Consider the following 72089-nt stretch of genomic DNA (forward strand, 5'->3'; position numbering starts at 1 on the left):
CTCATTCTAAGTGTGCCTGACGCAGCTTCGCATCCCGTTCTATCTGCAACAGTTTCATGTGGCTGAGAAGCACTGCTGTGGAGTTACACCTAAAATGAGAAAAAGTGTTACACTCGCTGTGATAATGTATTTCAAGCAACCTATAGGCTTTGTGGTAAAAATTTTCTCCATATATGGCACATGTGTGACACGTCCAAAAAAGCACTCCACTCGCTCAGAGATGAGTGTTTTGGCACTTATGGAACACATTTAGTGTGATGTGCATTATTGCTTGGCACACACAGCCATTGTTCGAAAATGCACTTTATTCGCTCTCAAACACATTTTGAGCAAAGGATGATACGGCAGGTCAGAGTGAGCCAGCGGAAGGTGCCAGGAGGCTCATTCCAAGTGTGCCTGACGCAGCTTTGCATCCCGTTCTATCTGCAACAGTTTCATGTGGCTGAGAAGCACTGCTGTGGAGTTACACCTAAAATGAGAAAAAAAAGTTTCACTCGCTGTGATAATGCATTTCAAGCAACCTAGAGGCTTTGTGGTAAAAATTTTCTACATATATGGCACATGTGTGACACGTCCAAAAAAGCACTCCACTCGCTCAGAGAAGAACGTTTTGGCACTTATGGAACACATTTAGTGTGATGTGCATTATTGCTTGGCACACACAACCATTGTTCGAAAATGCACTTTATTCGCTCTCAAACACATTTTGAGCAAAGGATGATACGGCAGGTCAGAGTGAGCCCGCGGAAGGTGCCAGGAGGCTCATTCCAAGTGTGCCTGACGCAGCTTCGCATCCCGTTCTATCTGCAACAGTTTCATGTGGCTGAGAAGCACTGCTGTGGAGTTACACCTAAAATGAGAAAAAGTGTTTCACTCGCTGTGATAATGTATTTCAAGCAACCTAGAGGCTTTGTGGTAAACATTTTCTCCATATATGGCACATGTGTGACACGTCCAAAAAAGCACTCCACTCGCTCAGAGAAGAGCGTTTTGGCACTTATGGAACACATTTAGTGTGATGTGCATTATTGCTTGGCACACACAACCATTGTTCGAAAATGCACTTTATTCGCTCTCAAACACATTTTCAGCAAAGGATGATACGGCAGGTCAGAGTGAGCCAGCGGAAGGTGCCAGGAGGCTCATTCCAAGTGTGCCTGACGCAGCTTTGCATCCCGTTCTATCTGCAACAGTTTCATGTGGCTGAGAAGCACTGCTGTGGAGTTACACCTAAAATGAGAAAAAGTGTTTCACTCGCTGTGATAATGTATTTCAAGCAACCTAGAGGCTTTGTGGTAAAAATTTTCTACATATATGGCACATGTGTGACACGTCCAAAAAAGCACTCCACTCGCTCAGAGAAAAGCGTTTTGGCACTTATGGAACACGTTTAGTGTGATGTGCATTATTGCTTGGCACACACAACCATTGTTCGAAAATGCACTTTATTCGCTCTCAAACACTTTTTGAGCAAAGGATGATACGGCAGGTCAGAGTGAGCCCGCGGAAGGTGCCAGGAGGCTCATTCTAAGTGTGCCTGACGCAGCTTCGCATCCCGTTCTATCTGCAACAGTTTCATGTGGCTGAGAAGCACTGCTGTGGAGTTACACCTAAAATGAGAAAAAAAGTTTCACTCGCTGTGATAATGTATTTCAAGCAACCTAGAGGCTTTGTGGTAAAAATTTTCTCCATATATGGCACATGTGTGACACGTCCAAAAAAGCACTCCACTCGCTCAGAGAAGAGCGTTTTGGCACTTATGGAACACATTTAGTGTGATGTGCATTATTGCTTGGCACACACAACCATTGTTCGAAAATTCACTTTATTCGCTCTCAAACACATTTTGAGCAAAGGATGATACGGCAGGTCAGAGTGAGCCAGCGGAAGGTGCCAGGAGGCTCATTCTAAGTGTGCCTGACGCAGCTTCGCATCCCGTTCTATCTGCAACAGTTTCATGTGGCTGAGAAGCACTGCTGTGGAGTTACACCTAAAATGAGAAAAAGTGTTTCACTCGCTGTGATAATGTATTTCAAGCAACCTAGAGGCTTTGTGGTAAAAATTTTCTCCATATATGGCACATGTGTGACACGTCCAAAAAAGCACTCCACTCGCTCAGAGAAGAGCGTTTTGGCACTTATGGAACACATTTAGTGTGATGTGCATTATTGCTTGGCACACACAGCCATTTTTCGAAAATGCACTTTATTCGCTCTCAAACGCATTTTGAGCAAAGGATGATACGGCAGGTCAGAGTGAGCCAGCGGAAGGTGCCAGGAGGCTCATTCTAAGTGTGCCTGACGCAGCTTCGCATCCCGTTCTATCTGCAACAGTTTCATGTGGCTGAGAAGCACTGCTGTGGAGTTACACCTAAAATGAGAAAAAGTGTTTCACTCGCTGTGATAATGTATTTCAAGCAACCTAGAGGCTTTGTGGTAAAAATTTTCTCCATATATGGCACATGTGTGACACGTCCAAAAAAGCACTCCACTCGCTCAGAGAAGAGCGTTTTGGCACTTATGGAACACATTTAGTGTGATGTGCATTATTGCTTGGCACACACAACCATTGTTCGAAAATGCACTTTATTCGCTCTCAAACACATTTTCAGCAAAGGATGATACGGCAGGTCAGAGTGAGCCAGCGGAAGGTGCCAGGAGGCTCATTCCAAGTGTGCCTGACGCAGCTTTGCATCCCGTTCTATCTGCAACAGTTTCATGTGGCTGAGAAGCACTGCTGTGGAGTTACACCTAAAATGAGAAAAAGTGTTACACTCGCTGTGATAATGTATTTCAAGCAACCTATAGGCTTTGTGGTAAAAATTTTCTCCATATATGGCACATGTGTGACACGTCCAAAAAAGCACTCCACTCGCTCAGAGATGAGTGTTTTGGCACTTATGGAACACATTTAGTGTGATGTGCATTATTGCTTGGCACACACAGCCATTGTTCGAAAATGCACTTTATTCGCTCTCAAACACATTTTGAGCAAAGGATGATACGGCAGGTCAGAGTGAGCCAGCGGAAGGTGCCAGGAGGCTCATTCTAAGTGTGCCTGACGCAGCTTCGCATCCCGTTCTATCTGCAACAGTTTCATGTGGCTGAGAAGCACTGCTGTGGAGTTACACCTAAAATGAGAAAAAGTGTTTCACTCGCTGTGATAATGTATTTCAAGCAACCTAGAGGCTTTGTGGTAAAAATTTTCTACATATATGGCACATGTGTGACACGTCCAAAAAAGCCCTCCACTCGCTCAGAGAAGAGCGTTTTGGCACTTATGGAACACTTTTAGTGTGATGTGCATTATTGCTTGGCACACACAACCATTGTTCGAAAAAGCACTTTATTCGCTCTCAAACACATTTTGAGCAAAGGATGATACGGCAGGTCAGAGTGAGCCCGCGGAAGGTGCCAGGAGGCTCATTCCAAGTGTGCCTGACGCAGCTTCGCATCCCGTTCTATCTGCAACAGTTTCATGTGGCTGAGAAGCACTGCTGTGGAGTTACACCTAAAATGAGAAAAAGTGTTTCACTCGCTGTGATAATGTATTTCAAGCAACCTAGAGGCTTTGTGGTAAAAATTTTCTCCATATATGGCACATGTGTGACACGTCCAAAAAAGCACTCCACTCGCTCAGAGAAGAGCGTTTTGGCACTTATGGAACACATTTAGTGTGATGTGCATTATTGCTTGGCACACACAGCCATTGTTCGAAAATGCACTTTATTCGCTCTCAAACACATTTTGAGCAAAGGATGATACGGCAGGTCAGAGTGAGCCCGCGGAAGGTGCCAGGAGGCTCATTCCAAGTGTGCCTGACGCAGCTTCGCATCCCGTTCTATCTGCAACAGTTTCATGTGGCTGAGAAGCACTGCTGTGGAGTTACACCTAAAATGAGAAAAAGTGTTTCACTCGCTGTGATAATGTATTTCAAGCAACCTAGAGGCTTTGTGGTAAAAATTTTCTCCATATATGGCACATGTGTGACACGTCCAAAAAAGCACTCCACTCGCTCAGAGAAGAGCGTTTTGGCACTTATGGAACACATTTAGTGTGATGTGCATTATTGCTTGGCACACACAACCATTGTTCGAAAATGCACTTTATTCGCTCTCAAACACATTTTCAGCAAAGGATGATACGGCAGGTCAGAGTGAGCCCGCGGAAGGTGCCAGGAGGCTCATTCTAAGTGTGCCTGACGCAGCTTCGCATCCCGTTCTATCTGCAACAGTTTCATGTGGCTGAGAAGCACTGCTGTGGAGTTACACCTAAAATGAGAAAAAGTGTTTCACTCGCTGTGATAATGTATTTCAAGCAACCTAGAGGCTTTGTGGTAAAAATTTTCTACATATATGGCACATGTGTGACACGTCCAAAAAAGCACTCGACTCGCTCAGAGAAGAGCGTTTTGGCACTTATGTAACACTTTTAGTGTGATGTGCATTATTGCTTGGCACACACAACCATTGTTCGAAAATGCACTTTATTCGCTCTCAAACACATTTTCAGCAAAGGATGATACGGCAGGTCAGAGTGAGCCAGCGGAAGGTGCCAGGAGGCTCATTCTAAGTGTGCCTGACGCAGCTTCGCATCCCGTTCTATCTGCAACAGTTTCATGTGGCTGAGAAGCACTGCTGTGGAGTTACACCTAAAATGAGAAAAAGTGTTTCACTCGCTGTGATAATGTATTTCAAGCAACCTAGAGGCTTTGTGGTAAAAATTTTCTACATATATGGCACATGTGTGACACGTCCAAAAAAGCACTCCACTCGCTCAGAGAAGAGCGTTTTGGCACTTATGGAACACATTTAGTGTGATGTGCATTATTGCTTGGCACACACAACCATTGTTCGAAAATGCACTTTATTCGCTCTCAAACACATTTTGAGCAAAGGATGATACGGCAGGTCAGAGTGAGCCAGCGGAAGGTGCCAGGAGGCTCATTCCAAGTGTGCCTGACGCAGCTTCGCATCCCGTTCTATCTGCAACAGTTTCATGTGGCTGAGAAGTACTGCTGTGGAGTTACACCTAAAATGAAAAAAAGTGTTTCACTCGCTGTGATAATGTATTTCAAGCAACCTAGAGGCTTTGTGGTAAAAATTTTCTACATATATGGCACATGTGTGACACGTCCAAAAAAGCACTCCACTCGCTCAGAGAAAAGCGTTTTGGCACTTATGGAACACGTTTAGTGTGATGTGCATTATTGCTTGGCACACACAACCATTGTTCGAAAATGCACTTTATTCGCTCTCAAACACATTTTCAGCAAAGGATGATACGGCAGGTCAGAGTGAGCCAGCGGAAGGTGCCAGGAGGCTCATTCCAAGTGTGCCTGACGCAGCTTCGCATCCCGTTCTATCTGCAACAGTTTCATGTGGCTCAGAAGCACTGCTGTGGAGTTACACCTAAAATGAGAAAAAAAGTTTCACTCGCTGTGATAATGCATTTCAAGCAACCTAGAGGCTTTGTGGTAAAAATTTTCTACATATATGGCACATGTGTGACACGTCCAAAAAAGCACTCCACTCGCTCAGAGAAGAACGTTTTGGCACTTATGGAACACATTTAGTGTGATGTGCATTATTGCTTGGCACACACAACCATTGTTCGAAAATGCACTTTATTCGCTCTCAAACACATTTTGAGCAAAGGATGATACGGCAGGTCAGAGTGAGCCCGCGGAAGGTGCCAGGAGGCTCATTCTAAGTGTGCCTGACGCAGCTTCGCATCCCGTTCTATCTGCAACAGTTTCATGTGGCTGAGAAGCACTGCTGTGGAGTTACACCTAAAATGAGAAAAAGTGTTTCACTCGCTGTGATAATGTATTTCAAGCAACCTAGAGGCTTTGTGGTAAAAATTTTCTACATATATGGCACATGTGTGACACGTCCAAAAAATCACTCCACTCGCTCAGAGAAGAGCGTTTTGGCACTTATGGAACACATTTAGTGTGATGTGCATTATTGCTTGGCACACACAACCATTGTTCGAAAATGCACTTTATTCGCTCTCAAACACATTTTCAGCAAAGGATGATACGGCAGGTCAGAGTGAGCCAGCGGAAGGTGCCAGGAGGCTCATTCCAAGTGTGCCTGACGCAGCTTCGCATCCCGTTCTATCTGCAACAGTTTCATGTGGCTGAGAAACACTGCTGTGGAGTTACACCTAAAATGAGAAAAAAAGTTTCACTCGCTGTGATAATGCATTTCAAGCAACCTAGAGACTTTGTGGTAAAAATTTTCTACATATATGGCACATGTGTGACACGTCCAAAAAAGCACTCCACTCGCTCAGAGAAGAACGTTTTGGCACTTATGGAACACATTTAGTGTGATGTGCATTATTGCTTGGCACACACAACCATTGTTCGAAAATGCACTTTATTCGCCCTCAAACACATTTTGAGCAAAGGATGATACGGCAGGTCAGAGTGAGCCAGCGGAAGGTGCCAGGAGGCTCATTCTAAGTGTGCCTGACGCAGCTTCGCATCCCGTTCTATCTGCAACAGTTTCATGTGGCTGAGAAGCACTGCTGTGGAGTTACACCTAAAATGAGAAAAAGTGTTACACTCGCTGTGATAATGTATTTCAAGCAACCTATAGGCTTTGTGGTAAAAATTTTCTCCATATATGGCACATGTGTGACACGTCCAAAAAAGCACTCCACTCGCTCAGAGATGAGTGTTTTGGCACTTATGGAACACATTTAGTGTGATGTGCATTATTGCTTGGCACACACAGCCATTGTTCGAAAATGCACTTTATTCGCTCTCAAACACATTTTGAGCAAAGGATGATACGGCAGGTCAGAGTGAGCCAGCGGAAGGTGCCAGGAGGCTCATTCCAAGTGTGCCTGACGCAGCTTTGCATCCCGTTCTATCTGCAACAGTTTCATGTGGCTGAGAAGCACTGCTGTGGAGTTACACCTAAAATGAGAAAAAAAAGTTTCACTCGCTGTGATAATGCATTTCAAGCAACCTAGAGGCTTTGTGGTAAAAATTTTCTACATATATGGCACATGTGTGACACGTCCAAAAAAGCACTCCACTCGCTCAGAGAAGAACGTTTTGGCACTTATGGAACACATTTAGTGTGATGTGCATTATTGCTTGGCACACACAACCATTGTTCGAAAATGCACTTTATTCGCTCTCAAACACATTTTGAGCAAAGGATGATACGGCAGGTCAGAGTGAGCCCGCGGAAGGTGCCAGGAGGCTCATTCCAAGTGTGCCTGACGCAGCTTCGCATCCCGTTCTATCTGCAACAGTTTCATGTGGCTGAGAAGCACTGCTGTGGAGTTACACCTAAAATGAGAAAAAGTGTTTTACTCGCTGTGATAATGTATTTCAAGCAACCTAGAGGCTTTGTGGTAAAAATTTTCTACATATATGGCACATGTGTGACACGTCCAAAAAAGCACTCCACTCGCTCAGAGAAGAGCGTTTTGGCACTTATGGAACACATTTAGTGTGATGTGCATTATTGCTTGGCACACACAACCATTGTTCGAAAATGCACTTTATTCGCTCTCAAACACATTTTCAGCAAAGGATGATACGGCAGGTCAGAGTGAGCCAGCGGAAGGTGCCAGGAGGCTCATTCCAAGTGTGCCTGACGCAGCTTCGCATCCCGTTCTATCTGCAACAGTTTCATGTGGCTGAGAAGCACTGCTGTGGAGTTACACCTAAAATGAGAAAAAAAGTTTCACTCGCTGTGATAATGCATTTCAAGCAACCTAGAGGCTTTGTGGTAAAAATTTTCTACATATATGGCACATGTGTGACACGTCCAAAAAAGCACTCCACTCGCTCAGAGAAGAACGTTTTGGCACTTATGGAACACATTTAGTGTGATGTGCATTATTGCTTGGCACACACAACCATTGTTCGAAAATGCACTTTATTCGCTCTCAAACACATTTTCAGCAAAGGATGATACGGCAGGTCAGAGTGAGCCCGCGGAAGGTGCCAGGAGGCTCATTCTAAGTGTGCCTGACGCAGCTTCGCATCCCGTTCTATCTGCAACAGTTTCATGTGGCTGAGAAGCACTGCTGTGGAGTTACACCTAAAATGAAAAAAGTGTTTCACTCGCTGTGATAATGTATTTCAAGCAACCTAGAGGCTTTGTGGTAAAAATTTTCTACATATATGGCACATGTGTGACACGTCCAAAAAATCACTCCACTCGCTCAGAGAAGAGCGTTTTGGCACTTATGGAACACATTTAGTGTGATGTGCATTATTGCTTGGCACACACAACCATTGTTCGAAAATGCACTTTATTCGCTCTCAAACACATTTTGAGCAAAGGATGATACGGCAGGTCAGAGTGAGCCAGCGGAAGGTGCCAGGAGGCTCATTCCAAGTGTGCCTGACGCAGCTTTGCATCCCGTTCTATCTGCAACAGTTTCATGTGGCTGAGAAGCACTGCTGTGGAGTTACACCTAAAATGAGAAAAAAAGTTTCACTCGCTGTGATAATGCATTTCAAGCAACCTAGAGGCTTTGTGGTAAAAATTTTCTACATATATGGCACATGTGTGACACGTCCAAAAAAGCACTCCACTCGCTCAGAGAAGAACGCTTTGGCACTTATGGAACACATTTAGTGTGATGTGCATTATTGCTTGGCACACACAACCATTGTTCGAAAATGCACTTTATTCGCTCTCAAACACATTTTGAGCAAAGGATGATACGGCAGGTCAGAGTGAGCCCGCGGAAGGTGCCAGGAGGCTCATTCCAAGTGTGCCTGACGCAGCTTCGCATCCCGTTCTATCTGCAACAGTTTCATGTGGCTGAGAAGCACTGCTGTGGAGTTACACCTAAAATGAGAAAAAGTGTTTCACTCGCTGTGATAATGTATTTCAAGCAACCTAGAGGCTTTGTGGTAAAAATTTTCTCCATATATGGCACATGTGTGACACGTCCAAAAAAGCACTCCACTCGCTCAGAGAAGAGCGTTTTGGCACTTATGGAACACATTTAGTGTGATGTGCATTATTGCTTGGCACACACAGCCATTGTTCGAAAATGCACTTTATTCGCTCTCAAACACATTTTGAGCAAAGGATGATACGGCAGGTCAGAGTGAGCCCGCGGAAGGTGCCAGGAGGCTCATTCCAAGTGTGCCTGACGCAGCTTCGCATCCCGTTCTATCTGCAACAGTTTCATGTGGCTGAGAAGCACTGCTGTGGAGTTACACCTAAAATGAGAAAAAGTGTTTCACTCGCTGTGATAATGTATTTCAAGCAACCTAGAGGCTTTGTGGTAAAAATTTTCTCCATATATGGCACATGTGTGACACGTCCAAAAAAGCACTCCACTCGCTCAGAGAAGAGCGTTTTGGCACTTATGGAACACATTTAGTGTGATGTGCATTATTGCTTGGCACACACAACCATTGTTCGAAAATGCACTTTATTCGCTCTCAAACACATTTTCAGCAAAGGATGATACGGCAGGTCAGAGTGAGCCCGCGGAAGGTGCCAGGAGGCTCATTCCAAGTGTGCCTGACGCAGCTTCGCATCCCGTTCTATCTGCAACAGTTTCATGTGGCTGAGAAGCACTGCTGTGGAGTTACACCTAAAATGAGAAAAAGTGTTTCACTCGCTGTGATAATGTATTTCAAGCAACCTAGAGGCTTTGTGGTAAAAATTTTCTCCATATATGGCACATGTGTGACACGTCCAAAAAAGCACTCCACTCGCTCAGAGAAGAGCGTTTTGGCACTTATGGAACACATTTAGTGTGATGTGCATTATTGCTTGGCACACACAACCATTGTTCGAAAATGCACTTTATTCGCTCTCAAACACATTTTCAGCAAAGGATGATACGGCAGGTCGGAGTGAGCCAGCGGAAGGTGCCAGGAGGCTCATTCCAAGTGTGCCTGACGCTGCTTTGCATCCCGTTCTATCTGCAACAGTTTCATGTGGCTGAGAAGCACTGCTGTGGAGTTACACCTAAAATGAGAAAAAAAGTTTCACTCGCTGTGATAATGTATTTCAAGCAACCTAGAGGCTTTGTGGTAAAAATTTTCTACATATATGGCACATGTGTGACACGTCCAAAAAAGCACTCCACTCGCTCAGAGAAGAACGTTTTGGCACTTATGGAACACATTTAGTGTGATGTGCATTATTGCTTGGCACACACAACCATTGTTCGAAAATGCACTTTATTCGCTCTCAAACACATTTTGAGCAAAGGATGATACGGCAGGTCAGAGTGAGCCCGCGGAAGGTGCCAGGAGGCTCATTCCAAGTGTGCCTGACGCAGCTTCGCATCCCGTTCTATCTGCAACAGTTTCATGTGGCTGAGAAGCACTGCTGTGGAGTTACACCTAAAATGAGAAAAAGTGTTTCACTCGCTGTGATAATGTATTTCAAGCAACCTAGAGGCTTTGTGGTAAAAATGTTCTACATATATGGCACATGTGTGAAACGTCCAAAAAAGCACTCCACTCGCTCAGAGAAGAGCGTTTTGGCACTTATGTAACACTTTTAGTGTGATGTGCATTATTGCTTGGCACACACAACCATTGTTCGAAAATGCACTTTATTCGCTCTCAAACACATTTTCAGCAAAGGATGATACGGCAGGTCAGAGTGAGCCCGCGGAAGGTGCCAGGAGGCTCATTCCAAGTGTGCCTGATGCAGCTTCGCATCCCGTTCTATCTGCAACAGTTTCATGTGGCTGAGAAACACTGCTGTGGAGTTACACCTAAAATGAGAAAAAGTGTTTCACTCGCTGTGATAATGTATTTCAAGCAACCTAGAGGCTTTGTGGTAAAAATTTTCTCCATATATGGCACATGTGTGACACGTCCAAACAAGCACTCCACTCGCTCAGAGAAGAGCGTTTTGGCACTTATGGAACACATTTAGTGTGATGTGCATTATTGCTTGGCACACACAACCATTGTTCGAAAATTCACTTTATTCGCTCTCAAACACATTTTGAGCAAAGGATGATACGGCAGGTCAGAGTGAGCCAGCGGAAGGTGCCAGGAGGCTCATTCTAAGTGTGCCTGACGCAGCTTCGCATCCCGTTCTATCTGCAACAGTTTCATGTGGCTGAGAAGCACTGCTGTGGAGTTACACCTAAAATGAGAAAAAGTGTTTCACTCGCTGTGATAATGTATTTCAAGCAACCTAGAGGCTTTGTGGTAAAAATTTTCTACATATATGGCACATGTGTGACACGTCCAAAAAAGCACTCCACTCGCTCAGAGAAAAGCGTTTTGGCACTTATGGAACACGTTTAGTGTGATGTGCATTATTGCTTGGCACACACAACCATTGTTCGAAAATGCACTTTATTCGCTCTCAAACACATTTTCAGCAAAGGATGATACGGCAGGTCAGAGTGAGCCAGCGGAAGGTGCCAGGAGGCTCATTCCAAGTGTGCCTGACGCAGCTTCGCATCCCGTTCTATCTGCAACAGTTTCATGTGGCTCAGAAGCACTGCTGTGGAGTTACACCTAAAATGAGAAAAAAAGTTTCACTCGCTGTGATAATGCATTTCAAGCAACCTAGAGGCTTTGTGGTAAAAATTTTCTACATATATGGCACATGTGTGACACGTCCAAAAAAGCACTCCACTCGCTCAGAGAAGAACGTTTTGGCACTTATGGAACACATTTAGTGTGATGTGCATTATTGCTTGGCACACACAACCATTGTTCGAAAATGCACTTTATTCGCTCTCAAACACATTTTGAGCAAAGGATGATACGGCAGGTCAGAGTGAGCCCGCGGAAGGTGCCAGGAGGCTCATTCTAAGTGTGCCTGACGCAGCTTCGCATCCCGTTCTATCTGCAACAGTTTCATGTGGCTGAGAAGCACTGCTGTGGAGTTACACCTAAAATGAGAAAAAGTGTTTCACTCGCTGTGATAATGTATTTCAAGCAACCTAGAGGCTTTGTGGTAAAAATTTTCTACATATATGGCACATGTGTGACACGTCCAAAAAATCACTCCACTCGCTCAGAGAAGAGCGTTTTGGCACTTATGGAACACATTTAGTGTGATGTGCATTATTGCTTGGCACACACAACCATTGTTCGAAAATGCACTTTATTCGCTCTCAAACACATTTTCAGCAAAGGATGATACGGCAGGTCAGAGTGAGCCAGCGGAAGGTGCCAGGAGGCTCATTCCAAGTGTGCCTGACGCAGCTTCGCATCCCGTTCTATCTGCAACAGTTTCATGTGGCTGAGAAACACTGCTGTGGAGTTACACCTAAAATGAGAAAAAAAGTTTCACTCGCTGTGATAATGCATTTCAAGCAACCTAGAGACTTTGTGGTAAAAATTTTCTACATATATGGCACATGTGTGACACGTCCAAAAAAGCACTCCACTCGCTCAGAGAAGAACGTTTTGGCACTTATGGAACACATTTAGTGTGATGTGCATTATTGCTTGGCACACACAACCATTGTTCGAAAATGCACTTTATTCGCCCTCAAACACATTTTGAGCAAAGGATGATACGGCAGGTCAGAGTGAGCCAGCGGAAGGTGCCAGGAGGCTCATTCTAAGTGTGCCTGACGCAGCTTCGCATCCCGTTCTATCTGCAACAGTTTCATGTGGCTGAGAAGCACTGCTGTGGAGTTACACCTAAAATGAGAAAAAGTGTTACACTCGCTGTGATAATGTATTTCAAGCAACCTATAGGCTTTGTGGTAAAAATTTTCTCCATATATGGCACATGTGTGACACGTCCAAAAAAGCACTCCACTCGCTCAGAGATGAGTGTTTTGGCACTTATGGAACACATTTAGTGTGATGTGCATTATTGCTTGGCACACACAGCCATTGTTCGAAAATGCACTTTATTCGCTCTCAAACACATTTTGAGCAAAGGATGATACGGCAGGTCAGAGTGAGCCAGCGGAAGGTGCCAGGAGGCTCATTCCAAGTGTGCCTGACGCAGCTTTGCATCCCGTTCTATCTGCAACAGTTTCATGTGGCTGAGAAGCACTGCTGTGGAGTTACACCTAAAATGAGAAAAAAAAGTTTCACTCGCTGTGATAATGCATTTCAAGCAACCTAGAGGCTTTGTGGTAAAAATTTTCTACATATATGGCACATGTGTGACACGTCCAAAAAAGCACTCCACTCGCTCAGAGAAGAACGTTTTGGCACTTATGGAACACATTTAGTGTGATGTGCATTATTGCTTGGCACACACAACCATTGTTCGAAAATGCACTTTATTCGCTCTCAAACACATTTTGAGCAAAGGATGATACGGCAGGTCAGAGTGAGCCCGCGGAAGGTGCCAGGAGGCTCATTCCAAGTGTGCCTGACGCAGCTTCGCATCCCGTTCTATCTGCAACAGTTTCATGTGGCTGAGAAGCACTGCTGTGGAGTTACACCTAAAATGAGAAAAAGTGTTTCACTCGCTGTGATAATGTATTTCAAGCAACCTAGAGGCTTTGTGGTAAACATTTTCTCCATATATGACACATGTGTGACACGTCCAAAAAAGCACTCCACTCGCTCAGAGAAGAGCGTTTTGGCACTTATGGAACACATTTAGTGTGATGTGCATTATTGCTTGGCACACACAACCATTGTTCGAAAATGCACTTTATTCGCTCTCAAACACATTTTCAGCAAAGGATGATACGGCAGGTCAGAGTGAGCCAGCGGAAGGTGCCAGGAGGCTCATTCCAAGTGTGCCTGACGCAGCTTTGCATCCCGTTCTATCTGCAACAGTTTCATGTGGCTGAGAAGCACTGCTGTGGAGTTACACCTAAAATGAGAAAAAGTGTTTCACTCGCTGTGATAATGTATTTCAAGCAACCTAGAGGCTTTGTGGTAAAAATTTTCTACATATATGGCACATGTGTGACACGTCCAAAAAAGCACTCCACTCGCTCAGAGAAAAGCGTTTTGGCACTTATGGAACACGTTTAGTGTGATGTGCATTATTGCTTGGCACACACAACCATTGTTCGAAAATGCACTTTATTCGCTCTCAAACACTTTTTGAGCAAAGGATGATACGGCAGGTCAGAGTGAGCCCGCGGAAGGTGCCAGGAGGCTCATTCTAAGTGTGCCTGACGCAGCTTCGCATCCCGTTCTATCTGCAACAGTTTCATGTGGCTGAGAAGCACTGCTGTGGAGTTACACCTAAAATGAGAAAAAGTGTTTTACTCGCTGTGATAATGTATTTCAAGCAACCTAGAGGCTTTGTGGTAAAAATTTTCTACATATATGGCACATGTGTGACACGTCCAAAAAAGCACTCCACTCGCTCAGAGAAGAGCGTTTTGGCACTTATGGAACACATTTAGTGTGATGTGCATTATTGCTTGGCACACACAACCATTGTTCGAAAATGCACTTTATTCGCTCTCAAACACATTTTCAGCAAAGGATGATACGGCAGGTCAGAGTGAGCCAGCGGAAGGTGCCAGGAGGCTCATTCCAAGTGTGCCTGACGCAGCTTTGCATCCCGTTCTATCTGCAACAGTTTCATGTGGCTGAGAAGCACTGCTGTGGAGTTACACCTAAAATGAGAAAAAGTGTTTCACTCGCTGTGATAATGTATTTCAAGCAACCTAGAGGCTTTGTGGTAAAAATTTTCTACATATATGGCACATGTGTGACACGTCCAAAAAAGCACTCCACTCGCTCAGAGAAGAACGTTTTGGCACTTATGGAACACATTTAGTGTGATGTGCATTATTGCTTGGCACACACAACCATTGTTCGAAAATGCACTTTATTCGCTCTCAAACACATTTTGAGCAAAGGATGATACGGCAGGTCAGAGTGAGCCCGCGGAAGGTGCCAGGAGGCTCATTCTAAGTGTGCCTGACGCAGCTTCGCATCCCGTTCTATCTGCAACAGTTTCATGTGGCTGAGAAGCACTGCTGTGGAGTTACACCTAAAATGAAAAAAGTGTTTCACTCGCTGTGATAATGTATTTCAAGCAACCTAGAGGCTTTGTGGTAAAAATTTTCTACATATATGGCACATGTGTGACACGTCCAAAAAATCACTCCACTCGCTCAGAGAAGAGCGTTTTGGCACTTATGGAACACATTTAGTGTGATGTGCATTATTGCTTGGCACACACAACCATTGTTCGAAAATGCACTTTATTCGCTCTCAAACACATTTTGAGCAAAGGATGATACGGCAGGTCAGAGTGAGCCAGCGGAAGGTGCCAGGAGGCTCATTCCAAGTGTGCCTGACGCAGCTTTGCATCCCGTTCTATCTGCAACAGTTTCATGTGGCTGAGAAGCACTGCTGTGGAGTTACACCTAAAATGAGAAAAAAAGTTTCACTCGCTGTGATAATGCATTTCAAGCAACCTAGAGGCTTTGTGGTAAAAATTTTCTACATATATGGCACATGTGTGACACGTCCAAAAAAGCACTCCACTCGCTCAGAGAAGAACGCTTTGGCACTTATGGAACACATTTAGTGTGATGTGCATTATTGCTTGGCACACACAACCATTGTTCGAAAATGCACTTTATTCGCTCTCAAACACATTTTGAGCAAAGGATGATACGGCAGGTCAGAGTGAGCCCGCGGAAGGTGCCAGGAGGCTCATTCCAAGTGTGCCTGACGCAGCTTCGCATCCCGTTCTATCTGCAACAGTTTCATGTGGCTGAGAAGCACTGCTGTGGAGTTACACCTAAAATGAGAAAAAGTGTTTCACTCGCTGTGATAATGTATTTCAAGCAACCTAGAGGCTTTGTGGTAAAAATTTTCTCCATATATGGCACATGTGTGACACGTCCAAAAAAGCACTCCACTCGCTCAGAGAAGAGCGTTTTGGCACTTATGGAACACATTTAGTGTGATGTGCATTATTGCTTGGCACACACAACCATTGTTCGAAAATGCACTTTATTCGCTCTCAAACACATTTTCAGCAAAGGATGATACGGCAGGTCAGAGTGAGCCAGCGGAAGGTGCCAGGAGGCTCATTCCAAGTGTGCCTGACGCAGCTTTGCATCCCGTTCTATCTGCAACAGTTTCATGTGGCTGAGAAGCACTGCTGTGGAGTTACACCTAAAATGAGAAAAAGTGTTTCACTCGCTGTGATAATGTATTTCAAGCAACCTAGAGGCTTTGTGGTAAAAATTTTCTACATATATGGCACATGTGTGACACGTCCAAAAAAGCACTCTACTCGCTCAGAGAAAAGCGTTTTGGCACTTATGGAACACGTTTAGTGTGATGTGCATTATTGCTTGGCACACACAACCATTGTTCGAAAATGCACTTTATTCGCTCTCAAACACATTTTGAGCAAAGGATGATACGGCAGGTCAGAGTGAGCCAGCGGAAGGTGCCAGGAGGCTCATTCTAAGTGTGCCTGACGCAGCTTCGCATCCCGTTCTATCTGCAACAGTTTCATGTGGCTGAGAAGCACTGCTGTGGAGTTACACCTAAAATGAGAAAAAGTGTTACACTCGCTGTGATAATGTATTTCAAGCAACCTATAGGCTTTGTGGTAAAAATTTTCTCCATATATGGCACATGTGTGACACGTCCAAAAAAGCACTCCACTCGCTCAGAGATGAGTGTTTTGGCACTTATGGAACACATTTAGTGTGATGTGCATTATTGCTTGGCACACACAGCCATTGTTCGAAAATGCACTTTATTCGCTCTCAAACACATTTTGAGCAAAGGATGATACGGCAGGTCAGAGTGAGCCAGCGGAAGGTGCCAGGAGGCTCATTCCAAGTGTGCCTGACGCAGCTTTGCATCCCGTTCTATCTGCAACAGTTTCATGTGGCTGAGAAGCACTGCTGTGGAGTTACACCTAAAATGAGAAAAAAAAGTTTCACTCGCTGTGATAATGCATTTCAAGCAACCTAGAGGCTTTGTGGTAAAAATTTTCTACATATATGGCACATGTGTGACACGTCCAAAAAAGCACTCCACTCGCTCAGAGAAGAACGTTTTGGCACTTATGGAACACATTTAGTGTGATGTGCATTATTGCTTGGCACACACAACCATTGTTCGAAAATGCACTTTATTCGCTCTCAAACACATTTTGAGCAAAGGATGATACGGCAGGTCAGAGTGAGCCCGCGGAAGGTGCCAGGAGGCTCATTCCAAGTGTGCCTGACGCAGCTTCGCATCCCGTTCTATCTGCAACAGTTTCATGTGGCTGAGAAGCACTGCTGTGGAGTTACACCTAAAATGAGAAAAAGTGTTTTACTCGCTGTGATAATGTATTTCAAGCAACCTAGAGGCTTTGTGGTAAAAATTTTCTACATATATGGCACATGTGTGACACGTCCAAAAAAGCACTCCACTCGCTCAGAGAAGAGCGTTTTGGCACTTATGGAACACATTTAGTGTGATGTGCATTATTGCTTGGCACACACAACCATTGTTCGAAAATGCACTTTATTCGCTCTCAAACACATTTTCAGCAAAGGATGATACGGCAGGTCAGAGTGAGCCAGCGGAAGGTGCCAGGAGGCTCATTCCAAGTGTGCCTGACGCAGCTTCGCATCCCGTTCTATCTGCAACAGTTTCATGTGGCTGAGAAGCACTGCTGTGGAGTTACACCTAAAATGAGAAAAAAAGTTTCACTCGCTGTGATAATGCATTTCAAGCAACCTAGAGGCTTTGTGGTAAAAATTTTCTACATATATGGCACATGTGTGACACGTCCAAAAAAGCACTCCACTCGCTCAGAGAAGAACGTTTTGGCACTTATGGAACACATTTAGTGTGATGTGCATTATTGCTTGGCACACACAACCATTGTTCGAAAATGCACTTTATTCGCTCTCAAACACATTTTGAGCAAAGGATGATACGGCAGGTCAGAGTGAGCCCGCGGAAGGTGCCAGGAGGCTCATTCTAAGTGTGCCTGACGCAGCTTCGCATCCCGTTCTATCTGCAACAGTTTCATGTGGCTGAGAAGCACTGCTGTGGAGTTACACCTAAAATGAAAAAAGTGTTTCACTCGCTGTGATAATGTATTTCAAGCAACCTAGAGGCTTTGTGGTAAAAATTTTCTACATATATGGCACATGTGTGACACGTCCAAAAAATCACTCCACTCGCTCAGAGAAGAGCGTTTTGGCACTTATGGAACACATTTAGTGTGATGTGCATTATTGCTTGGCACACACAACCATTGTTCGAAAATGCACTTTATTCGCTCTCAAACACATTTTGAGCAAAGGATGATACGGCAGGTCAGAGTGAGCCAGCGGAAGGTGCCAGGAGGCTCATTCCAAGTGTGCCTGACGCAGCTTTGCATCCCGTTCTATCTGCAACAGTTTCATGTGGCTGAGAAGCACTGCTGTGGAGTTACACCTAAAATGAGAAAAAAAGTTTCACTCGCTGTGATAATGTATTTCAAGCAACCTAGAGGCTTTGTGGTAAAAATTTTCTACATATATGGCACATGTGTGACACGTCCAAAAAAGCACTCCACTCGCTCAGAGAAGAACGTTTTGGCACTTATGGAACACATTTAGTGTGATGTGCATTATTGCTTGGCACACACAACCATTGTTCGAAAATGCACTTTATTCGCTCTCAAACACATTTTGAGCAAAGGATGATACGGCAGGTCAGAGTGAGCCCGCGGAAGGTGCCAGGAGGCTCATTCCAAGTGTGCCTGACGCAGCTTCGCATCCCGTTCTATCTGCAACAGTTTCATGTGGCTGAGAAGCACTGCTGTGGAGTTACACCTAAAATGAGAAAAAGTGTTTCACTCGCTGTGATAATGTATTTCAAGCAACCTAGAGGCTTTGTGGTAAAAATGTTCTACATATATGGCACATGTGTGAAACGTCCAAAAAAGCACTCCACTCGCTCAGAGAAGAGCGTTTTGGCACTTATGTAACACTTTTAGTGTGATGTGCATTATTGCTTGGCACACACAACCATTGTTCGAAAATGCACTTTATTCGCTCTCAAACACATTTTCAGCAAAGGATGATACGGCAGGTCAGAGTGAGCCCGCGGAAGGTGCCAGGAGGCTCATTCCAAGTGTGCCTGATGCAGCTTCGCATCCCGTTCTATCTGCAACAGTTTCATGTGGCTGAGAAACACTGCTGTGGAGTTACACCTAAAATGAGAAAAAGTGTTTCACTCGCTGTGATAATGTATTTCAAGCAACCTAGAGGCTTTGTGGTAAAAATTTTCTCCATATATGGCACATGTGTGACACGTCCAAAAAAGCACTCCACTCGCTCAGAGAAGAGCGTTTTGGCACTTATGGAACACATTTAGTGTGATGTGCATTATTGCTTGGCACACACAACCATTGTTCGAAAATTCACTTTATTCGCTCTCAAACACATTTTGAGCAAAGGATGATACGGCAGGTCAGAGTGAGCCAGCGGAAGGTGCCAGGAGGCTCATTCTAAGTGTGCCTGACGCAGCTTCGCATCCCGTTCTATCTGCAACAGTTTCATGTGGCTGAGAAGCACTGCTGTGGAGTTACACCTAAAATGAGAAAAAGTGTTTCACTCGCTGTGATAATGTATTTCAAGCAACCTAGAGGCTTTGTGGTAAAAATTTTCTACATATATGGCACATGTGTGACACGTCCAAAAAAGCACTCGACTCGCTCAGAGAAGAGCGTTTTGGCACTTATGTAACACTTTTAGTGTGATGTGCATTATTGCTTGGCACACACAACCATTGTTCGAAAATGCACTTTATTCGCTCTCAAACACATTTTCAGCAAAGGATGATACGGCAGGTCAGAGTGAGCCAGCGGAAGGTGCCAGGAGGCTCATTCTAAGTGTGCCTGACGCAGCTTCGCATCCCGTTCTATCTGCAACAGTTTCATGTGGCTGAGAAGCACTGCTGTGGAGTTACACCTAAAATGAGAAAAAGTGTTTCACTCGCTGTGATAATGTATTTCAAGCAACCTAGAGGCTTTGTGGTAAAAATTTTCTACATATATGGCACATGTGTGACACGTCCAAAAAAGCACTCCACTCGCTCAGAGAAGAGCGTTTTGGCACTTATGGAACACATTTAGTGTGATGTGCATTATTGCTTGGCACACACAACCATTGTTCGAAAATGCACTTTATTCGCTCTCAAACACATTTTGAGCAAAGGATGATACGGCAGGTCAGAGTGAGCCAGCGGAAGGTGCCAGGAGGCTCATTCCAAGTGTGCCTGACGCAGCTTCGCATCCCGTTCTATCTGCAACAGTTTCATGTGGCTGAGAAGTACTGCTGTGGAGTTACACCTAAAATGAAAAAAAGTGTTTCACTCGCTGTGATAATGTATTTCAAGCAACCTAGAGGCTTTGTGGTAAAAATTTTCTACATATATGGCACATGTGTGACACGTCCAAAAAAGCACTCCACTCGCTCAGAGAAAAGCGTTTTGGCACTTATGGAACACGTTTAGTGTGATGTGCATTATTGCTTGGCACACACAACCATTGTTCGAAAATGCACTTTATTCGCTCTCAAACACATTTTCAGCAAAGGATGATACGGCAGGTCAGAGTGAGCCAGCGGAAGGTGCCAGGAGGCTCATTCCAAGTGTGCCTGACGCAGCTTCGCATCCCGTTCTATCTGCAACAGTTTCATGTGGCTCAGAAGCACTGCTGTGGAGTTACACCTAAAATGAGAAAAAAAGTTTCACTCGCTGTGATAATGCATTTCAAGCAACCTAGAGGCTTTGTGGTAAAAATTTTCTACATATATGGCACATGTGTGACACGTCCAAAAAAGCACTCCACTCGCTCAGAGAAGAACGCTTTGGCACTTATGGAACACATTTAGTGTGATGTGCATTATTGCTTGGCACACACAACCATTGTTCGAAAATGCACTTTATTCGCTCTCAAACACATTTTGAGCAAAGGATGATACGGCAGGTCAGAGTGAGCCCGCGGAAGGTGCCAGGAGGCTCATTCCAAGTGTGCCTGACGCAGCTTCGCATCCCGTTCTATCTGCAACAGTTTCATGTGGCTGAGAAGCACTGCTGTGGAGTTACACCTAAAATGAGAAAAAGTGTTTCACTCGCTGTGATAATGTATTTCAAGCAACCTAGAGGCTTTGTGGTAAAAATTTTCTCCATATATGGCACATGTGTGACACGTCCAAAAAAGCACTCCACTCGCTCAGAGAAGAGCGTTTTGGCACTTATGGAACACATTTAGTGTGATGTGCATTATTGCTTGGCACACACAGCCATTGTTCGAAAATGCACTTTATTCGCTCTCAAACACATTTTGAGCAAAGGATGATACGGCAGGTCAGAGTGAGCCCGCGGAAGGTGCCAGGAGGCTCATTCCAAGTGTGCCTGACGCAGCTTCGCATCCCGTTCTATCTGCAACAGTTTCATGTGGCTGAGAAGCACTGCTGTGGAGTTACACCTAAAATGAGAAAAAGTGTTTCACTCGCTGTGATAATGTATTTCAAGCAACCTAGAGGCTTTGTGGTAAAAATTTTCTCCATATATGGCACATGTGTGACACGTCCAAAAAAGCACTCCACTCGCTCAGAGAAGAGCGTTTTGGCACTTATGGAACACATTTAGTGTGATGTGCATTATTGCTTGGCACACACAACCATTGTTCGAAAATGCACTTTATTCGCTCTCAAACACATTTTCAGCAAAGGATGATACGGCAGGTCAGAGTGAGCCCGCGGAAGGTGCCAGGAGGCTCATTCCAAGTGTGCCTGACGCAGCTTCGCATCCCGTTCTATCTGCAACAGTTTCATGTGGCTGAGAAGCACTGCTGTGGAGTTACACCTAAAATGAGAAAAAGTGTTTCACTCGCTGTGATAATGTATTTCAAGCAACCTAGAGGCTTTGTGGTAAAAATTTTCTCCATATATGGCACATGTGTGACACGTCCAAAAAAGCACTCCACTCGCTCAGAGAAGAGCGTTTTGGCACTTATGGAACACATTTAGTGTGATGTGCATTATTGCTTGGCACACACAACCATTGTTCGAAAATGCACTTTATTCGCTCTCAAACACATTTTCAGCAAAGGATGATACGGCAGGTCGGAGTGAGCCAGCGGAAGGTGCCAGGAGGCTCATTCCAAGTGTGCCTGACGCTGCTTTGCATCCCGTTCTATCTGCAACAGTTTCATGTGGCTGAGAAGCACTGCTGTGGAGTTACACCTAAAATGAGAAAAAAAGTTTCACTCGCTGTGATAATGTATTTCAAGCAACCTAGAGGCTTTGTGGTAAAAATTTTCTACATATATGGCACATGTGTGACACGTCCAAAAAAGCACTCCACTCGCTCAGAGAAGAACGTTTTGGCACTTATGGAACACATTTAGTGTGATGTGCATTATTGCTTGGCACACACAACCATTGTTCGAAAATGCACTTTATTCGCTCTCAAACACATTTTGAGCAAAGGATGATACGGCAGGTCAGAGTGAGCCCGCGGAAGGTGCCAGGAGGCTCATTCCAAGTGTGCCTGACGCAGCTTCGCATCCCGTTCTATCTGCAACAGTTTCATGTGGCTGAGAAGCACTGCTGTGGAGTTACACCTAAAATGAGAAAAAGTGTTTCACTCGCTGTGATAATGTATTTCAAGCAACCTAGAGGCTTTGTGGTAAAAATGTTCTACATATATGGCACATGTGTGAAACGTCCAAAAAAGCACTCCACTCGCTCAGAGAAGAGCGTTTTGGCACTTATGTAACACTTTTAGTGTGATGTGCATTATTGCTTGGCACACACAACCATTGTTCGAAAATGCACTTTATTCGCTCTCAAACACATTTTCAGCAAAGGATGATACGGCAGGTCAGAGTGAGCCCGCGGAAGGTGCCAGGAGGCTCATTCCAAGTGTGCCTGATGCAGCTTCGCATCCCGTTCTATCTGCAACAGTTTCATGTGGCTGAGAAACACTGCTGTGGAGTTACACCTAAAATGAGAAAAAGTGTTTCACTCGCTGTGATAATGTATTTCAAGCAACCTAGAGGCTTTGTGGTAAAAATTTTCTCCATATATGGCACATGTGTGACACGTCCAAAAAAGCACTCCACTCGCTCAGAGAAGAGCGTTTTGGCACTTATGGAACACATTTAGTGTGATGTGCATTATTGCTTGGCACACACAACCATTGTTCGAAAATTCACTTTATTCGCTCTCAAACACATTTTGAGCAAAGGATGATACGGCAGGTCAGAGTGAGCCAGCGGAAGGTGCCAGGAGGCTCATTCTAAGTGTGCCTGACGCAGCTTCGCATCCCGTTCTATCTGCAACAGTTTCATGTGGCTGAGAAGCACTGCTGTGGAGTTACACCTAAAATGAGAAAAAGTGTTTCACTCGCTGTGATAATGTATTTCAAGCAACCTAGAGGCTTTGTGGTAAAAATTTTCTACATATATGGCACATGTGTGACACGTCCAAAAAAGCACTCGACTCGCTCAGAGAAGAGCGTTTTGGCACTTATGTAACACTTTTAGTGTGATGTGCATTATTGCTTGGCACACACAACCATTGTTCGAAAATGCACTTTATTCGCTCTCAAACACATTTTCAGCAAAGGATGATACGGCAGGTCAGAGTGAGCCAGCGGAAGGTGCCAGGAGGCTCATTCTAAGTGTGCCTGACGCAGCTTCGCATCCCGTTCTATCTGCAACAGTTTCATGTGGCTGAGAAGCACTGCTGTGGAGTTACACCTAAAATGAGAAAAAGTGTTTCACTCGCTGTGATAATGTATTTCAAGCAACCTAGAGGCTTTGTGGTAAAAATTTTCTACATATATGGCACATGTGTGACACGTCCAAAAAAGCACTCCACTCGCTCAGAGAAGAGCGTTTTGGCACTTATGGAACACATTTAGTGTGATGTGCATTATTGCTTGGCACACACAACCATTGTTCGAAAATGCACTTTATTCGCTCTCAAACACATTTTGAGCAAAGGATGATACGGCAGGTCAGAGTGAGCCAGCGGAAGGTGCCAGGAGGCTCATTCCAAGTGTGCCTGACGCAGCTTCGCATCCCGTTCTATCTGCAACAGTTTCATGTGGCTGAGAAGTACTGCTGTGGAGTTACACCTAAAATGAAAAAAAGTGTTTCACTCGCTGTGATAATGTATTTCAAGCAACCTAGAGGCTTTGTGGTAAAAATTTTCTACATATATGGCACATGTGTGACACGTCCAAAAAAGCACTCCACTCGCTCAGAGAAAAGCGTTTTGGCACTTATGGAACACGTTTAGTGTGATGTGCATTATTGCTTGGCACACACAACCATTGTTCGAAAATGCACTTTATTCGCTCTCAAACACATTTTCAGCAAAGGATGATACGGCAGGTCAGAGTGAGCCAGCGGAAGGTGCCAGGAGGCTCATTCCAAGTGTGCCTGACGCAGCTTCGCATCCCGTTCTATCTGCAACAGTTTCATGTGGCTCAGAAGCACTGCTGTGGAGTTACACCTAAAATGAGAAAAAAAGTTTCACTCGCTGTGATAATGCATTTCAAGCAACCTAGAGGCTTTGTGGTAAAAATTTTCTACATATATGGCACATGTGTGACACGTCCAAAAAAGCACTCCACTCGCTCAGAGAAGAACGTTTTGGCACTTATGGAACACATTTAGTGTGATGTGCATTATTGCTTGGCACACACAACCATTGTTCGAAAATGCACTTTATTCGCTCTCAAACACATTTTGAGCAAAGGATGATACGGCAGGTCAGAGTGAGCCCGCGGAAGGTGCCAGGAGGCTCATTCTAAGTGTGCCTGACGCAGCTTCGCATCCCGTTCTATCTGCAACAGTTTCATGTGGCTGAGAAGCACTGCTGTGGAGTTACACCTAAAATGAGAAAAAGTGTTTCACTCGCTGTGATAATGTATTTCAAGCAACCTAGAGGCTTTGTGGTAAAAATTTTCTACATATATGGCACATGTGTGACACGTCCAAAAAATCACTCCACTCGCTCAGAGAAGAGCGTTTTGGCACTTATGGAACACATTTAGTGTGATGTGCATTATTGCTTGGCACACACAACCATTGTTCGAAAATGCACTTTATTCGCTCTCAAACACATTTTCAGCAAAGGATGATACGGCAGGTCAGAGTGAGCCAGCGGATGGTGCCAGGAGGCTCATTCCAAGTGTGCCTGACGCAGCTTCGCATCCCGTTCTATCTGCAACAGTTTCATGTGGCTGAGAAACACTGCTGTGGAGTTACACCTAAAATGAGAAAAAAAGTTTCACTCGCTGTGATAATGCATTTCAAGCAACCTAGAGACTTTGTGGTAAAAATTTTCTACATATATGGCACATGTGTGACACGTCCAAAAAAGCACTCCACTCGCTCAGAGAAGAACGTTTTGGCACTTATGGAACACATTTAGTGTGATGTGCATTATTGCTTGGCACACACAACCATTGTTCGAAAATGCACTTTATTCGCCCTCAAACACATTTTGAGCAAAGGATGATACGGCAGGTCAGAGTGAGCCAGCGGAAGGTGCCAGGAGGCTCATTCTAAGTGTGCCTGACGCAGCTTCGCATCCCGTTCTATCTGCAACAGTTTCATGTGGCTGAGAAGCACTGCTGTGGAGTTACACCTAAAATGAGAAAAAGTGTTACACTCGCTGTGATAATGTATTTCAAGCAACCTATAGGCTTTGTGGTAAAAATTTTCTCCATATATGGCACATGTGTGACACGTCCAAAAAAGCACTCCACTCGCTCAGAGATGAGTGTTTTGGCACTTATGGAACACATTTAGTGTGATGTGCATTATTGCTTGGCACACACAGCCATTGTTCGAAAATGCACTTTATTCGCTCTCAAACACATTTTGAGCAAAGGATGATACGGCAGGTCAGAGTGAGCCAGCGGAAGGTGCCAGGAGGCTCATTCCAAGTGTGCCTGACGCAGCTTTGCATCCCGTTCTATCTGCAACAGTTTCATGTGGCTGAGAAGCACTGCTGTGGAGTTACACCTAAAATGAGAAAAAAAAGTTTCACTCGCTGTGATAATGCATTTCAAGCAACCTAGAGGCTTTGTGGTAAAAATTTTCTACATATATGGCACATGTGTGACACGTCCAAAAAAGCACTCCACTCGCTCAGAGAAGAACGTTTTGGCACTTATGGAACACATTTAGTGTGATGTGCATTATTGCTTGGCACACACAACCATTGTTCGAAAATGCACTTTATTCGCTCTCAAACACATTTTGAGCAAAGGATGATACGGCAGGTCAGAGTGAGCCCGCGGAAGGTGCCAGGAGGCTCATTCCAAGTGTGCCTGACGCAGCTTCGCATCCCGTTCTATCTGCAACAGTTTCATGTGGCTGAGAAGCACTGCTGTGGAGTTACACCTAAAATGAGAAAAAGTGTTTCACTCGCTGTGATAATGTATTTCAAGCAACCTAGAGGCTTTGTGGTAAACATTTTCTCCATATATGACACATGTGTGACACGTCCAAAAAAGCACTCCACTCGCTCAGAGAAGAGCGTTTTGGCACTTATGGAACACATTTAGTGTGATGTGCATTATTGCTTGGCACACACAACCATTGTTCGAAAATGCACTTTATTCGCTCTCAAACACATTTTCAGCAAAGGATGATACGGCAGGTCAGAGTGAGCCAGCGGAAGGTGCCAGGAGGCTCATTCCAAGTGTGCCTGACGCAGCTTTGCATCCCGTTCTATCTGCAACAGTTTCATGTGGCTGAGAAGCACTGCTGTGGAGTTACACCTAAAATGAGAAAAAGTGTTTCACTCGCTGTGATAATGTATTTCAAGCAACCTAGAGGCTTTGTGGTAAAAATTTTCTACATATATGGCACATGTGTGACACGTCCAAAAAAGCACTCCACTCGCTCAGAGAAAAGCGTTTTGGCACTTATGGAACACGTTTAGTGTGATGTGCATTATTGCTTGGCACACACAACCATTGTTCGAAAATGCACTTTATTCGCTCTCAAACACTTTTTGAGCAAAGGATGATACGGCAGGTCAGAGTGAGCCCGCGGAAGGTGCCAGGAGGCTCATTCTAAGTGTGCCTGACGCAGCTTCGCATCCCGTTCTATCTGCAACAGTTTCATGTGGCTGAGAAGCACTGCTGTGGAGTTACACCTAAAATGAGAAAAAGTGTTTTACTCGCTGTGATAATGTATTTCAAGCAACCTAGAGGCTTTGTGGTAAAAATTTTCTACATATATGGCACATGTGTGACACGTCCAAAAAAGCACTCCACTCGCTCAGAGAAGAGCGTTTTGGCACTTATGGAACACATTTAGTGTGATGTGCATTATTGCTTGGCACACACAACCATTGTTCGAAAATGCACTTTATTCGCTCTCAAACACATTTTCAGCAAAGGATGATACGGCAGGTCAGAGTGAGCCAGCGGAAGGTGCCAGGAGGCTCATTCCAAGTGTGCCTGACGCAGCTTCGCATCCCGTTCTATCTGCAACAGTTTCATGTGGCTGAGAAGCACTGCTGTGGAGTTACACCTAAAATGAGAAAAAAAGTTTCACTCGCTGTGATAATGCATTTCAAGCAACCTAGAGGCTTTGTGGTAAAAATTTTCTACATATATGGCACATGTGTGACACGTCCAAAAAAGCACTCCACTCGCTCAGAGAAGAACGTTTTGGCACTTATGGAACACATTTAGTGTGATGTGCATTATTGCTTGGCACACACAACCATTGTTCGAAAATGCACTTTATTCGCTCTCAAACACATTTTGAGCAAAGGATGATACGGCAGGTCAGAGTGAGCCCGCGGAAGGTGCCAGGAGGCTCATTCTAAGTGTGCCTGACGCAGCTTCGCATCCCGTTCTATCTGCAACAGTTTCATGTGGCTGAGAAGCACTGCTGTGGAGTTACACCTAAAATGAAAAAAGTGTTTCACTCGCTGTGATAATGTATTTCAAGCAACCTAGAGGCTTTGTGGTAAAAATTTTCTCCATATATGGCACATGTGTGACACGTCCAAAAAATCACTCCACTCGCTCAGAGAAGAGCGTTTTGGCACTTATGGAACACATTTAGTGTGATGTGCATTATTGCTTGGCACACACAACCATTGTTCGAAAATGCACTTTATTCGCTCTCAAACACATTTTGAGCAAAGGATGATACGGCAGGTCAGAGTGAGCCAGCGGAAGGTGCCAGGAGGCTCATTCCAAGTGTGCCTGACGCAGCTTTGCATCCCGTTCTATCTGCAACAGTTTCATGTGGCTGAGAAGCACTGCTGTGGAGTTACACCTAAAATGAGAAAAAAAGTTTCACTCGCTGTGATAATGCATTTCAAGCAACCTAGAGGCTTTGTGGTAAAAATTTTCTACATATATGGCACATGTGTGACACGTCCAAAAAAGCACTCCACTCGCTCAGAGAAGAACGCTTTGGCACTTATGGAACACATTTAGTGTGATGTGCATTATTGCTTGGCACACACAACCATTGTTCGAAAATGCACTTTATTCGCTCTCAAACACATTTTGAGCAAAGGATGATACGGCAGGTCAGAGTGAGCCCGCGGAAGGTGCCAGGAGGCTCATTCCAAGTGTGCCTGACGCAGCTTCGCATCCCGTTCTATCTGCAACAGTTTCATGTGGCTGAGAAGCACTGCTGTGGAGTTACACCTAAAATGAGAAAAAGTGTTTCACTCGCTGTGATAATGTATTTCAAGCAACCTAGAGGCTTTGTGGTAAAAATTTTCTCCATATATGGCACATGTGTGACACGTCCAAAAAAGCACTCCACTCGCTCAGAGAAGAGCGTTTTGGCACTTATGGAACACATTTAGTGTGATGTGCATTATTGCTTGGCACACACAACCATTGTTCGAAAATGCACTTTATTCGCTCTCAAACACATTTTCAGCAAAGGATGATACGGCAGGTCAGAGTGAGCCAGCGGAAGGTGCCAGGAGGCTCATTCCAAGTGTGCCTGACGCAGCTTTGCATCCCGTTCTATCTGCAACAGTTTCATGTGGCTGAGAAGCACTGCTGTGGAGTTACACCTAAAATGAGAAAAAGTGTTTCACTCGCTGTGATAATGTATTTCAAGCAACCTAGAGGCTTTGTGGTAAAAATTTTCTACATATATGGCACATGTGTGACACGTCCAAAAAAGCACTCTACTCGCTCAGAGAAAAGCGTTTTGGCACTTATGGAACACGTTTAGTGTGATGTGCATTATTGCTTGGCACACACAACCATTGTTCGAAAATGCACTTTATTCGCTCTCAAACACATTTTGAGCAAAGGATGATACGGCAGGTCAGAGTGAGCCAGCGGAAGGTGCCAGGAGGCTCATTCCAAGTGTGCCTGACGCAGCTTTGCATCCCGTTCTATCTGCAACAGTTTCATGTGGCTGAGAAGCACTGCTGTGGAGTTACACCTAAAATGAGAAAAAAAGTTTCACTCGCTGTGATAATGCATTTCAAGCAACCTAGAGGCTTTGTGGTAAAAATTTTCTACATATATGGCACATGTGTGACACGTCCAAAAAAGCACTCCACTCGCTCAGAGAAGAACGCTTTGGCACTTATGGAACACATTTAGTGTGATGTGCATTATTGCTTGGCACACACAACCATTGTTCGAAAATGCACTTTATTCGCTCTCAAACACATTTTGAGCAAAGGATGATACGGCAGGTCAGAGTGAGCCCGCGGAAGGTGCCAGGAGGCTCATTCCAAGTGTGCCTGACGCAGCTTCGCATCCCGTTCTATCTGCAACAGTTTCATGTGGCTGAGAAGCACTGCTGTGGAGTTACACCTAAAATGAGAAAAAGTGTTTCACTCGCTGTGATAATGTATTTCAAGCAACCTAGAGGCTTTGTGGTAAAAATTTTCTCCATATATGGCACATGTGTGACACGTCCAAAAAAGCACTCCACTCGCTCAGAGAAGAGCGTTTTGGCACTTATGGAACACATTTAGTGTGATGTGCATTATTGCTTGGCACACACAACCATTGTTCGAAAATGCACTTTATTCGCTCTCAAACACATTTTGAGCAAAGGATGATACGGCAGGTCAGAGTGAGCCCGCGGAAGGTGCCAGGAGGCTCATTCTAAGTGTGCCTGACGCAGCTTCGCATCCCGTTCTATCTGCAACAGTTTCATGTGGCTGAGAAGCACTGCTGTGGAGTTACACCTAAAATGAGAAAAAGTGTTTCACTCGCTGTGATAATGTATTTCAAGCAACCTAGAGGCTTTGTGGTAAAAATTTTCTCCATATATGGCACATGTGTGACACGTCCAAAAAAGCACTCCACTCGCTCAGAGAAGAGCGTTTTGGCACTTATGGAACACATTTAGTGTGATGTGCATTATTGCTTGGCACACACAACCATTGTTCGAAAATTCACTTTATTCGCTCTCAAACACATTTTGAGCAAAGGATGATACGGCAGGTCAGAGTGAGCCAGCGGAAGGTGCCAGGAGGCTCATTCTAAGTGTGCCTGACGCAGCTTCGCATCCCGTTCTATCTGCAACAGTTTCATGTGGCTGAGAAGCACTGCTGTGGAGTTACACCTAAAATGAGAAAAAGTGTTTCACTCGCTGTGATAATGTATTTCAAGCAACCTAGAGGCTTTGTGGTAAAAATTTTCTACATATATGGCACATGTGTGACACGTCCAAAAAAGCACTCGACTCGCTCAGAGAAGAGCGTTTTGGCACTTATGTAACACTTTTAGTGTGATGTGCATTATTGCTTGGCACACACAACCATTGTTCGAAAATGCACTTTATTCGCTCTCAAACACATTTTCAGCAAAGGATGATACGGCAGGTCAGAGTGAGCCAGCGGAAGGTGCCAGGAGGCTCATTCTAAGTGTGCCTGACGCAGCTTCGCATCCCGTTCTATCTGCAACAGTTTCATGTGGCTGAGAAGCACTGCTGTGGAGTTACACCTAAAATGAGAAAAAGTGTTTCACTCGCTGTGATAATGTATTTCAAGCAACCTAGAGGCTTTGTGGTAAAAATTTTCTACATATATGGCACATGTGTGACACGTCCAAAAAAGCACTCCACTCGCTCAGAGAAGAGCGTTTTGGCACTTATGGAACACATTTAGTGTGATGTGCATTATTGCTTGGCACACACAACCATTGTTCGAAAATGCACTTTATTCGCTCTCAAACACATTTTGAGCAAAGGATGATACGGCAGGTCAGAGTGAGCCAGCGGAAGGTGCCAGGAGGCTCATTCCAAGTGTGCCTGACGCAGCTTCGCATCCCGTTCTATCTGCAACAGTTTCATGTGGCTGAGAAGTACTGCTGTGGAGTTACACCTAAAATGAAAAAAAGTGTTTCACTCGCTGTGATAATGTATTTCAAGCAACCTAGAGGCTTTGTGGTAAAAATTTTCTACATATATGGCACATGTGTGACACGTCCAAAAAAGCACTCCACTCGCTCAGAGAAAAGCGTTTTGGCACTTATGGAACACGTTTAGTGTGATGTGCATTATTGCTTGGCACACACAACCATTGTTCGAAAATGCACTTTATTCGCTCTCAAACACATTTTCAGCAAAGGATGATACGGCAGGTCAGAGTGAGCCAGCGGAAGGTGCCAGGAGGCTCATTCCAAGTGTGCCTGACGCAGCTTCGCATCCCGTTCTATCTGCAACAGTTTCATGTGGCTCAGAAGCACTGCTGTGGAGTTACACCTAAAATGAGAAAAAAAGTTTCACTCGCTGTGATAATGCATTTCAAGCAACCTAGAGGCTTTGTGGTAAAAATTTTCTACATATATGGCACATGTGTGACACGTCCAAAAAAGCACTCCACTCGCTCAGAGAAGAACGTTTTGGCACTTATGGAACACATTTAGTGTGATGTGCATTATTGCTTGGCACACACAACCATTGTTCGAAAATGCACTTTATTCGCTCTCAAACACATTTTGAGCAAAGGATGATACGGCAGGTCAGAGTGAGCCCGCGGAAGGTGCCAGGAGGCTCATTCTAAGTGTGCCTGACGCAGCTTCGCATCCCGTTCTATCTGCAACAGTTTCATGTGGCTGAGAAGCACTGCTGTGGAGTTACACCTAAAATGAGAAAAAGTGTTTCACTCGCTGTGATAATGTATTTCAAGCAACCTAGAGGCTTTGTGGTAAAAATTTTCTACATATATGGCACATGTGTGACACGTCCAAAAAATCACTCCACTCGCTCAGAGAAGAGCGTTTTGGCACTTATGGAACACATTTAGTGTGATGTGCATTATTGCTTGGCACACACAACCATTGTTCGAAAATGCACTTTATTCGCTCTCAAACACATTTTCAGCAAAGGATGATACGGCAGGTCAGAGTGAGCCAGCGGATGGTGCCAGGAGGCTCATTCCAAGTGTGCCTGACGCAGCTTCGCATCCCGTTCTATCTGCAACAGTTTCATGTGGCTGAGAAACACTGCTGTGGAGTTACACCTAAAATGAGAAAAAAAGTTTCACTCGCTGTGATAATGCATTTCAAGCAACCTAGAGACTTTGTGGTAAAAATTTTCTACATATATGGCACATGTGTGACACGTCCAAAAAAGCACTCCACTCGCTCAGAGAAGAACGTTTTGGCACTTATGGAACACATTTAGTGTGATGTGCATTATTGCTTGGCACACACAACCATTGTTCGAAAATGCACTTTATTCGCCCTCAAACACATTTTGAGCAAAGGATGATACGGCAGGTCAGAGTGAGCCAGCGGAAGGTGCCAGGAGGCTCATTCTAAGTGTGCCTGACGCAGCTTCGCATCCCGTTCTATCTGCAACAGTTTCATGTGGCTGAGAAGCACTGCTGTGGAGTTACACCTAAAATGAGAAAAAGTGTTACACTCGCTGTGATAATGTATTTCAAGCAACCTATAGGCTTTGTGGTAAAAATTTTCTCCATATATGGCACATGTGTGACACGTCCAAAAAAGCACTCCACTCGCTCAGAGATGAGTGTTTTGGCACTTATGGAACACATTTAGTGTGATGTGCATTATTGCTTGGCACACACAGCCATTGTTCGAAAATGCACTTTATTCGCTCTCAAACACATTTTGAGCAAAGGATGATACGGCAGGTCAGAGTGAGCCAGCGGAAGGTGCCAGGAGGCTCATTCCAAGTGTGCCTGACGCAGCTTTGCATCCCGTTCTATCTGCAACAGTTTCATGTGGCTGAGAAGCACTGCTGTGGAGTTACACCTAAAATGAGAAAAAAAAGTTTCACTCGCTGTGATAATGCATTTCAAGCAACCTAGAGGCTTTGTGGTAAAAATTTTCTACATATATGGCACATGTGTGACACGTCCAAAAAAGCACTCCACTCGCTCAGAGAAGAACGTTTTGGCACTTATGGAACACATTTAGTGTGATGTGCATTATTGCTTGGCACACACAACCATTGTTCGAAAATGCACTTTATTCGCTCTCAAACACATTTTGAGCAAAGGATGATACGGCAGGTCAGAGTGAGCCCGCGGAAGGTGCCAGGAGGCTCATTCCAAGTGTGCCTGACGCAGCTTCGCATCCCGTTCTATCTGCAACAGTTTCATGTGGCTGAGAAGCACTGCTGTGGAGTTACACCTAAAATGAGAAAAAGTGTTTCACTCGCTGTGATAATGTATTTCAAGCAACCTAGAGGCTTTGTGGTAAACATTTTCTCCATATATGACACATGTGTGACACGTCCAAAAAAGCACTCCACTCGCTCAGAGAAGAGCGTTTTGGCACTTATGGAACACATTTAGTGTGATGTGCATTATTGCTTGGCACACACAACCATTGTTCGAAAATGCACTTTATTCGCTCTCAAACACATTTTCAGCAAAGGATGATACGGCAGGTCAGAGTGAGCCAGCGGAAGGTGCCAGGAGGCTCATTCCAAGTGTGCCTGACGCAGCTTTGCATCCCGTTCTATCTGCAACAGTTTCATGTGGCTGAGAAGCACTGCTGTGGAGTTACACCTAAAATGAGAAAAAGTGTTTCACTCGCTGTGATAATGTATTTCAAGCAACCTAGAGGCTTTGTGGTAAAAATTTTCTACATATATGGCACATGTGTGACACGTCCAAAAAAGCACTCCACTCGCTCAGAGAAAAGCGTTTTGGCACTTATGGAACACGTTTAGTGTGATGTGCATTATTGCTTGGCACACACAACCATTGTTCGAAAATGCACTTTATTCGCTCTCAAACACTTTTTGAGCAAAGGATGATACGGCAGGTCAGAGTGAGCCCGCGGAAGGTGCCAGGAGGCTCATTCTAAGTGTGCCTGACGCAGCTTCGCATCCCGTTCTATCTGCAACAGTTTCATGTGGCTGAGAAGCACTGCTGTGGAGTTACACCTAAAATGAGAAAAAGTGTTTTACTCGCTGTGATAATGTATTTCAAGCAACCTAGAGGCTTTGTGGTAAAAATTTTCTACATATATGGCACATGTGTGACACGTCCAAAAAAGCACTCCACTCGCTCAGAGAAGAGCGTTTTGGCACTTATGGAACACATTTAGTGTGATGTGCATTATTGCTTGGCACACACAACCATTGTTCGAAAATGCACTTTATTCGCTCTCAAACACATTTTCAGCAAAGGATGATACGGCAGGTCAGAGTGAGCCAGCGGAAGGTGCCAGGAGGCTCATTCCAAGTGTGCCTGACGCAGCTTCGCATCCCGTTCTATCTGCAACAGTTTCATGTGGCTGAGAAGCACTGCTGTGGAGTTACACCTAAAATGAGAAAAAAAGTTTCACTCGCTGTGATAATGCATTTCAAGCAACCTAGAGGCTTTGTGGTAAAAATTTTCTACATATATGGCACATGTGTGACACGTCCAAAAAAGCACTCCACTCGCTCAGAGAAGAACGTTTTGGCACTTATGGAACACATTTAGTGTGATGTGCATTATTGCTTGGCACACACAACCATTGTTCGAAAATGCACTTTATTCGCTCTCAAACACATTTTGAGCAAAGGATGATACGGCAGGTCAGAGTGAGCCCGCGGAAGGTGCCAGGAGGCTCATTCTAAGTGTGCCTGACGCAGCTTCGCATCCCGTTCTATCTGCAACAGTTTCATGTGGCTGAGAAGCACTGCTGTGGAGTTACACCTAAAATGAAAAAAGTGTTTCACTCGCTGTGATAATGTATTTCAAGCAACCTAGAGGCTTTGTGGTAAAAATTTTCTCCATATATGGCACATGTGTGACACGTCCAAAAAATCACTCCACTCGCTCAGAGAAGAGCGTTTTGGCACTTATGGAACACATTTAGTGTGATGTGCATTATTGCTTGGCACACACAACCATTGTTCGAAAATGCACTTTATTCGCTCTCAAACACATTTTGAGCAAAGGATGATACGGCAGGTCAGAGTGAGCCAGCGGAAGGTGCCAGGAGGCTCATTCCAAGTGTGCCTGACGCAGCTTTGCATCCCGTTCTATCTGCAACAGTTTCATGTGGCTGAGAAGCACTGCTGTGGAGTTACACCTAAAATGAGAAAAAAAGTTTCACTCGCTGTGATAATGCATTTCAAGCAACCTAGAGGCTTTGTGGTAAAAATTTTCTACATATATGGCACATGTGTGACACGTCCAAAAAAGCACTCCACTCGCTCAGAGAAGAACGCTTTGGCACTTATGGAACACATTTAGTGTGATGTGCATTATTGCTTGGCACACACAACCATTGTTCGAAAATGCACTTTATTCGCTCTCAAACACATTTTGAGCAAAGGATGATACGGCAGGTCAGAGTGAGCCCGCGGAAGGTGCCAGGAGGCTCATTCCAAGTGTGCCTGACGCAGCTTCGCATCCCGTTCTATCTGCAACAGTTTCATGTGGCTGAGAAGCACTGCTGTGGAGTTACACCTAAAATGAGAAAAAGTGTTTCACTCGCTGTGATAATGTATTTCAAGCAACCTAGAGGCTTTGTGGTAAAAATTTTCTCCATATATGGCACATGTGTGACACGTCCAAAAAAGCACTCCACTCGCTCAGAGAAGAGCGTTTTGGCACTTATGGAACACATTTAGTGTGATGTGCATTATTGCTTGGCACACACAACCATTGTTCGAAAATGCACTTTATTCGCTCTCAAACACATTTTCAGCAAAGGATGATACGGCAGGTCAGAGTGAGCCAGCGGAAGGTGCCAGGAGGCTCATTCCAAGTGTGCCTGACGCAGCTTTGCATCCCGTTCTATCTGCAACAGTTTCATGTGGCTGAGAAGCACTGCTGTGGAGTTACACCTAAAATGAGAAAAAGTGTTTCACTCGCTGTGATAATGTATTTCAAGCAACCTAGAGGCTTTGTGGTAAAAATTTTCTACATATATGGCACATGTGTGACACGTCCAAAAAAGCACTCTACTCGCTCAGAGAAAAGCGTTTTGGCACTTATGGAACACGTTTAGTGTGATGTGCATTATTGCTTGGCACACACAACCATTGTTCGAAAATGCACTTTATTCGCTCTCAAACACATTTTGAGCAAAGGATGATACGGCAGGTCAGAGTGAGCCAGCGGAAGGTGCCAGGAGGCTCATTCCAAGTGTGCCTGACGCAGCTTTGCATCCCGTTCTATCTGCAACAGTTTCATGTGGCTGAGAAGCACTGCTGTGGAGTTACACCTAAAATGAGAAAAAAAGTTTCACTCGCTGTGATAATGCATTTCAAGCAACCTAGAGGCTTTGTGGTAAAAATTTTCTACATATATGGCACATGTGTGACACGTCCAAAAAAGCACTCCACTCGCTCAGAGAAGAACGCTTTGGCACTTATGGAACACATTTAGTGTGATGTGCATTATTGCTTGGCACACACAACCATTGTTCGAAAATGCACTTTATTCGCTCTCAAACACATTTTGAGCAAAGGATGATACGGCAGGTCAGAGTGAGCCCGCGGAAGGTGCCAGGAGGCTCATTCCAAGTGTGCCTGACGCAGCTTCGCATCCCGTTCTATCTGCAACAGTTTCATGTGGCTGAGAAGCACTGCTGTGGAGTTACACCTAAAATGAGAAAAAGTGTTTCACTCGCTGTGATAATGTATTTCAAGCAACCTAGAGGCTTTGTGGTAAAAATTTTCTCCATATATGGCACATGTGTGACACGTCCAAAAAAGCACTCCACTCGCTCAGAGAAGAGCGTTTTGGCACTTATGGAACACATTTAGTGTGATGTGCATTATTGCTTGGCACACACAACCATTGTTCGAAAATGCACTTTATTCGCTCTCAAACACATTTTGAGCAAAGGATGATACGGCAGGTCAGAGTGAGCCCGCGGAAGGTGCCAGGAGGCTCATTCTAAGTGTGCCTGACGCAGCTTCGCATCCCGTTCTATCTGCAACAGTTTCATGTGGCTGAGAAGCACTGCTGTGGAGTTACACCTAAAATGAGAAAAAGTGTTTTACTCGCTGTGATAATGTATTTCAAGCAACCTAGAGGCTTTGTGGTAAAAATTTTCTACATATATGGCACATGTGTGACACGTCCAAAAAAGCACTCCACTCGCTCAGAGAAGAGCGTTTTGGCACTTATGGAACACATTTAGTGTGATGTGCATTATTGCTTGGCACACACAACCATTGTTCGAAAATGCACTTTATTCGCTCTCAAACACATTTTGAGCAAAGGATGATACGGCAGGTCAGAGTGAGCCAGCGGAAGGTGCCAGGAGGCTCATTCCAAGTGTGCCTGACGCAGCTTCGCATCCCGTTCTATCTGCAACAGTTTCATGTGGCTGAGAAGCACTGCTGTGGAGTTACACCTAAAATGAGAAAAAGTGTTTTACTCGCTGTGATAATGTATTTCAAGCAACCTAGAGGCTTTGTGGTAAAAATTTTCTACATATATGGCACATGTGTGACACGTCCAAAAAAGCACTCCACTCGCTCAGAGAAGAGCGTTTTGGCACTTATGGAACACATTTAGTGTGATGTGCATTATTGCTTGGCACACACAACCATTGTTCGAAAATGCACTTTATTCGCTCTCAAACACATTTTCAGCAAAGGATGATACGGCAGGTCAGAGTGAGCCAGCGGAAGGTGCCAGGAGGCTCATTCCAAGTGTGCCTGACGCAGCTTCGCATCCCGTTCTATCTGCAACAGTTTCATGTGGCTGAGAAGCACTGCTGTGGAGTTACACCTAAAATGAGAAAAAAAGTTTCACTCGCTGTGATAATGCATTTCAAGCAACCTAGAGGCTTTGTGGTAAAAATTTTCTACATATATGGCACATGTGTGACACGTCCAAAAAAGCACTCCACTCGCTCAGAGAAGAACGTTTTGGCACTTATGGAACACATTTAGTGTGATGTGCATTATTGCTTGGCACACACAACCATTGTTCGAAAATGCACTTTATTCGCTCTCAAACACATTTTCAGCAAAGGATGATACGGCAGGTCAGAGTGAGCCCGCGGAAGGTGCCAGGAGGCTCATTCCAAGTGTGCCTGACGCAGCTTTGCATCCCGTTCTATCTGCAACAGTTTCATGTGGCTGAGAAGCACTGCTGTGGAGTTACACCTAAAATGAGAAAAAGTGTTTCACTCGCTGTGATAATGTATTTCAAGCAACCTAGAGGCTTTGTGGTAAAAATTTTCTACATATATGGCACATGTGTGACACGTCCAAAAAAGCACTCCACTCGCTCAGAGAAAAGCGTTTTGGCACTTATGGAACACGTTTAGTGTGATGTGCATTATTGCTTGGCACACACAACCATTGTTCGAAAATGCACTTTATTCGCTCTCAAACACTTTTTGAGCAAAGGATGATACGGCAGGTCAGAGTGAGCCCGCGGAAGGTGCCAGGAGGCTCATTCTAAGTGTGCCTGACGCAGCTTCGCATCCCGTTCTATCTGCAACAGTTTCATGTGGCTGAGAAGCACTGCTGTGGAGTTACACCTAAAATGAGAAAAAGTGTTTTACTCGCTGTGATAATGTATTTCAAGCAACCTAGAGGCTTTGTGGTAAAAATTTTCTACATATATGGCACATGTGTGACACGTCCAAAAAAGCACTCCACTCGCTCAGAGAAGAGCGTTTTGGCACTTATGGAACACATTTAGTGTGATGTGCATTATTGCTTGGCACACACAACCATTGTTCGAAAATGCACTTTATTCGCTCTCAAACACATTTTCAGCAAAGGATGATACGGCAGGTCAGAGTGAGCCAGCGGAAGGTGCCAGGAGGCTCATTCCAAGTGTGCCTGACGCAGCTTCGCATCCCGTTCTATCTGCAACAGTTTCATGTGGCTGAGAAGCACTGCTGTGGAGTTACACCTAAAATGAGAAAAAAAGTTTCACTCGCTGTGATAATGCATTTCAAGCAACCTAGAGGCTTTGTGGTAAAAATTTTCTACATATATGGCACATGTGTGACACGTCCAAAAAAGCACTCCACTCGCTCAGAGAAGAACGTTTTGGCACTTATGGAACACATTTAGTGTGATGTGCATTATTGCTTGGCACACACAACCATTGTTCGAAAATGCACTTTATTCGCTCTCAAACACATTTTGAGCAAAGGATGATACGGCAGGTCAGAGTGAGCCCGCGGAAGGTGCCAGGAGGCTCATTCTAAGTGTGCCTGACGCAGCTTCGCATCCCGTTCTATCTGCAACAGTTTCATGTGGCTGAGAAGCACTGCTGTGGAGTTACACCTAAAATGAAAAAAGTGTTTCACTCGCTGTGATAATGTATTTCAAGCAACCTAGAGGCTTTGTGGTAAAAATTTTCTACATATATGGCACATGTGTGACACGTCCAAAAAATCACTCCACTCGCTCAGAGAAGAGCGTTTTGGCACTTATGGAACACATTTAGTGTGATGTGCATTATTGCTTGGCACACACAACCATTGTTCGAAAATGCACTTTATTCGCTCTCAAACACATTTTGAGCAAAGGATGATACGGCAGGTCAGAGTGAGCCAGCGGAAGGTGCCAGGAGGCTCATTCCAAGTGTGCCTGACGCAGCTTTGCATCCCGTTCTATCTGCAACAGTTTCATGTGGCTGAGAAGCACTGCTGTGGAGTTACACCTAAAATGAGAAAAAGTGTTTCACTCGCTGTGATAATGTATTTCAAGCAACCTAGAGGCTTTGTGGTAAAAATTTTCTACATATATGGCACATGTGTGACACGTCCAAAAAAGCACTCCACTCGCTCAGAGAAAAGCGTTTTGGCACTTATGGAACACGTTTAGTGTGATGTGCATTATTGCTTGGCACACACAACCATTGTTCGAAAATGCACTTTATTCGCTCTCAAACACTTTTTGAGCAAAGGATGATACGGCAGGTCAGAGTGAGCCCGCGGAAGGTGCCAGGAGGCTCATTCTAAGTGTGCCTGACGCAGCTTCGCATCCCGTTCTATCTGCAACAGTTTCATGTGGCTGAGAAGCACTGCTGTGGAGTTACACCTAAAATGAGAAAAAGTGTTTTACTCGCTGTGATAATGTATTTCAAGCAACCTAGAGGCTTTGTGGTAAAAATTTTCTACATATATGGCACATGTGTGACACGTCCAAAAAAGCACTCCACTCGCTCAGAGAAGAGCGTTTTGGCACTTATGGAACACATTTAGTGTGATGTGCATTATTGCTTGGCACACACAACCATTGTTCGAAAATGCACTTTATTCGCTCTCAAACACATTTTCAGCAAAGGATGATACGGCAGGTCAGAGTGAGCCAGCGGAAGGTGCCAGGAGGCTCATTCCAAGTGTGCCTGACGCAGCTTCGCATCCCGTTCTATCTGCAACAGTTTCATGTGGCTGAGAAGCACTGCTGTGGAGTTACACCTAAAATGAGAAAAAAAGTTTCACTCGCTGTGATAATGCATTTCAAGCAACCTAGAGGCTTTGTGGTAAAAATTTTCTACATATATGGCACATGTGTGACACGTCCAAAAAAGCACTCCACTCGCTCAGAGAAGAACGTTTTGGCACTTATGGAACACATTTAGTGTGATGTGCATTATTGCTTGGCACACACAACCATTGTTCGAAAATGCACTTTATTCGCTCTCAAACACATTTTGAGCAAAGGATGATACGGCAGGTCAGAGTGAGCCCGCGGAAGGTGCCAGGAGGCTCATTCTAAGTGTGCCTGACGCAGCTTCGCATCCCGTTCTATCTGCAACAGTTTCATGTGGCTGAGAAGCACTGCTGTGGAGTTACACCTAAAATGAGAAAAAGTGTTTCACTCGCTGTGATAATGTATTTCAAGCAACCTAGAGGCTTTGTGGTAAAAATTTTCTACATATATGGCACATGTGTGACACGTCCAAAAAAGCACTCCACTCGCTCAGAGAAGAGCGTTTTGGCACTTATGGAACACATTTAGTGTGATGTGCATTATTGCTTGGCACACACAACCATTGTTCGAAAATGCACTTTATTCGCTCTCAAACACATTTTGAGCAAAGGATGATACGGCAGGTCAGAGTGAGCCAGCGGAAGGTGCCAGGAGGCTCATTCCAAGTGTGCCTGACGCAGCTTCGCATCCCGTTCTATCTGCAACAGTTTCATGTGGCTGAGAAGCACTGCTGTGGAGTTACACCTAAAATGAGAAAAAGTGTTTCACTCGCTGTGATAATGTATTTCAAGCAACCTAGAGGCTTTGTGGTAAAAATTTTCTACATATATGGCACATGTGTGACACGTCCAAAAAAGCACTCCACTCGCTCAGAGAAAAGCGTTTTGGCACTTATGGAACACGTTTAGTGTGATGTGCATTATTGCTTGGCACACACAACCATTGTTCGAAAATGCACTTTATTCGCTCTCAAACACTTTTTGAGCAAAGGATGATACGGCAGGTCAGAGTGAGCCCGCGGAAGGTGCCAGGAGGCTCATTCTAAGTGTGCCTGACGCAGCTTCGCATCCCGTTCTATCTGCAACAGTTTCATGTGGCTGAGAAGCACTGCTGTGGAGTTACACCTAAAATGAGAAAAAGTGTTTTACTCGCTGTGATAATGTATTTCAAGCAACCTAGAGGCTTTGTGGTAAAAATTTTCTACATATATGGCACATGTGTGACACGTCCAAAAAAGCACTCCACTCGCTCAGAGAAGAGCGTTTTGGCACTTATGGAACACATTTAGTGTGATGTGCATTATTGCTTGGCACACACAACCATTGTTCGAAAATGCACTTTATTCGCTCTCAAACACATTTTCAGCAAAGGATGATACGGCAGGTCAGAGTGAGCCAGCGGAAGGTGCCAGGAGGCTCATTCCAAGTGTGCCTGACGCAGCTTCGCATCCCGTTCTATCTGCAACAGTTTCATGTGGCTGAGAAGCACTGCTGTGGAGTTACACCTAAAATGAGAAAAAAAGTTTCACTCGCTGTGATAATGCATTTCAAGCAACCTAGAGGCTTTGTGGTAAAAATTTTCTACATATATGGCACATGTGTGACACGTCCAAAAAAGCACTCCACTCGCTCAGAGAAGAACGTTTTGGCACTTATGGAACACATTTAGTGTGATGTGCATTATTGCTTGGCACACACAACCATTGTTCGAAAATGCACTTTATTCGCTCTCAAACACATTTTCAGCAAAGGATGATACGGCAGGTCAGAGTGAGCCCGCGGAAGGTGCCAGGAGGCTCATTCCAAGTGTGCCTGACGCAGCTTTGCATCCCGTTCTATCTGCAACAGTTCCATGTGGCTGAGAAGCACTGCTGTGGAGTTACACCTAAAATGAGAAAAAGTGTTTCACTCGCTGTGATAATGTATTTCAAGCAACCTAGAGGCTTTGTGGTAAAAATTTTCTACATATATGGCACATGTGTGACACGTCCAAAAAAGCACTCCACTCGCTCAGAGAAAAGCGTTTTGGCACTTATGGAACACGTTTAGTGTGATGTGCATTATTGCTTGGCACACACAACCATTGTTCGAAAATGCACTTTATTCGCTCTCAAACACTTTTTGAGCAAAGGATGATACGGCAGGTCAGAGTGAGCCCGCGGAAGGTGCCAGGAGGCTCATTCTAAGTGTGCCTGACGCAGCTTCGCATCCCGTTCTATCTGCAACAGTTTCATGTGGCTGAGAAGCACTGCTGTGGAGTTACACCTAAAATGAGAAAAAGTGTTTTACTCGCTGTGATAATGTATTTCAAGCAACCTAGAGGCTTTGTGGTAAAAATTTTCTACATATATGGCACATGTGTGACACGTCCAAAAAAGCACTCCACTCGCTCAGAGAAGAGCGTTTTGGCACTTATGGAACACATTTAGTGTGATGTGCATTATTGCTTGGCACACACAACCATTGTTCGAAAATGCACTTTATTCGCTCTCAAACACATTTTCAGCAAAGGATGATACGGCAGGTCAGAGTGAGCCAGCGGAAGGTGCCAGGAGGCTCATTCCAAGTGTGCCTGACGCAGCTTCGCATCCCGTTCTATCTGCAACAGTTTCATGTGGCTGAGAAGCACTGCTGTGGAGTTACACCTAAAATGAGAAAAAAAGTTTCACTCGCTGTGATAATGCATTTCAAGCAACCTAGAGGCTTTGTGGTAAAAATTTTCTACATATATGGCACATGTGTGACACGTCCAAAAAAGCACTCCACTCGCTCAGAGAAGAACGTTTTGGCACTTATGGAACACATTTAGTGTGATGTGCATTATTGCTTGGCACACACAACCATTGTTCGAAAATGCACTTTATTCGCTCTCAAACACATTTTGAGCAAAGGATGATACGGCAGGTCAGAGTGAGCCCGCGGAAGGTGCCAGGAGGCTCATTCTAAGTGTGCCTGACGCAACTTCGCATCCCGTTCTATCTGCAACAGTTTCATGTGGCTGAGAAGCACTGCTGTGGAGTTACACCTAAAATGAGAAAAAGTGTTTCACTCGCTGTGATAATGTATTTCAAGCAACCTAGAGGCTTTGTGGTAAAAATTTTCTACATATATGGCACATGTGTGACACGTCCAAAAAAGCACTCCACTCGCTCAGAGAAGAGCGTTTTGGCACTTATGGAACACTTTTAGTGTGATGTGCATTATTGCTTGGCACACACAACCATTGTTCGAAAATGCACTTTATTCGCTCTCAAACACATTTTCAGCAAAGGATGATACGGCAGGTCAGAGTGAGCCCGCGGAAGGTGCCAGGAGGCTCATTCCAAGTGTGCCTGACGCAGCTTCGCATCCCGTTCTATCTGCAACAGTTTCATGTGGCTGAGAAGCACTGCTGTGGAGTTACACCTAAAATGAAAAAAAGTGTTTCACTCGCTGTGATAATGTATTTCAAGCAACCTAGAGGCTTTGTGGTAAAAATTTTCTACATATATGGCACATGTGTGACACGTCCAAAAAATCACTCCACTCGCTCAGAGAAGAGCGTTTTGGCACTTATGGAACACATTTAGTGTGATGTGCATTATTGCTTGGCACACACAACCATTGTTCGAAAATGCACTTTATTCGCTCTCAAACACATTTTCAGCAAAGGATGATACGGCAGGTCAGAGTGAGCCAGCGGAAGGTGCCAGGAGGCTCATTCCAAGTGTGCCTGACGCAGCTTTGCATCCCGTTCTATCTGCAACAGTTTCATGTGGCTGAGAAGCACTGCTGTGGAGTTACACCTAAAATGAGAAAAAGTGTTTCACTCGCTGTGATAATGTATTTCAAGCAACCTAGAGGCTTTGTGGTAAAAATTTTCTACATATATGGCACATGTGTGACACGTCCAAAAAAGCACTCCACTCGCTCAGAGAAAAGCGTTTTGGCACTTATGGAACACGTTTAGTGTGATGTGCATTATTGCTTGGCACACACAACCATTGTTCGAAAATGCACTTTATTCGCTCTCAAACACTTTTTGAGCAAAGGATGATACGGCAGGTCAGAGTGAGCCCGCGGAAGGTGCCAGGAGGCTCATTCTAAGTGTGCCTGACGCAGCTTCGCATCCCGTTCTATCTGCAACAGTTTCATGTGGCTGAGAAGCACTGCTGTGGAGTTACACCTAAAATGAGAAAAAGTGTTTTACTCGCTGTGATAATGTATTTCAAGCAACCTAGAGGCTTTGTGGTAAAAATTTTCTACATATATGGCACATGTGTGACACGTCCAAAAAAGCACTCCACTCGCTCAGAGAAGAGCGTTTTGGCACTTATGGAACACATTTAGTGTGATGTGCATTATTGCTTGGCACACACAACCATTGTTCGAAAATGCACTTTATTCGCTCTCAAACACATTTTCAGCAAAGGATGATACGGCAGGTCAGAGTGAGCCAGCGGAAGGTGCCAGGAGGCTCATTCCAAGTGTGCCTGACGCAGCTTCGCATCCCGTTCTATCTGCAACAGTTTCATGTGGCTGAGAAGCACTGCTGTGGAGTTACACCTAAAATGAGAAAAAAAGTTTCACTCGCTGTGATAATGCATTTCAAGCAACCTAGAGGCTTTGTGGTAAAAATTTTCTACATATATGGCACATGTGTGACACGTCCAAAAAAGCACTCCACTCGCTCAGAGAAGAACGTTTTGGCACTTATGGAACACATTTAGTGTGATGTGCATTATTGCTTGGCACACACAACCATTGTTCGAAAATGCACTTTATTCGCTCTCAAACACATTTTCAGCAAAGGATGATACGGCAGGTCAGAGTGAGCCCGCGGAAGGTGCCAGGAGGCTCATTCTAAGTGTGCCTGACGCAGCTTCGCATCCCGTTCTATCTGCAACAGTTTCATGTGGCTGAGAAGCACTGCTGTGGAGTTACACCTAAAATGAGAAAAAGTGTTTCACTCGCTGTGATAATGTATTTCAAGCAACCTAGAGGCTTTGTGGTAAAAATTTTCTACATATATGGCACATGTGTGACACGTCCAAAAAAGCACTCCACTCGCTCATAGAAGAGCGTTTTGGCACTTATGGAACACATTTAGTGTGATGTGCATTATTGCTTGGCACACACAACCATTGTTCGAAAATGCACTTTATTCGCTCTCAAACACATTTTGAGCAAAGGATGATACGGCAGGTCAGAGTGAGCCAGCGGAAGGTGCCAGGAGGCTCATTCCAAGTGTGCCTGACGCAGCTTCGCATCCCGTTCTATCTGCAACAGTTTCATGTGGCTGAGAAGCACTGCTGTGGAGTTACACCTAAAATGAGAAAAAGTGTTTCACTCGCTGTGATAATGTATTTCAAGCAACCTAGAGGCTTTGTGGTAAAAATTTTCTCCATATATGGCACATGTGTGACACGTCCAAAAAATCACTCCACTCGCTCAGAGAAGAGCGTTTTGGCACTTATGGAACACATTTAGTGTGATGTGCATTATTGCTTGGCACACACAACCATTGTTCGAAAATGCACTTTATTCGCTCTCAAACACATTTTCAGCAAAGGATGATACGGCAGGTCAGAGTGAGCCAGCGGAAGGTGCCAGGAGGCTCATTCCAAGTGTGCCTGACGCAGCTTTGCATCCCGTTCTATCTGCAACAGTTTCATGTGGCTGAGAAGCACTGCTGTGGAGTTACACCTAAAATGAGAAAAAGTGTTTCACTCGCTGTGATAATGTATTTCAAGCAACCTAGAGGCTTTGTGGTAAAAATTTTCTACATATATGGCACATGTGTGACACGTCCAAAAAAGCACTCCACTCGCTCAGAGAAAAGCGTTTTGGCACTTATGGAACACGTTTAGTGTGATGTGCATTATTGCTTGGCACACACAACCATTGTTCGAAAATGCACTTTATTCGCTCTCAAACACTTTTTGAGCAAAGGATGATACGGCAGGTCAGAGTGAGCCCGCGGAAGGTGCCAGGAGGCTCATTCTAAGTGTGCCTGACGCAGCTTCGCATCCCGTTCTATCTGCAACAGTTTCATGTGGCTGAGAAGCACTGCTGTGGAGTTACACCTAAAATGAGAAAAAGTGTTTTACTCGCTGTGATAATGTATTTCAAGCAACCTAGAGGCTTTGTGGTAAAAATTTTCTACATATATGGCACATGTGTGACACGTCCAAAAAAGCACTCCACTCGCTCAGAGAAGAGCGTTTTGGCACTTATGGAACACATTTAGTGTGATGTGCATTATTGCTTGGCACACACAACCATTGTTCGAAAATGCACTTTATTCGCTCTCAAACACATTTTCAGCAAAGGATGATACGGCAGGTCAGAGTGAGCCAGCGGAAGGTGCCAGGAGGCTCATTCCAAGTGTGCCTGACGCAGCTTCGCATCCCGTTCTATCTGCAACAGTTTCATGTGGCTGAGAAGCACTGCTGTGGAGTTACACCTAAAATGAGAAAAAAAGTTTCACTCGCTGTGATAATGCATTTCAAGCAACCTAGAGGCTTTGTGGTAAAAATTTTCTACATATATGGCACATGTGTGACACGTCCAAAAAAGCACTCCACTCGCTCAGAGAAGAACGTTTTGGCACTTATGGAACACATTTAGTGTGATGTGCATTATTGCTTGGCACACACAACCATTGTTCGAAAATGCACTTTATTCGCTCTCAAACACATTTTGAGCAAAGGATGATACGGCAGGTCAGAGTGAGCCCGCGGAAGGTGCCAGGAGGCTCATTCTAAGTGTGCCTGACGCAGCTTCGCATCCCGTTCTATCTGCAACAGTTTCATGTGGCTGAGAAGCACTGCTGTGGAGTTACACCTAAAATGAAAAAAGTGTTTCACTCGCTGTGATAATGTATTTCAAGCAACCTAGAGGCTTTGTGGTAAAAATTTTCTACATATATGGCACATGTGTGACACGTCCAAAAAATCACTCCACTCGCTCAGAGAAGAGCGTTTTGGCACTTATGGAACACATTTAGTGTGATGTGCATTATTGCTTGGCACACACAACCATTGTTCGAAAATGCACTTTATTCGCTCTCAAACACATTTTGAGCAAAGGATGATACGGCAGGTCAGAGTGAGCCAGCGGAAGGTGCCAGGAGGCTCATTCCAAGTGTGCCTGACGCAGCTTTGCATCCCGTTCTATCTGCAACAGTTTCATGTGGCTGAGAAGCACTGCTGTGGAGTTACACCTAAAATGAGAAAAAAAGTTTCACTCGCTGTGATAATGCATTTCAAGCAACCTAGAGGCTTTGTGGTAAAAATTTTCTACATATATGGCACATGTGTGACACGTCCAAAAAAGCACTCCACTCGCTCAGAGAAGAACGCTTTGGCACTTATGGAACACATTTAGTGTGATGTGCATTATTGCTTGGCACACACAACCATTGTTCGAAAATGCACTTTATTCGCTCTCAAACACATTTTGAGCAAAGGATGATACGGCAGGTCAGAGTGAGCCCGCGGAAGGTGCCAGGAGGCTCATTCCAAGTGTGCCTGACGCAGCTTCGCATCCCGTTCTATCTGCAACAGTTTCATGTGGCTGAGAAGCACTGCTGTGGAGTTACACCTAAAATGAGAAAAAGTGTTTCACTCGCTGTGATAATGTATTTCAAGCAACCTAGAGGCTTTGTGGTAAAAATTTTCTCCATATATGGCACATGTGTGACACGTCCAAAAAAGCACTCCACTCGCTCAGAGAAGAGCGTTTTGGCACTTATGGAACACATTTAGTGTGATGTGCATTATTGCTTGGCACACACAACCATTGTTCGAAAATGCACTTTATTCGCTCTCAAACACATTTTCAGCAAAGGATGATACGGCAGGTCAGAGTGAGCCAGCGGAAGGTGCCAGGAGGCTCATTCCAAGTGTGCCTGACGCAGCTTCGCATCCCGTTCTATCTGCAACAGTTTCATGTGGCTGAGAAGCACTGCTGTGGAGTTACACCTAAAATGAGAAAAAAAGTTTCACTCGCTGTGATAATGCATTTCAAGCAACCTAGAGGCTTTGTGGTAAAAATTTTCTACATATATGGCACATGTGTGACACGTCCAAAAAAGCACTCCACTCGCTCAGAGAAGAACGTTTTGGCACTTATGGAACACATTTAGTGTGATGTGCATTATTGCTTGGCACACACAACCATTGTTCGAAAATGCACTTTATTCGCTCTCAAACACATTTTGAGCAAAGGATGATACGGCAGGTCAGAGTGAGCCCGCGGAAGGTGCCAGGAGGCTCATTCTAAGTGTGCCTGACGCAGCTTCGCATCCCGTTCTATCTGCAACAGTTTCATGTGGCTGAGAAGCACTGCTGTGGAGTTACACCTAAAATGAAAAAAGTGTTTCACTCGCTGTGATAATGTATTTCAAGCAACCTAGAGGCTTTGTGGTAAAAATTTTCTACATATATGGCACATGTGTGACACGTCCAAAAAATCACTCCACTCGCTCAGAGAAGAGCGTTTTGGCACTTATGGAACACATTTAGTGTGATGTGCATTATTGCTTGGCACACACAACCATTGTTCGAAAATGCACTTTATTCGCTCTCAAACACATTTTGAGCAAAGGATGATACGGCAGGTCAGAGTGAGCCAGCGGAAGGTGCCAGGAGGCTCATTCCAAGTGTGCCTGACGCAGCTTTGCATCCCGTTCTATCTGCAACAGTTTCATGTGGCTGAGAAGCACTGCTGTGGAGTTACACCTAAAATGAGAAAAAAAGTTTCACTCGCTGTGATAATGCATTTCAAGCAACCTAGAGGCTTTGTGGTAAAAATTTTCTACATATATGGCACATGTGTGACACGTCCAAAAAAGCACTCCACTCGCTCAGAGAAGAACGCTTGGCACTTATGGAACACATTTAGTGTGATGTGCATTATTGCTTGGCACACACAACCATTGTTCGAAAATGCACTTTATTCGCTCTCAAACACATTTTGAGCAAAGGATGATACGGCAGGTCAGAGTGAGCCCGCGGAAGGTGCCAGGAGGCTCATTCCAAGTGTGCCTGACGCAGCTTCGCATCCCGTTCTATCTGCAACAGTTTCATGTGGCTGAGAAGCACTGCTGTGGAGTTACACCTAAAATGAGAAAAAGTGTTTCACTCGCTGTGATAATGTATTTCAAGCAACCTAGAGGCTTTGTGGTAAAAATTTTCTCCATATATGGCACATGTGTGACACGTCCAAAAAAGCACTCCACTCGCTCAGAGAAGAGCGTTTTGGCACTTATGGAACACATTTAGTGTGATGTGCATTATTGCTTGGCACACACAACCATTGTTCGAAAATGCACTTTATTCGCTCTCAAACACATTTTCAGCAAAGGATGATACGGCAGGTCAGAGTGAGCCAGCGGAAGGTGCCAGGAGGCTCATTCCAAGTGTGCCTGACGCAGCTTTGCATCCCGTTCTATCTGCAACAGTTTCATGTGGCTGAGAAGCACTGCTGTGGAGTTACACCTAAAATGAGAAAAAGTGTTTCACTCGCTGTGATAATGTATTTCAAGCAACCTAGAGGCTTTGTGGTAAAAATTTTCTACATATATGGCACATGTGTGACACGTCCAAAAAAGCACTCCACTCGCTCAGAGAAAAGCGTTTTGGCACTTATGGAACACGTTTAGTGTGATGTGCATTATTGCTTGGCACACACAACCATTGTTCGAAAATGCACTTTATTCGCTCTCAAACACTTTTTGAGCAAAGGATGATACGGCAGGTCAGAGTGAGCCCGCGGAAGGTGCCAGGAGGCTCATTCTAAGTGTGCCTGACGCAGCTTCGCATCCCGTTCTATCTGCAACAGTTTCATGTGGCTGAGAAGCACTGCTGTGGAGTTACACCTAAAATGAGAAAAAGTGTTTTACTCGCTGTGATAATGTATTTCAAGCAACCTAGAGGCTTTGTGGTAAAAATTTTCTACATATATGGCACATGTGTGACACGTCCAAAAAAGCACTCCACTCGCTCAGAGAAGAGCGTTTTGGCACTTATGGAACACATTTAGTGTGATGTGCATTATTGCTTGGCACACACAACCATTGTTCGAAAATGCACTTTATTCGCTCTCAAACACATTTTCAGCAAAGGATGATACGGCAGGTCAGAGTGAGCCAGCGGAAGGTGCCAGGAGGCTCATTCCAAGTGTGCCTGACGCAGCTTCGCATCCCGTTCTATCTGCAACAGTTTCATGTGGCTGAGAAGCACTGCTGTGGAGTTACACCTAAAATGAGAAAAAAAGTTTCACTCGCTGTGATAATGCATTTCAAGCAACCTAGAGGCTTTGTGGTAAAAATTTTCTACATATATGGCACATGTGTGACACGTCCAAAAAAGCACTCCACTCGCTCAGAGAAGAACGTTTTGGCACTTATGGAACACATTTAGTGTGATGTGCATTATTGCTTGGCACACACAACCATTGTTCGAAAATGCACTTTATTCGCTCTCAAACACATTTTGAGCAAAGGATGATACGGCAGGTCAGAGTGAGCCCGCGGAAGGTGCCAGGAGGCTCATTCTAAGTGTGCCTGACGCAGCTTCGCATCCCGTTCTATCTGCAACAGTTTCATGTGGCTGAGAAGCACTGCTGTGGAGTTACACCTAAAATGAAAAAAGTGTTTCACTCGCTGTGATAATGTATTTCAAGCAACCTAGAGGCTTTGTGGTAAAAATTTTCTACATATATGGCACATGTGTGACACGTCCAAAAAATCACTCCACTCGCTCAGAGAAGAGCGTTTTGGCACTTATGGAACACATTTAGTGTGATGTGCATTATTGCTTGGCACACACAACCATTGTTCGAAAATGCACTTTATTCGCTCTCAAACACATTTTGAGCAAAGGATGATACGGCAGGTCAGAGTGAGCCAGCGGAAGGTGCCAGGAGGCTCATTCCAAGTGTGCCTGACGCAGCTTTGCATCCCGTTCTATCTGCAACAGTTTCATGTGGCTGAGAAGCACTGCTGTGGAGTTACACCTAAAATGAGAAAAAAAGTTTCACTCGCTGTGATAATGCATTTCAAGCAACCTAGAGGCTTTGTGGTAAAAATTTTCTACATATATGGCACATGTGTGACACGTCCAAAAAAGCACTCCACTCGCTCAGAGAAGAACGCTTTGGCACTTATGGAACACATTTAGTGTGATGTGCATTATTGCTTGGCACACACAACCATTGTTCGAAAATGCACTTTATTCGCTCTCAAACACATTTTGAGCAAAGGATGATACGGCAGGTCAGAGTGAGCCCGCGGAAGGTGCCAGGAGGCTCATTCTAAGTGTGCCTGACGCAGCTTCGCATCCCGTTCTATCTGCAACAGTTTCATGTGGCTGAGAAGCACTGCTGTGGAGTTACACCTAAAATGAAAAAAGTGTTTCACTCGCTGTGATAATGTATTTCAAGCAACCTAGAGGCTTTGTGGTAAAAATTTTCTACATATATGGCACATGTGTGACACGTCCAAAAAATCACTCCACTCGCTCAGAGAAGAGCGTTTTGGCACTTATGGAACACATTTAGTGTGATGTGCATTATTGCTTGGCACACACAACCATTGTTCGAAAATGCACTTTATTCGCTCTCAAACACATTTTGAGCAAAGGATGATACGGCAGGTCAGAGTGAGCCCGCGGAAGGTGCCAGGAGGCTCATTCCAAGTGTGCCTGACGCAGCTTTGCATCCCGTTCTATCTGCAACAGTTTCATGTGGCTGAGAAGCACTGCTGTGGAGTTACACCTAAAATGAGAAAAAGTGTTTCACTCGCTGTGATAATGTATTTCAAGCAACCTAGAGGCTTTGTGGTAAAAATTTTCTACATATATGGCACATGTGTGACACGTCCAAAAAAGCACTCCACTCGCTCAGAGAAAAGCGTTTTGGCACTTATGGAACACGTTTAGTGTGATGTGCATTATTGCTTGGCACACACAACCATTGTTCGAAAATGCACTTTATTCGCTCTCAAACACTTTTTGAGCAAAGGATGATACGGCAGGTCAGAGTGAGCCCGCGGAAGGTGCCAGGAGGCTCATTCTAAGTGTGCCTGACGCAGCTTCGCATCCCGTTCTATCTGCAACAGTTTCATGTGGCTGAGAAGCACTGCTGTGGAGTTACACCTAAAATGAGAAAAAGTGTTTTACTCGCTGTGATAATGTATTTCAAGCAACCTAGAGGCTTTGTGGTAAAAATTTTCTACATATATGGCACATGTGTGACACGTCCAAAAAAGCACTCCACTCGCTCAGAGAAGAGCGTTTTGGCACTTATGGAACACATTTAGTGTGATGTGCATTATTGCTTGGCACACACAACCATTGTTCGAAAATGCACTTTATTCGCTCTCAAACACATTTTGAGCAAAGGATGATACGGCAGGTCAGAGTGAGCCAGCGGAAGGTGCCAGGAGGCTCATTCCAAGTGTGCCTGACGCAGCTTTGCATCCCGTTCTATCTGCAACAGTTTCATGTGGCTGAGAAGCACTGCTGTGGAGTTACACCTAAAATGAGAAAAAAAGTTTCACTCGCTGTGATAATGCATTTCAAGCAACCTAGAGGCTTTGTGGTAAAAATTTTCTACATATATGGCACATGTGTGACACGTCCAAAAAAGCACTCCACTCGCTCAGAGAAGAACGTTTTGGCACTTATGGAACACATTTAGTGTGATGTGCATTATTGCTTGGCACACACAACCATTGTTCGAAAATGCACTTTATTCGCTCTCAAACACATTTTGAGCAAAGGATGATACGGCAGGTCAGAGTGAGCCCGCGGAAGGTGCCAGGAGGCTCATTCTAAGTGTGCCTGACGCAGCTTCGCATCCCGTTCTATCTGCAACAGTTTCATGTGGCTGAGAAGCACTGCTGTGGAGTTACACCTAAAATGAAAAAAGTGTTTCACTCGCTGTGATAATGTATTTCAAGCAACCTAGAGGCTTTGTGGTAAAAATTTTCTACATATATGGCACATGTGTGACACGTCCAAAAAATCACTCCACTCGCTCAGAGAAGAGCGTTTTGGCACTTATGGAACACATTTAGTGTGATGTGCATTATTGCTTGGCACACACAACCATTGTTCGAAAATGCACTTTATTCGCTCTCAAACACATTTTGAGCAAAGGATGATACGGCAGGTCAGAGTGAGCCAGCGGAAGGTGCCAGGAGGCTCATTCCAAGTGTGCCTGACGCAGCTTTGCATCCCGTTCTATCTGCAACAGTTTCATGTGGCTGAGAAGCACTGCTGTGGAGTTACACCTAAAATGAGAAAAAAAGTTTCACTCGCTGTGATAATGCATTTCAAGCAACCTAGAGGCTTTGTGGTAAAAATTTTCTACATATATGGCACATGTGTGACACGTCCAAAAAAGCACTCCACTCGCTCAGAGAAGAACGCTTTGGCACTTATGGAACACATTTAGTGTGATGTGCATTATTGCTTGGCACACACAACCATTGTTCGAAAATGCACTTTATTCGCTCTCAAACACATTTTGAGCAAAGGATGATACGGCAGGTCAGAGTGAGCCCGCGGAAGGTGCCAGGAGGCTCATTCCAAGTGTGCCTGACGCAGCTTCGCATCCCGTTCTATCTGCAACAGTTTCATGTGGCTGAGAAGCACTGCTGTGGAGTTACACCTAAAATGAGAAAAAGTGTTTCACTCGCTGTGATAATGTATTTCAAGCAACCTAGAGGCTTTGTGGTAAAAATTTTCTCCATATATGGCACATGTGTGACACGTCCAAAAAAGCACTCCACTCGCTCAGAGAAGAGCGTTTTGGCACTTATGGAACACATTTAGTGTGATGTGCATTATTGCTTGGCACACACAACCATTGTTCGAAAATGCACTTTATTCGCTCTCAAACACATTTTCAGCAAAGGATGATACGGCAGGTCAGAGTGAGCCAGCGGAAGGTGCCAGGAGGCTCATTCCAAGTGTGCCTGACGCAGCTTTGCATCCCGTTCTATCTGCAACAGTTTCATGTGGCTGAGAAGCACTGCTGTGGAGTTACACCTAAAATGAGAAAAAGTGTTTCACTCGCTGTGATAATGTATTTCAAGCAACCTAGAGGCTTTGTGGTAAAAATTTTCTACATATATGGCACATGTGTGACACGTCCAAAAAAGCACTCCACTCGCTCAGAGAAAAGCGTTTTGGCACTTATGGAACACGTTTAGTGTGATGTGCATTATTGCTTGGCACACACAACCATTGTTCGAAAATGCACTTTATTCGCTCTCAAACACTTTTTGAGCAAAGGATGATACGGCAGGTCAGAGTGAGCCCGCGGAAGGTGCCAGGAGGCTCATTCTAAGTGTGCCTGACGCAGCTTCGCATCCCGTTCTATCTGCAACAGTTTCATGTGGCTGAGAAGCACTGCTGTGGAGTTACACCTAAAATGAGAAAAAGTGTTTTACTCGCTGTGATAATGTATTTCAAGCAACCTAGAGGCTTTGTGGTAAAAATTTTCTACATATATGGCACATGTGTGACACGTCCAAAAAAGCACTCCACTCGCTCAGAGAAGAGCGTTTTGGCACTTATGGAACACATTTAGTGTGATGTGCATTATTGCTTGGCACACACAACCATTGTTCGAAAATGCACTTTATTCGCTCTCAAACACATTTTCAGCAAAGGATGATACGGCAGGTCAGAGTGAGCCAGCGGAAGGTGCCAGGAGGCTCATTCCAAGTGTGCCTGACGCAGCTTCGCATCCCGTTCTATCTGCAACAGTTTCATGTGGCTGAGAAGCACTGCTGTGGAGTTACACCTAAAATGAGAAAAAAAGTTTCACTCGCTGTGATAATGCATTTCAAGCAACCTAGAGGCTTTGTGGTAAAAATTTTCTACATATATGGCACATGTGTGACACGTCCAAAAAAGCACTCCACTCGCTCAGAGAAGAACGTTTTGGCACTTATGGAACACATTTAGTGTGATGTGCATTATTGCTTGGCACACACAACCATTGTTCGAAAATGCACTTTATTCGCTCTCAAACACATTTTGAGCAAAAGATGATACGGCAGGTCAGAGTGAGCCCGCGGAAGGTGCCAGGAGGCTCATTCTAAGTGTGCCTGACGCAGCTTCGCATCCCGTTCTATCTGCAACAGTTTCATGTGGCTGAGAAGCACTGCTGTGGAGTTACACCTAAAATGAGTAAAAGTGTTTCACTCGCTGTGATAATGTATTTCAAGCAACCTAGAGGCTTTGTGGTAAAAATTTTCTACATATATGGCACATGTGTGACACGTCCAAAAAAGCACTCCACTCGCTCAGAGAAGAGCGTTTTGGCACTTATGGAACACATTTAGTGTGATGTGCATTATTGCTTGGCACACACAACCATTGTTCGAAAATGCACTTTATTCGCTCTCAAACACATTTTGAGCAAAGGATGATACGGCAGGTCAGAGTGAGCCAGCGGAAGGTGCCAGGAGGCTCATTCCAAGTGTGCCTGACGCAGCTTCGCATCCCGTTCTATCTGCAACAGTTTCATGTGGCTGAGAAGCACTGCTGTGGAGTTACACCTAAAATGAGAAAAAGTGTTTCACTCGCTGTGATAATGTATTTCAAGCAACCTAGAGGCTTTGTGGTAAAAATTTTCTCCATATATGGCACATGTGTGACACGTCCAAAAAAGCACTCCACTCGCTCAGAGAAGAGCGTTTTGGCACTTATGGAACACTTTTAGTGTGATGTGCATTATTGCTTGGCACACACAACCATTGTTCGAAAATGCACTTTATTCGCTCTCAAACACATTTTGAGCAAAGGATGATACGGCAGGTCAGAGTGAGCCCGCGGAAGGTGCCAGGAGGCTCATTCCAAGTGTGCCTGACGCAGCTTCGCATCCCGTTCTATCTGCAACAGTTTCATGTGGCTGAGAAGCACTGCTGTGGAGTTACACCTAAAATGAAAAAAAGTGTTTCACTCGCTGTGATAATGTATTTCAAGCAACCTAGAGGCTTTGTGGTAAAAATTTTCTACATATATGGCACATGTGTGACACGTCCAAAAAATCACTCCACTCGCTCAGAGAAGAGCGTTTTGGCACTTATGGAACACATTTAGTGTGATGTGCATTATTGCTTGGCACACACAACCATTGTTCGAAAATGCACTTTATTCGCTCTCAAACACATTTTCAGCAAAGGATGATACGGCAGGTCAGAGTGAGCCAGCGGAAGGTGCCAGGAGGCTCATTCTAAGTGTGCCTGACGCAGCTTCGCATCCCGTTCTATCTGCAACAGTTTCATGTGGCTGAGAAGCACTGCTGTGGAGTTACACCTAAAATGAGAAAAAGTGTTTCACTCGCTGTGATAATGTATTTCAAGCAACCTAGAGGCTTTGTGGTAAAAATTTTCTACATATATGGCACATGTGTGACACGTCCAAAAAAGCACTCCACTCGCTCAGAGAAGAGCGTTTTGGCACTTATGGAACACATTTAGTGTGATGTGCATTATTGCTTGGCACACACAACCATTGTTCGAAAATGCACTTTATTCGCTCTCAAACACATTTTGAGCAAAGGATGATACGGCAGGTCAGAGTGAGCCAGCGGAAGGTGCCAGGAGGCTCATTCCAAGTGTGCCTGACGCAGCTTCGCATCCCGTTCTATCTGCAACAGTTTCATGTGGCTGAGAAGCACTGCTGTGGAGTTACACCTAAAATGAGAAAAAGTGTTTCACTCGCTGTGATAATGTATTTCAAGCAACCTAGAGGCTTTGTGGTAAAAATTTTCTCCATATATGGCACATGTGTGACACGTCCAAAAAATCACTCCACTCGCTCAGAGAAGAGCGTTTTGGCACTTATGGAACACATTTAGTGTGATGTGCATTATTGCTTGGCACACACAACCATTGTTCGAAAATGCACTTTATTCGCTCTCAAACACATTTTCAGCAAAGGATGATACGGCAGGTCAGAGTGAGCCAGCGGAAGGTGCCAGGAGGCTCATTCCAAGTGTGCCTGACGCAGCTTTGCATCCCGTTCTATCTGCAACAGTTTCATGTGGCTGAGAAGCACTGCTGTGGAGTTACACCTAAAATGAGAAAAAGTGTTTCACTCGCTGTGATAATGTATTTCAAGCAACCTAGAGGCTTTGTGGTAAAAATTTTCTACATATATGGCACATGTGTGACACGTCCAAAAAAGCACTCCACTCGCTCAGAGAAAAGCGTTTTGGCACTTATGGAACACGTTTAGTGTGATGTGCATTATTGCTTGGCACACACAACCATTGTTCGAAAATGCACTTTATTCGCTCTCAAACACTTTTTGAGCAAAGGATGATACGGCAGGTCAGAGTGAGCCCGCGGAAGGTGCCAGGAGGCTCATTCTAAGTGTGCCTGACGCAGCTTCGCATCCCGTTCTATCTGCAACAGTTTCATGTGGCTGAGAAGCACTGCTGTGGAGTTACACCTAAAATGAGAAAAAGTGTTTTACTCGCTGTGATAATGTATTTCAAGCAACCTAGAGGCTTTGTGGTAAAAATTTTCTACATATATGGCACATGTGTGACACGTCCAAAAAAGCACTCCACTCGCTCAGAGAAGAGCGTTTTGGCACTTATGGAACACATTTAGTGTGATGTGCATTATTGCTTGGCACACACAACCATTGTTCGAAAATGCACTTTATTCGCTCTCAAACACATTTTCAGCAAAGGATGATACGGCAGGTCAGAGTGAGCCAGCGGAAGGTGCCAGGAGGCTCATTCCAAGTGTGCCTGACGCAGCTTCGCATCCCGTTCTATCTGCAACAGTTTCATGTGGCTGAGAAGCACTGCTGTGGAGTTACACCTAAAATGAGAAAAAAAGTTTCACTCGCTGTGATAATGCATTTCAAGCAACCTAGAGGCTTTGTGGTAAAAATTTTCTACATATATGGCACATGTGTGACACGTCCAAAAAAGCACTCCACTCGCTCAGAGAAGAACGTTTTGGCACTTATGGAACACATTTAGTGTGATGTGCATTATTGCTTGGCACACACAACCATTGTTCGAAAATGCACTTTATTCGCTCTCAAACACATTTTGAGCAAAGGATGATACGGCAGGTCAGAGTGAGCCCGCGGAAGGTGCCAGGAGGCTCATTCTAAGTGTGCCTGACGCAGCTTCGCATCCCGTTCTATCTGCAACAGTTTCATGTGGCTGAGAAGCACTGCTGTGGAGTTACACCTAAAATGAAAAAAGTGTTTCACTCGCTGTGATAATGTATTTCAAGCAACCTAGAGGCTTTGTGGTAAAAATTTTCTACATATATGGCACATGTGTGACACGTCCAAAAAATCACTCCACTCGCTCAGAGAAGAGCGTTTTGGCACTTATGGAACACATTTAGTGTGATGTGCATTATTGCTTGGCACACACAACCATTGTTCGAAAATGCACTTTATTCGCTCTCAAACACATTTTGAGCAAAGGATGATACGGCAGGTCAGAGTGAGCCAGCGGAAGGTGCCAGGAGGCTCATTCTAAGTGTGCCTGACGCAGCTTCGCATCCCGTTCTATCTGCAACAGTTTCATGTGGCTGAGAAGCACTGCTGTGGAGTTACACCTAAAATGAAAAAAGTGTTTCACTCGCTGTGATAATGTATTTCAAGCAACCTAGAGGCTTTGTGGTAAAAATTTTCTACATATATGGCACATGTGTGACACGTCCAAAAAAGCACTCCACTCGCTCAGAGAAGAGCGTTTTGGCACTTATGGAACACATTTAGTGTGATGTGCATTATTGCTTGGCACACACAACCATTGTTCGAAAATGCACTTTATTCGCTCTCAAACACATTTTCAGCAAAGGATGATACGGCAGGTCAGAGTGAGCCAGCGGAAGGTGCCAGGAGGCTCATTCTAAGTGTGCCTGACGCAGCTTCGCATCCCGTTCTATCTGCAACAGTTTCATGTGGCTGAGAAGCACTGCTGTGGAGTTACACCTAAAATGAGAAAAAAAGTTTCACTCGCTGTGATAATGCATTTCAAGCAACCTAGAGGCTTTGTGGTAAAAATTTTCTACATATATGGCACATGTGTGACACGTCCAAAAAAGCACTCCACTCGCTCAGAGAAAAGCGTTTTGGCACTTATGGAACACGTTTAGTGTGATGTGCATTATTGCTTGGCACACACAACCATTGTTCGAAAATGCACTTTATTCGCTCTCAAACACTTTTTGAGCAAAGGATGATACGGCAGGTCAGAGTGAGCCCGCGGAAGGTGCCAGGAGGCTCATTCTAAGTGTGCCTGACGCAGCTTCGCATCCCGTTCTATCTGCAACAGTTTCATGTGGCTGAGAAGCACTGCTGTGGAGTTACACCTAAAATGAGAAAAAGTGTTTTACTCGCTGTGATAATGTATTTCAAGCAACCTAGAGGCTTTGTGGTAAAAATTTTCTACATATATGGCACATGTGTGACACGTCCAAAAAAGCACTCCACTCGCTCAGAGAAGAGCGTTTTGGCACTTATGGAACACATTTAGTGTGATGTGCATTATTGCTTGGCACACACAACCATTGTTCGAAAATGCACTTTATTCGCTCTCAAACACATTTTCAGCAAAGGATGATACGGCAGGTCAGAGTGAGCCAGCGGAAGGTGCCAGGAGGCTCATTCCAAGTGTGCCTGACGCAGCTTCGCATCCCGTTCTATCTGCAACAGTTTCATGTGGCTGAGAAGCACTGCTGTGGAGTTACACCTAAAATGAGAAAAAAAGTTTCACTCGCTGTGATAATGCATTTCAAGCAACCTAGAGGCTTTGTGGTAAAAATTTTCTACATATATGGCACATGTGTGACACGTCCAAAAAAGCACTCCACTCGCTCAGAGAAGAACGTTTTGGCACTTATGGAACACATTTAGTGTGATGTGCATTATTGCTTGGCACACACAACCATTGTTCGAAAATGCACTTTATTCGCTCTCAAACACATTTTCAGCAAAGGATGATACGGCAGGTCAGAGTGAGCCCGCGGAAGGTGCCAGGAGGCTCATTCTAAGTGTGCCTGACGCAGCTTCGCATCCCGTTCTATCTGCAACAGTTTCATGTGGCTGAGAAGCACTGCTGTGGAGTTACACCTAAAATGAGAAAAAGTGTTTCACTCGCTGTGATAATGTATTTCAAGCAACCTAGAGGCTTTGTGGTAAAAATTTTCTACATATATGGCACATGTGTGACACGTCCAAAAAAGCACTCCACTCGCTCAGAGAAGAGCGTTTTGGCACTTATGGAACACATTTAGTGTGATGTGCATTATTGCTTGGCACACACAACCATTGTTCGAAAATGCACTTTATTCGCTCTCAAACACATTTTGAGCAAAGGATGATACGGCAGGTCAGAGTGAGCCAGCGGAAGGTGCCAGGAGGCTCATTCCAAGTGTGCCTGACGCAGCTTCGCATCCCGTTCTATCTGCAACAGTTTCATGTGGCTGAGAAGCACTGCTGTGGAGTTACACCTAAAATGAGAAAAAGTGTTTCACTCGCTGTGATAATGTATTTCAAGCAACCTAGAGGCTTTGTGGTAAAAATTTTCTACATATATGGCACATGTGTGACACGTCCAAAAAATCACTCCACTCGCTCAGAGAAGAGCGTTTTGGCACTTATGGAACACATTTAGTGTGATGTGCATTATTGCTTGGCACACACAACCATTGTTCGAAAATGCACTTTATTCGCTCTCAAACACATTTTGAGCAAAGGATGATACGGCAGGTCAGAGTGAGCCAGCGGAAGGTGCCAGGAGGCTCATTCTAAGTGTGCCTGACGCAGCTTCGCATCCCGTTCTATCTGCAACAGTTTCATGTGGCTGAGAAGCACTGCTGTGGAGTTACACCTAAAATGAAAAAAGTGTTTCACTCGCTGTGATAATGTATTTCAAGCAACCTAGAGGCTTTGTGGTAAAAATTTTCTACATATATGGCACATGTGTGACACGTCCAAAAAAGCACTCCACTCGCTCAGAGAAGAGCGTTTTGGCACTTATGGAACACATTTAGTGTGATGTGCATTATTGCTTGGCACACACAACCATTGTTCGAAAATGCACTTTATTCGCTCTCAAACACATTTTCAGCAAAGGATGATACGGCAGGTCAGAGTGAGCCAGCGGAAGGTGCCAGGAGGCTCATTCTAAGTGTGCCTGACGCAGCTTCGCATCCCGTTCTATCTGCAACAGTTTCATGTGGCTGAGAAGCACTGCTGTGGAGTTACACCTAAAATGAGAAAAAAAGTTTCACTCGCTGTGATAATGCATTTCAAGCAACCTAGAGGCTTTGTGGTAAAAATTTTCTACATATATGGCACATGTGTGACACGTCCAAAAAAGCACTCCACTCGCTCAGAGAAAAGCGTTTTGGCACTTATGGAACACGTTTAGTGTGATGTGCATTATTGCTTGGCACACACAACCATTGTTCGAAAATGCACTTTATTCGCTCTCAAACACTTTTTGAGCAAAGGATGATACGGCAGGTCAGAGTGAGCCCGCGGAAGGTGCCAGGAGGCTCATTCTAAGTGTGCCTGACGCAGCTTCGCATCCCGTTCTATCTGCAACAGTTTCATGTGGCTGAGAAGCACTGCTGTGGAGTTACACCTAAAATGAGAAAAAGTGTTTTACTCGCTGTGATAATGTATTTCAAGCAACCTAGAGGCTTTGTGGTAAAAATTTTCTACATATATGGCACATGTGTGACACGTCCAAAAAAGCACTCCACTCGCTCAGAGAAGAGCGTTTTGGCACTTATGGAACACATTTAGTGTGATGTGCATTATTGCTTGGCACACACAACCATTGTTCGAAAATGCACTTTATTCGCTCTCAAACACATTTTCAGCAAAGGATGATACGGCAGGTCAGAGTGAGCCAGCGGAAGGTGCCAGGAGGCTCATTCCAAGTGTGCCTGACGCAGCTTTGCATCCCGTTCTATCTGCAACAGTTTCATGTGGCTGAGAAGCACTGCTGTGGAGTTACACCTAAAATGAGAAAAAAAGTTTCACTCGCTGTGATAATGCATTTCAAGCAACCTAGAGGCTTTGTGGTAAAAATTTTCTACATATATGGCACATGTGTGACACGTCCAAAAAAGCACTCCACTCGCTCAGAGAAGAACGCTTTGGCACTTATGGAACACATTTAGTGTGATGTGCATTATTGCTTGGCACACACAACCATTGTTCGAAAATGCACTTTATTCGCTCTCAAACACATTTTGAGCAAAGGATGATACGGCAGGTCAGAGTGAGCCCGCGGAAGGTGCCAGGAGGCTCATTCCAAGTGTGCCTGACGCAGCTTCGCATCCCGTTCTATCTGCAACAGTTTCATGTGGCTGAGAAGCACTGCTGTGGAGTTACACCTAAAATGAGAAAAAGTGTTTCACTCGCTGTGATAATGTATTTCAAGCAACCTAGAGGCTTTGTGGTAAAAATTTTCTCCATATATGGCACATGTGTGACACGTCCAAAAAAGCACTCCACTCGCTCAGAGAAGAGCGTTTTGGCACTTATGGAACACATTTAGTGTGATGTGCATTATTGCTTGGCACACACAACCATTGTTCGAAAATGCACTTTATTCGCTCTCAAACACATTTTCAGCAAAGGATGATACGGCAGGTCAGAGTGAGCCAGCGGAAGGTGCCAGGAGGCTCATTCCAAGTGTGCCTGACGCAGCTTTGCATCCCGTTCTATCTGCAACAGTTTCATGTGGCTGAGAAGCACTGCTGTGGAGTTACACCTAAAATGAGAAAAAGTGTTTCACTCGCTGTGATAATGTATTTCAAGCAACCTAGAGGCTTTGTGGTAAAAATTTTCTACATATATGGCACATGTGTGACACGTCCAAAAAAGCACTCCACTCGCTCAGAGAAAAGCGTTTTGGCACTTATGGAACACGTTTAGTGTGATGTGCATTATTGCTTGGCACACACAACCATTGTTCGAAAATGCACTTTATTCGCTCTCAAACACTTTTTGAGCAAAGGATGATACGGCAGGTCAGAGTGAGCCCGCGGAAGGTGCCAGGAGGCTCATTCTAAGTGTGCCTGACGCAGCTTCGCATCCCGTTCTATCTGCAACAGTTTCATGTGGCTGAGAAGCACTGCTGTGGAGTTACACCTAAAATGAGAAAAAGTGTTTTACTCGCTGTGATAATGTATTTCAAGCAACCTAGAGGCTTTGTGGTAAAAATTTTCTACATATATGGCACATGTGTGACACGTCCAAAAAAGCACTCCACTCGCTCAGAGAAAAGCGTTTTGGCACTTATGGAACACGTTTAGTGTGATGTGCATTATTGCTTGGCACACACAACCATTGTTCGAAAATGCACTTTATTCGCTCTCAAACACTTTTTGAGCAAAGGATGATACGGCAGGTCAGAGTGAGCCCGCGGAAGGTGCCAGGAGGCTCATTCCAAGTGTGCCTGACGCAGCTTCGCATCCCGTTCTATCTGCAACAGTTTCATGTGGCTGAGAAGCACTGCTGTGGAGTTACACCTAAAATGAGAAAAAGTGTTTTACTCGCTGTGATAATGTATTTCAAGCAACCTAGAGGCTTTGTGGTAAAAATTTTCTACATATATGGCACATGTGTGACACGTCCAAAAAAGCACTCCACTCGCTCAGAGAAGAGCGTTTTGGCACTTATGGAACACATTTAGTGTGATGTGCATTATTGCTTGGCACACACAACCATTGTTCGAAAATGCACTTTATTCGCTCTCAAACACATTTTCAGCAAAGGATGATACGGCAGGTCAGAGTGAGCCAGCGGAAGGTGCCAGGAGGCTCATTCCAAGTGTGCCTGACGCAGCTTCGCATCCCGTTCTATCTGCAACAGTTTCATGTGGCTGAGAAGCACTGCTGTGGAGTTACACCTAAAATGAGAAAAAAAGTTTCACTCGCTGTGATAATGCATTTCAAGCAACCTAGAGGCTTTGTGGTAAAAATTTTCTACATATATGGCACATGTGTGACACGTCCAAAAAAGCACTCCACTCGCTCAGAGAAGAACGTTTTGGCACTTATGGAACACATTTAGTGTGATGTGCATTATTGCTTGGCACACACAACCATTGTTCGAAAATGCACTTTATTCGCTCTCAAACACATTTTCAGCAAAGGATGATACGGCAGGTCAGAGTGAGCCCGCGGAAGGTGCCAGGAGGCTCATTCTAAGTGTGCCTGACGCAGCTTCGCATCCCGTTCTATCTGCAACAGTTTCATGTGGCTGAGAAGCACTGCTGTGGAGTTACACCTAAAATGAGAAAAAGTGTTTCACTCGCTGTGATAATGTATTTCAAGCAACCTAGAGGCTTTGTGGTAAAAATTTTCTACATATATGGCACATGTGTGACACGTCCAAAAAAGCACTCCACTCGCTCAGAGAAGAGCGTTTTGGCACTTATGGAACACATTTAGTGTGATGTGCATTATTGCTTGGCACACACAACCATTGTTCGAAAATGCACTTTATTCGCTCTCAAACACATTTTGAGCAAAGGATGATACGGCAGGTCAGAGTGAGCCAGCGGAAGGTGCCAGGAGGCTCATTCCAAGTGTGCCTGACGCAGCTTCGCATCCCGTTCTATCTGCAACAGTTTCATGTGGCTGAGAAGCACTGCTGTGGAGTTACACCTAAAATGAGAAAAAGTGTTTCACTCGCTGTGATAATGTATTTCAAGCAACCTAGAGGCTTTGTGGTAAAAATTTTCTACATATATGGCACATGTGTGACACGTCCAAAAAATCACTCCACTCGCTCAGAGAAGAGCGTTTTGGCACTTATGGAACACATTTAGTGTGATGTGCATTATTGCTTGGCACACACAACCATTGTTCGAAAATGCACTTTATTCGCTCTCAAACACATTTTGAGCAAAGGATGATACGGCAGGTCAGAGTGAGCCAGCGGAAGGTGCCAGGAGGCTCATTCTAAGTGTGCCTGACGCAGCTTCGCATCCCGTTCTATCTGCAACAGTTTCATGTGGCTGAGAAGCACTGCTGTGGAGTTACACCTAAAATGAAAAAAGTGTTTCACTCGCTGTGATAATGTATTTCAAGCAACCTAGAGGCTTTGTGGTAAAAATTTTCTACATATATGGCACATGTGTGACACGTCCAAAAAAGCACTCCACTCGCTCAGAGAAGAGCGTTTTGGCACTTATGGAACACATTTAGTGTGATGTGCATTATTGCTTGGCACACACAACCATTGTTCGAAAATGCACTTTATTCGCTCTCAAACACATTTTCAGCAAAGGATGATACGGCAGGTCAGAGTGAGCCAGCGGAAGGTGCCAGGAGGCTCATTCTAAGTGTGCCTGACGCAGCTTCGCATCCCGTTCTATCTGCAACAGTTTCATGTGGCTGAGAAGCACTGCTGTGGAGTTACACCTAAAATGAGAAAAAAAGTTTCACTCGCTGTGATAATGCATTTCAAGCAACCTAGAGGCTTTGTGGTAAAAATTTTCTACATATATGGCACATGTGTGACACGTCCAAAAAAGCACTCCACTCGCTCAGAGAAAAGCGTTTTGGCACTTATGGAACACGTTTAGTGTGATGTGCATTATTGCTTGGCACACACAACCATTGTTCGAAAATGCACTTTATTCGCTCTCAAACACTTTTTGAGCAAAGGATGATACGGCAGGTCAGAGTGAGCCCGCGGAAGGTGCCAGGAGGCTCATTCTAAGTGTGCCTGACGCAGCTTCGCATCCCGTTCTATCTGCAACAGTTTCATGTGGCTGAGAAGCACTGCTGTGGAGTTACACCTAAAATGAGAAAAAGTGTTTTACTCGCTGTGATAATGTATTTCAAGCAACCTAGAGGCTTTGTGGTAAAAATTTTCTACATATATGGCACATGTGTGACACGTCCAAAAAAGCACTCCACTCGCTCAGAGAAGAGCGTTTTGGCACTTATGGAACACATTTAGTGTGATGTGCATTATTGCTTGGCACACACAACCATTGTTCGAAAATGCACTTTATTCGCTCTCAAACACATTTTCAGCAAAGGATGATACGGCAGGTCAGAGTGAGCCAGCGGAAGGTGCCAGGAGGCTCATTCCAAGTGTGCCTGACGCAGCTTTGCATCCCGTTCTATCTGCAACAGTTTCATGTGGCTGAGAAGCACTGCTGTGGAGTTACACCTAAAATGAGAAAAAAAGTTTCACTCGCTGTGATAATGCATTTCAAGCAACCTAGAGGCTTTGTGGTAAAAATTTTCTACATATATGGCACATGTGTGACACGTCCAAAAAAGCACTCCACTCGCTCAGAGAAGAACGCTTTGGCACTTATGGAACACATTTAGTGTGATGTGCATTATTGCTTGGCACACACAACCATTGTTCGAAAATGCACTTTATTCGCTCTCAAACACATTTTGAGCAAAGGATGATACGGCAGGTCAGAGTGAGCCCGCGGAAGGTGCCAGGAGGCTCATTCCAAGTGTGCCTGACGCAGCTTCGCATCCCGTTCTATCTGCAACAGTTTCATGTGGCTGAGAAGCACTGCTGTGGAGTTACACCTAAAATGAGAAAAAGTGTTTCACTCGCTGTGATAATGTATTTCAAGCAACCTAGAGGCTTTGTGGTAAAAATTTTCTCCATATATGGCACATGTGTGACACGTCCAAAAAAGCACTCCACTCGCTCAGAGAAGAGCGTTTTGGCACTTATGGAACACATTTAGTGTGATGTGCATTATTGCTTGGCACACACAACCATTGTTCGAAAATGCACTTTATTCGCTCTCAAACACATTTTCAGCAAAGGATGATACGGCAGGTCAGAGTGAGCCAGCGGAAGGTGCCAGGAGGCTCATTCCAAGTGTGCCTGACGCAGCTTTGCATCCCGTTCTATCTGCAACAGTTTCATGTGGCTGAGAAGCACTGCTGTGGAGTTACACCTAAAATGAGAAAAAGTGTTTCACTCGCTGTGATAATGTATTTCAAGCAACCTAGAGGCTTTGTGGTAAAAATTTTCTACATATATGGCACATGTGTGACACGTCCAAAAAAGCACTCCACTCGCTCAGAGAAAAGCGTTTTGGCACTTATGGAACACGTTTAGTGTGATGTGCATTATTGCTTGGCACACACAACCATTGTTCGAAAATGCACTTTATTCGCTCTCAAACACTTTTTGAGCAAAGGATGATACGGCAGGTCAGAGTGAGCCCGCGGAAGGTGCCAGGAGGCTCATTCTAAGTGTGCCTGACGCAGCTTCGCATCCCGTTCTATCTGCAACAGTTTCATGTGGCTGAGAAGCACTGCTGTGGAGTTACACCTAAAATGAGAAAAAGTGTTTTACTCGCTGTGATAATGTATTTCAAGCAACCTAGAGGCTTTGTGGTAAAAATTTTCTACATATATGGCACATGTGTGACACGTCCAAAAAAGCACTCCACTCGCTCAGAGAAGAGCGTTTTGGCACTTATGGAACACATTTAGTGTGATGTGCATTATTGCTTGGCACACACAACCATTGTTCGAAAATGCACTTTATTCGCTCTCAAACACATTTTCAGCAAAGGATGATACGGCAGGTCAGAGTGAGCCAGCGGAAGGTGCCAGGAGGCTCATTCCAAGTGTGCCTGACGCAGCTTCGCATCCCGTTCTATCTGCAACAGTTTCATGTGGCTGAGAAGCACTGCTGTGGAGTTACACCTAAAATGAGAAAAAAAGTTTCACTCGCTGTGATAATGCATTTCAAGCAACCTAGAGGCTTTGTGGTAAAAATTTTCTACATATATGGCACATGTGTGACACGTCCAAAAAAGCACTCCACTCGCTCAGAGAAGAACGTTTTGGCACTTATGGAACACATTTAGTGTGATGTGCATTATTGCTTGGCACACACAACCATTGTTCGAAAATGCACTTTATTCGCTCTCAAACACATTTTGAGCAAAGGATGATACGGCAGGTCAGAGTGAGCCCGCGGAAGGTGCCAGGAGGCTCATTCTAAGTGTGCCTGACGCAGCTTCGCATCCCGTTCTATCTGCAACAGTTTCATGTGGCTGAGAAGCACTGCTGTGGAGTTACACCTAAAATGAGTAAAAGTGTTTCACTCGCTGTGATAATGTATTTCAAGCAACCTAGAGGCTTTGTGGTAAAAATTTTCTACATATATGGCACATGTGTGACACGTCCAAAAAAGCACTCCACTCGCTCAGAGAAGAGCGTTTTGGCACTTATGGAACACATTTAGTGTGATGTGCATTATTGCTTGGCACACACAACCATTGTTCGAAAATGCACTTTATTCGCTCTCAAACACATTTTGAGCAAAGGATGATACGGCAGGTCAGAGTGAGCCAGCGGAAGGTGCCAGGAGGCTCATTCCAAGTGTGCCTGACGCAGCTTCGCATCCCGTTCTATCTGCAACAGTTTCATGTGGCTGAGAAGCACTGCTGTGGAGTTACACCTAAAATGAGAAAAAGTGTTTCACTCGCTGTGATAATGTATTTCAAGCAACCTAGAGGCTTTGTGGTAAAAATTTTCTCCATATATGGCACATGTGTGACACGTCCAAAAAAGCACTCCACTCGCTCAGAGAAGAGCGTTTTGGCACTTATGGAACACTTTTAGTGTGATGTGCATTATTGCTTGGCACACACAACCATTGTTCGAAAATGCACTTTATTCGCTCTCAAACACATTTTGAGCAAAGGATGATACGGCAGGTCAGAGTGAGCCCGCGGAAGGTGCCAGGAGGCTCATTCCAAGTGTGCCTGACGCAGCTTCGCATCCCGTTCTATCTGCAACAGTTTCATGTGGCTGAGAAGCACTGCTGTGGAGTTACACCTAAAATGAAAAAAAGTGTTTCACTCGCTGTGATAATGTATTTCAAGCAACCTAGAGGCTTTGTGGTAAAAATTTTCTACATATATGGCACATGTGTGACACGTCCAAAAAATCACTCCACTCGCTCAGAGAAGAGCGTTTTGGCACTTATGGAACACATTTAGTGTGATGTGCATTATTGCTTGGCACACACAACCATTGTTCGAAAATGCACTTTATTCGCTCTCAAACACATTTTCAGCAAAGGATGATACGGCAGGTCAGAGTGAGCCAGCGGAAGGTGCCAGGAGGCTCATTCCAAGTGTGCCTGACGCAGCTTTGCATCCCGTTCTATCTGCAACAGTTTCATGTGGCTGAGAAGCACTGCTGTGGAGTTACACCTAAAATGAGAAAAAGTGTTTCACTCGCTGTGATAATGTATTTCAAGCAACCTAGAGGCTTTGTGGTAAAAATTTTCTACATATATGGCACATGTGTGACACGTCCAAAAAAGCACTCCACTCGCTCAGAGAAAAGCGTTTTGGCACTTATGGAACACGTTTAGTGTGATGTGCATTATTGCTTGGCACACACAACCATTGTTCGAAAATGCACTTTATTCGCTCTCAAACACTTTTTGAGCAAAGGATGATACGGCAGGTCAGAGTGAGCCCGCGGAAGGTGCCAGGAGGCTCATTCTAAGTGTGCCTGACGCAGCTTCGCATCCCGTTCTATCTGCAACAGTTTCATGTGGCTGAGAAGCACTGCTGTGGAGTTACACCTAAAATGAGAAAAAGTGTTTTACTCGCTGTGATAATGTATTTCAAGCAACCTAGAGGCTTTGTGGTAAAAATTTTCTACATATATGGCACATGTGTGACACGTCCAAAAAAGCACTCCACTCGCTCAGAGAAGAGCGTTTTGGCACTTATGGAACACATTTAGTGTGATGTGCATTATTGCTTGGCACACACAACCATTGTTCGAAAATGCACTTTATTCGCTCTCAAACACATTTTCAGCAAAGGATGATACGGCAGGTCAGAGTGAGCCAGCGGAAGGTGCCAGGAGGCTCATTCCAAGTGTGCCTGACGCAGCTTCGCATCCCGTTCTATCTGCAACAGTTTCATGTGGCTGAGAAGCACTGCTGTGGAGTTACACCTAAAATGAGAAAAAAAGTTTCACTCGCTGTGATAATGCATTTCAAGCAACCTAGAGGCTTTGTGGTAAAAATTTTCTACATATATGGCACATGTGTGACACGTCCAAAAAAGCACTCCACTCGCTCAGAGAAGAACGTTTTGGCACTTATGGAACACATTTAGTGTGATGTGCATTATTGCTTGGCACACACAACCATTGTTCGAAAATGCACTTTATTCGCTCTCAAACACATTTTCAGCAAAGGATGATACGGCAGGTCAGAGTGAGCCCGCGGAAGGTGCCAGGAGGCTCATTCTAAGTGTGCCTGACGCAGCTTCGCATCCCGTTCTATCTGCAACAGTTTCATGTGGCTGAGAAGCACTGCTGTGGAGTTACACCTAAAATGAGAAAAAGTGTTTCACTCGCTGTGATAATGTATTTCAAGCAACCTAGAGGCTTTGTGGTAAAAATTTTCTACATATATGGCACATGTGTGACACGTCCAAAAAAGCACTCCACTCGCTCAGAGAAGAGCGTTTTGGCACTTATGGAACACATTTAGTGTGATGTGCATTATTGCTTGGCACACACAACCATTGTTCGAAAATGCACTTTATTCGCTCTCAAACACATTTTGAGCAAAGGATGATACGGCAGGTCAGAGTGAGCCAGCGGAAGGTGCCAGGAGGCTCATTCCAAGTGTGCCTGACGCAGCTTCGCATCCCGTTCTATCTGCAACAGTTTCATGTGGCTGAGAAGCACTGCTGTGGAGTTACACCTAAAATGAGAAAAAGTGTTTCACTCGCTGTGATAATGTATTTCAAGCAACCTAGAGGCTTTGTGGTAAAAATTTTCTCCATATATGGCACATGTGTGACACGTCCAAAAAATCACTCCACTCGCTCAGAGAAGAGCGTTTTGGCACTTATGGAACACATTTAGTGTGATGTGCATTATTGCTTGGCACACACAACCATTGTTCGAAAATGCACTTTATTCGCTCTCAAACACATTTTCAGCAAAGGATGATACGGCAGGTCAGAGTGAGCCAGCGGAAGGTGCCAGGAGGCTCATTCCAAGTGTGCCTGACGCAGCTTTGCATCCCGTTCTATCTGCAACAGTTTCATGTGGCTGAGAAGCACTGCTGTGGAGTTACACCTAAAATGAGAAAAAGTGTTTCACTCGCTGTGATAATGTATTTCAAGCAACCTAGAGGCTTTGTGGTAAAAATTTTCTACATATATGGCACATGTGTGACACGTCCAAAAAAGCACTCCACTCGCTCAGAGAAAAGCGTTTTGGCACTTATGGAACACGTTTAGTGTGATGTGCATTATTGCTTGGCACA

The sequence above is a fragment of the Doryrhamphus excisus genome, linkage group LG14 (genome assembly GCF_037039965.1).
Source record: "Doryrhamphus excisus strain RoL-2023G ecotype Guam linkage group LG14, RoL_Dexc_Guam_v1.1, whole genome shotgun sequence".
NCBI lineage: Eukaryota > Metazoa > Chordata > Actinopteri > Syngnathiformes > Syngnathidae > Doryrhamphus > Doryrhamphus excisus.